Here is a 71,364-nt window from a genome sequence, read left to right on the forward strand (position 1 = left end):
TTCTCTTGACTGTTTTACAAAAATTAAACACTGATTTTTTTTAATGCGGCCTCGACTTAACAGTCGTGTGATTTCTAGAGTGTTGGAAGTGTGCCCCGCTATTCTATACTACACGGTACTACAAGGATCTGTTGATCCACACAGTTCGGCAGCGCCGGCAGCCCTCCCAATCAGGGAGATCCGAGTAGAGGCCGCCGCGTAATCGTCAGTGACGCCATCGCTGTGAGCCGGCGCCCTGCTCCGCCGCCGCCATGGAATCCAACAGGGACGAGGCGGAGCGCTGCATTGCCATCGCGGTGGCCGCCATCAAGGCCAACCAGACGGAAAAGGCGCGCCGCTTCCTGGAGAAGGCCCAGCGCCTCTACCCGTCCCAGCGGGTCCGCGGTGAGCGGGATTCAGGGAGGGCGAGGGTTGGCGGCCGGGGCCTGCGTCGGTCTGGCTGACCTCTCACCTGCAGTGCGCTTGCGCACAAGCTGTAGCGGCGCGGAGCACTCTGGGATTGGAAGTCCCTGGATGGTCTGTCACGAGGGGGAAATACGAGTTTACAAGGCGAGTTTTGGAGGAAGTCTTCTGGGCGGCACGGGGAATAATTGGAGCCAAGACTGCGAAAGCCGGTTTGGCGTTCGGGGGGAAAGGAATGAGGTAGTGTTCTTCTCACGGCTTTGTGTTAAAGACTACAACTCCCAGAAGCCATCACGCCATGTGTGAAGGGGGTAGTAGCACATCCAGCAGCGAAATAGCCCCCCAGCAGAGTCTCTCTTCGACCCAGAGAGAGATCAGCTGGCCCACCCGTTCCCTCTCTTTCTGCCCTTGTTGCCTTCTCTTCATACATGATCAAGACAGGCGTGTCTTTCCCTGCTAGCTATGACTAGCCTTGTCTTTCCCCCAAGACCACAGCCCAGGGCGCTTTCTGCGGCTTGTATCAAGCCCAGCGTTTCCATGTCATGCCTTTCACCCTTTCCTGAAAGTCTTTCCCTCAGTGTTGAGCCTGTGGAGATGTCTGTTTTCAACTTCAGGGCTTAAAGCTCCTACTTCCTTGGATCACTTCCTCTTGAAAATAACAAACAGTAAGCTGGTCTAAACAACCATTCGTTTGGATAGCTAAATGGAGCGTCTGTGTTCAGACGCAGTTTACCTTAACGTACCAGATAGTAGGGGTGAACAAGAGCCAGGGTGAAGGATGCTGTTGTCTCTGTGCCTTGTTTGTGGATTTCTTGGAGATCTCTCCAGGAGGGGCTGTGGCTCAGTGGTAGAGCATCTACTTAGTATGCAAAAGGTCCCAGGTTCACTCCCTTGCATTTCCACATAAAAGAATCATGTAGTAAGAAATTGTCTGACTCTGTCAGACAATAATAACCCTGCTAGACCTGGGGTCTGTCTGACTCCGTATAGGGCAACTTTATGTGCTCATCTGGCTAACTACTGGTAAAAACATTTTCTAAATAAATAGTACCTTTTTCAGTTGGTCCTTGAAAGCTGCCTTGTGGTTTGCCTCAACCTCACTTTGCCACTGATTTTTCAAAGCATGCAAACTTTCAGCCTCTCGTTTTACCAGTATCTGTCTTTTCTGTCACAGTGCAGAAGCTTTCTTCCTCAACCCAGAAATGTCAGCTCCTAGCTGTTCAGCCTTTTCTTTTGCCAGCCTTTCTAGGAATTTTTCTTGGACCAACCCATTCCCTTCTCTTGCAGTACACTTCCCCCAGGGGGGAAAAAGGCAAAACAGTGCTGTTTAGTGGCATGGCTTTGGAATTGTCATGTTTTTTGATAGCATCTATGAAAGTCATACAAGAGATGGAAACTGGACCTGTGTAACATTTCTTTTCTATTGAGAAGAGATGCAGCTGGAAAAAAGCACAGGTCCTTTAGATCTGTGCCTTTGCTCATTCTTGCTACTTTCGACAATTGCAGTTAAATGATGTAAGGAGATTCAGAGGTGTTACTGTGTGGTCTCAAATGTGTGTTTTGTTGCTGTCAGCTTTTGGTGGTGGAGAGAGAATTTCACGCAATGCTTTCCTCGCCAGTTTTTTCATTTTAGCTCTCAGATTAATAATGGAACTTTGCGTTACAAAGTGGCGGATATGGCAGGGTGGGGGAAGATTGTCACCACCACCAGGTCTCCTGGGCCAGGTTCCCAATGGTGGGTGTCAAAACAGCACATTCCAAGGGCTCCAGAAACTCTTACATCCTAGGATAGAACACTGCCACCAATTTCCTCTAACTAGCCCAAAGCTCAGAGACCAAGGGAATAAAGTCTCCAGCTGTACCCAGTGTTAATCTGGAAGTCGGCCCTGCAATGTATACCACTTGCCTGCTGAGTTGCAACAAGGTACTGAATTCACATTGAATCCCAGAACCCAATAATACCACACAAAATGAACGAGTAATTTATTAAGAATTTTGCATAAAGATTACATAGAAAGTCTGCCTGCCAGGATAAGTAAACAAAAGATTAAACTAAAAATCCTAACATGCCTGGTGGGATTCTTTGCCCAGTAAGCAAGATGTTACCGTGCTCAGCCTCAGAACACAACAGACAAGGGCCAGCAACCTGCCCAGCTGCTGGTCCAGGAACAAGGAACCATACTAGGAACTCCATTTTTATCCCATATTGGTCAGTAAAATGGGCAGACTATGGAAACCAATCAGGGCATTGGTGAGACACGTGATCATGGCTCACTGCAACTGAGTCATGCTCACACATCAGAGCAATTATCCCCAAATTGATAACTTAATGAGTCTGAATGCAGGGGACAACCCTCTCTCTGGCCGCTTGGCCTTGGTGCTTCTGTGATCTCACTTGCACCTGTATTCTGCAAAACATGTCCTGACTTAGATCTCCGGGAACTGCTTTTAACTTCTTCTCTTTAAGTTTCTCAGAATTCTTTTTTGGGCCTAGCCAGGCAGGCTTACCTTAGCATATGTTGGGCCAAGAAGCAGGCCTGGCTCTTGACAAAGATCCTCTGAATAGTCTCAAAAGAATGGGAAGAATGTTCAGAAAGGCATTTAAAAGCTTCAGCAAAGATGGGGATATATTAGTTACAAGAAGAGAGCTGTACCAACTGTAGGTGCATAAATATTAGTGTGAAAATTGCACTTTTCTGGAGGCCTGGCATGTTTCCAGCCTATTACTTGTACTTGTAGTTGATCGCAAGTTTTTCTCTGCTCAGTGTCTGTTGCTGTAAAATTATATCTAGAAATTCTAAAATGGCTGCTTTGGTACCTTTTTGTTTTCTTGAAACTAGGACTGCTCATTCTTGGAAAATGAGCCCAGCCCGGGATATAACATAGTACAGTGTAATGAAGCCATGCTGATGCTATGTAGCCAATCAGATTTAGTTACATGATAATGGTACAAAGCTAGTTCAGAGTTGGGATAATTTTCCTGCTTCATTCTGAACAGCCAAATACCATTCCCCTGTTCCCATATCACCTCCAAATAATTGCTGAAAGGGGCACGTGGTTTTCCACAGCTAACAAAAGCTTTGATGAAAAGTGCTCTCCTTTCCATCTCTGCCCTATACAAGAATGTTGTGGGAGCAGATTTCTGCTGCATTTTATAGTTGCTTATCTCTTTTAATCCCTTATCCTGATGTATGTGTTGGTTTTTTCAAACGGGAATCACATTCATATATAAATTACCATGTAATCCATGTATATCATGTCCAGTGATAATGTACACCCAGATTTTTGCAGCCTGTACTTAATGGTATACAGAAACTGGGAAGTCATGAATGGTTAGTGCTGTCCCAGAGTGATGTACCCATACTGAAACGATAAATGTGGCAATCCTCATGTGATCTGCATCCTAATTCCTAGAGGGCTTGCCATCTAATTATTCCTTAACCTTTGGAGAGACTCTGAGATAGGTGGTATACCACTGAAATCACTAGGATTGTATCTGTGTGCATATCTTGCAGTCCAAAGCCATTGGATATCAAAACATCATTCCACCAGAGAGTCTTTCTCTCTTGTTTGTTTCTGTCACGGTTTGGAGCAGCTGTTTTGTTTCATTTATTTTATTTCTCAGAAGGACAGGTGCACAGAGAAATGACGACTTTAACAAGGTATCTACTATCGTCTATATGTAAAAGTGTACTATATCTTGGGCTGCATCCCCACAGCATAGACGATTGCGCTCATTGTACTAGAGTATTTGTTTGCAACTGGATTATCCTGTGTGGACAAGATGGTCCAGTCGTTCAAGATCATTGTAGCGCAGTATTCAGTGATGTGTTGCTGCAGCTGTGTTCTGTGAATAAGCAAAACTAGTGTTGAAATCTTTGGCAAAGTGGAAAAGAATTTGCAGTACAGGGAGCCGGTGTGTCACTGCTTGTGTAACTCATGCTTGCAGTAAAAGCTCAACTTTATTTACTTTTTAAAATGGCGCATCACCTTTTCCATGTTACGTAATTTTTAAAAGTGAGGGTGTTTGAACTCCAGAACTAAGGCAGCTTCTCCAGCCAGGCAGTCTCCAGACTCTCCAATATCAGGCTGACACCAGTGGAGGAGGATAGGTTTGATTGTAGTTTATTATTGTTTTCCCCAATCCCAGGTTCAGATACCTGAAGACAACCTGGAGGTCTGCCTGCCTTTTACCTTCTCCACCTGTCTCCCACAAGATTCTCCTCGGACACCCAGGCTTGGGTTCCTGCCTAGGATTCCTTGACTGGGGCCTCTAATCACTGCACCCTCAGCACAGGGTTAGGCTTTAAGGTGGCCAGGCCTCCAGAGAGTAACTTGCTGCTGTTCCGGCCAGGAATACTGCCTTTCTCGTCTAACCCAACCTCTCAGACTTTTCCAGCCGTCTTTCCTCTTCTCCTTTCTTCCTGCTCTGGTCTTTTATTCTCCTTCTTCATGTCATGCCCACTCCCTGGCTCTCTTGGTTTATACGTGAGTAATCCTAAGGAGGCTAATCCCGGCCATCTTTGCTCTTGAGGTGCTCTCAGTGTCCTGTCCTACCTTTCCCTCCTTCTATTATCTAATGTGCAACCTCTCTTGAGGCTCCCCCACTTCACACCCTGCCCAGAGACCCCTTGGGGTGTGACATGATGATGTATTTGATTGCCTTCTCTCTTTTGCATGCAGCTAGGCAAAAGGCTTAAACCACGCCTGCAGCCAGCTCCGTTCTGCCTGTTGTTGAATGGGAGGAAGTGTATTGGCAGCCACTTGAGTGGCTCTGTATCTTTCTCCCTTACTAGTCCTTTATCACTGGAAGAGAAAGAGCAAGAGCAAGCATGCAGGCTGTAGCAAAGCCACTCAGATAGACACTAGTGAGCAACCACTGCTGGCTGCAGATGAGCGGACACCTGCAAGACTGGAGTTAGGTAGTTGTATAGGTTTGAAATATCCAGCACTTGGATTCATTCTTGTTGTGTGGAAAACCAAGAAATGGTATTCTGTTTGCACTTTGAACATCCCGTGGCACCACAACAATAGACCGCTTTCCCCAGGTGTCGTCATTTATGCCCTTCAGTCACTGTCCTCCACCCCTGAAGACTTTTTTGTTTCATCTGGCATTCCCACGGTGAGCTCTTCTTCCTGCCCTATGTTTTAATTATTGTTTTTTTCTGTGCTTTTAAATGTGTTTTAGTTGTGGTTTTCATTGCCTTTATGATGTGTTTTTTCATAATGCTTGTTTTAGTCGCCTTGGTGGCCTTGATAGGGCAGAAAAGTAGGGTACAATATTTTTAAATAAAAGAAGTAATTATCCTGAATGTGTTGACTGACTGAGCATCAAAAAACTGTTCTGATGGCCAATAAACTGACCGTATGTCTTCAGCTTGCAGTATTAAAAACAACAAGGTCTTGCCAAGTGAAAGTTCACATTGTTTTTGCTACCTGCCTAGTATGGGAGGAAACCTTCTTGTTTGTGTCAAATCTTCATTTGGGGGGCCGGAGGCCCAGTGTAAGATGCCAGTTATGGAAATTCTTGCTTAACAGTGTATACCAGCATCTCCTTGCAGTTGCCTTTAGGTTTTATTACATTAAGTTATCCCCTGTTCAATGTTTCTTTCAGCCCTCTGAAGTAATCTTTTAGATTTATTGTGCCAACAAATCGGTGCCAATCGCTTCAGAGGTGTGAGGACAGCATTGCAGGTAGCTGCACCATGGTGAGCTCTTAAGATCAAAGAGCTGATCTATATTGGGGATTCCCCACCCCACCCCTTTACTTGGCTGTTCCAACTTACACGACATTCTGGATGTTTGCTTTCATGAGCTCTTCCGGTTATGTTTGTTTCCATTGGGTGTTTAGCAAAGGTGCTAGGGAAATGTTTTGTGAATGAATCTGAGTGTTTAAGCTACTCACTAATATGAATTCTTACTTTGAACTGTTTTAGTTGTTTAAACCAAAAAAGGGTGATCCCCTGTCTCTTACTCTTTAGTTCAGTCTGTTTCTTTTCCTATTGCACAGCAGACTCACATCTTGCTACATAAAAGGCAAGCCATATTGGTGACGACTCACTTTTTATCCCGGTGTGCCTGTGCAGAAGCACCAGGATAAAAACTGAGTTGTCGCCAAGATGGCCTCCGGAGGCACTGCCACAGCAGGAAGGCCAGCATTCCTGCGCTCCATTTTCTAGGGCCTGTTTTTTAAAAAATGGGGTCTGTTGCTCATGGGTATATAAAGTACCATCAAGTCACAGCCAATTTATGCTCCCATAGGGTTTTCAGGGCAAGACACAAGCAGAGGTGTTTTGCCGTTGCCTACCTGTACATTGCAATACTGGACGTCCTTGGTGGTCTCCTGTCCAGAGACTAACCAGGGCCAACCCTGCTTAGCTTATGATATCGGATGAGATCAGGCTAGTCTGGCCCCTTATTTAATCCCAGATGTGACTGCTTTGGGACAAAATCTTGGTGCTGGAAAGCTTTGTGCTAGCTATGAGGGACAAAGCTGGGGGGATTGCCTTTATTGCCTCTCAGTCGCTCTGCTTTTCCTTTCCACGCTTTTCAATGAGAAAGTCAACCACATGCTGAACTCTTTCCTAGTGAAGTCAGCAGGGTTCTCAAGTGTTTAATTTGTGAGTGGAATGTCCTTTAAAAATGATATCTGAACATAATGCAGGCACTCTGAACTTCTTAGAACTGAATTCATGATCCTCTGTTGATCACAGGGAGCTCAAGCCCACTTTTCTCAGTAAAACTGGATAAATGATACCTTTCTTTTGGTATGAAGCATTGGAAAATATGGTATCTTAGACTGCATATTGTATTACTGTGGCAATGAAGTGTTCAGAATCTGTCAGTGAAACAGCATGGACATCTCTTTTCCGTGTCATGGAGAAACGTCCTCCTGTCTTCCTAGCTCTGATCCGTGGAAAGTTACGGGCACTTCATTTCTCAGCCCGTGGTCTTGCTTGAATTCACAGCCAGCTGCTCTAACCAGAGACATTCAGTGTATGTGTGATGTGTGACTAGAGGGTGGTGTTGCTCTTGGAAAGTCCAAAGTGTACAAGCTATGCTCTTGACAACTGGAGTAGTTTTTGGACTTTAGATAAAGGATTCTGTCCTGATCCTGTTGCTTTGAGATCTGACTATATCTGCTTGTCACATCCAGTGGTATCCGTGCAGTGAAGAAGTAGTTTTAAATACTATATAAAAGAAACTTCTTGCATATAGTGAGACAAATGGTGTTGGGGAGAGCCTTTTTCCTTCCAGGCCACCTGATTCACCTGCTTTATGACATCCAATATATTGCTGTGCTGTAAAATAAGACCAAAGCTTGTTGGGGAGAGTAGGTGTAAGGAACAGGCCTTGTACCACTTAATTGCAGAGTGCTACATTAAAACTTTGGTTCAGGCCTCATGTCCTGTAGATTTCTTACTAAGCCTGTTTGCTTGGAAAGTCCCAAGCTCTGCGCCTGGGCTGCTTTCTGCATGTGAGAGAGTGGCCTTGGAGAAGGCGAGAGCCTGGTGCGGATCTCAGCTCTAACCATACTCCCTAAACTTTCACAGTGCTATAATATTCAGTTAAGTAACTGAGCCCTGATTGGTTCCTGTGAGTGGGCAGTTGCCCCCCTAGATTTCAAGAAGCCCCTCTGTCTCTAGGCAGTTGATCAGTCTTGCTCCCCTGTAGCCATTGCCAGCCACCTGCAATGTGAGAGAGAGCTCCTCAGCTCCATGTTACCTCTAGGATGCCTGGAATAAGCTGGCGTGGATGGACTTTGGTAAGATCAACCGGCTTTGGAACCAAATCAGAGAATGCTTAGCCAGTAATATTTTAGCTAGTTAGAAGATATTTAGACCAGCAAGCTGTTGTTTTCTGCCTTGTCTAAATGCTTAAGAGCGGTTTCTGCCTTGCATAAGCTCCTATGTTCTTTCTTTAATAAAATCCAATAATATACTTTACCAGCCTGTGTCCAGTGTTGCTTGCCAAGAAGGTACTCAAAAGAACCCAGGAAGCTGGGGTGCTTCAAAACAAAGGGCCAGAGCTCTTAGAGGCTCCTAGGGGACCTGAGTGGCTAGGAAAGCCGTCAGAGGCGGGGGATGAGAGTCTCTGGGTCGATACATGGTGGCAGCGGTGGGCCAGTTTTTTTTCTTTACGTCATCCTCCCACTTTCAGCCATTACATGTTGCCTGTTGTATACAGCACTGTAGTAGAGTGATGTAGGTGGGACTTACTAAACCTTGGCATGAACCTGCCTGTGTGGCTTATTAAAGAGAGGGGCCTGCTTTTTTGAGGGGCCACTTTTTAAAGTCTACATTTCATTGAGAATGTTGTAAATGAAAAATTGGGATTTGGTGGTGCCTTCGATCTTCAGATTCCTGCTCTTTCCAGAGATGGTATTAATGATTGATTAGCGATTTGCGTTATCTTAACTGCCCTTCGGAGTTTTGATGGCAATTGCAATCTTGTGTGCTTTTGTGTGTTTTTGATTATTGTTTTGTTTAATTATTATTTTATTAGTGCAAAATAGAAAAAAAATTTAAAATAAACAGAAAAAAAGAACACAGTGCTGGCTACAAAAAAATTATTAACAAATCTATACATAGGTATCTGTAAAAGATTTCCAGATATCTAAAAATAAGTCCATACATGATTGCCCTCTGTATGCAGTACATTCGAATGTTGATAAATTTATAAGGTCTTCAGTCCAGTAATTTACTGGACATGGGCTTTTGTCTTTCCATGTTGAAGTATGTCTTTTGGCAGCTATAAGAACACGGAGGGTTCATTTCCGTTGACCATCAGTTAGATTCCAAGAGACAGGCAACTAGTTTAACAGTTCATTATCATCTACAAAAATAAATGAGTTTTCTAACACAAAATTAATACAACTAATAACTTCCTCCCAGAAGGGCTGAATGACTGAACATGTCCAAAGCATATGTGAATTACGCTACCAACAGACACTGTGCTTAAACCTTTAGTAAAAAGATGCTATGTCCAATATATATTTTTTGTTGGATAAGTCACAACTTAAGATCCATAGTAACAACAGATATATAGCTTAAAACCTTATACCATTGCTTTAGCAAAATTGGATGCTCCAGATCATTATTCCATTCATTTCTAAGGCTCTGTGTATCATATTTATTAACCAACTCCAAATATTTATATACAGATATTGTACGTTTTGCTTTCTGTATTGATTCAATAAGAATCTTCAAAAGTGGGGGAAATTTGGAAGCACTCAAAGCTGCCGGACCATATTTGGACACCAACAAATGTTGCAATTGTTAATATTGCCATTAAGCAGAAGTTGGCAAATTGTATTTAAACCTCAGCTGGAAAAATGACAAGAACCCATCATTATTACTTATGAATTGCTTTAAAGTAAAACATTCTCTTATCTGTCCAAGCCTTCCATAAGAAAGATTTCTTTCCAATTTTTAAATCTGTTATTTGCTCATAATGTTAGTTTAGCATGTGAGAACAGGTCAAATTGATATTGTCGTGATATTATGCGCCATACTTCTCTAGCTGCAGAAATTGTTGGAGGAACAAAATCTATTTTAACAAACGTAGACCCTAATGCATTCCACTTAAAAAGTGGTTCCAAAAAAAAGTCCTCCAAGAATTTAAGGGAATGATCCCAATAATTTGTACGCGCTCACAGATATGCCTGATGATAAGCACTAAGGTCCAGAAAACCAAATCCTCCTTCATTAATTGAAAGGTGATTTCAGTTTAAAGAAATCTTAGGTGGTGTTGAACCCCACATAAATTTCTGAAACAAAGTATTAATTTTATGAATATATCTGCAAGGTATATAAAAAGTATTGCATACATAACATATATAATTCAAGGTATAAAATTCGAGTGTATTTACTTTACCCTATGGTAACAAGTTTAGGGTTGCCCATCTATTCAGATCCAAGGATATGTCCAAGGTCAGTTTATTAAAATTCAACGAAATGATGTATTTAATATTCCTTGAGACCAATATTCCAAGATAAGTAATAGCATCTGGGCACCATCAAAAATGTCCCTCAGTAATTATGCTTTGTGATATATTGTTTCCCAACAGAATCAATTCTGAGTTTGTCCAGTTAATTGAATAACCAGACAGATCACCAAAATTATTAGTCAAACTCATTAATTCAAGAATGGAAGACTGAGGTTCTGAAATAAATAATAAAAGATCATCTGCATATAAAATAATTTTAAATTCTACAGAGTTATGTGTAAAGCCATGTATAATATTACTTTGTCTAACAGCACAAGCCAGAGAAGTACCAAACATAGATCAAAAATGAGAGGAGAAAGAGGACAACCTTGCCTAGTACCTCTTTCAAGAGGGACTGGTGCAGAAAAAATGCCATTGGTCTGTACCCAAGATCAAAGGGATGAATACAGTTGTGTACCTTGTGTTGAAACTAAACTAGTTGGGGTTTTTACTTTCTCTAAAAGTAGATGCAGGGATTGTTTTTCAAGTAGTTTTGGTTAGATATCACTCAATGCATAGCAAGTTGTATCTCTGCATTGGCAGACGTTAATATTTTTCTCTGTTGAATGTCTGTAAACATGAAGGGCTCTGCAGAACTGCCGTTCACCATAGTTATTGGGGGATTTAACTGCTTAACTTCAGGGTTCTCCTTGTATACCCAACAAAAAACTGATGTGAGTCAAGGAGATGTTTCATCTGGATAACTGATGATACCAACAAGCCCTTTTAATACCAAGTGAGTCAGTTTCTTGTTAGAATTAGTATAAGCAGAGGGTATCTGAGTTGTTGTTCTGCTTATAATTATTGGATGTTATCTGTTGTTCACAGATTATGAAGCTTTATATTTAATGTAAGGCTTTAATATCTTTACAGTTTTTGTGATTTTGGAAGAAGTGAATGAGTGAATGAATATGTAAGTGAATAAGTGAATGAATATTTTGCAACATTGTTAACCTTCTAGTCTTCAATATAAGCAGGAGGAAATTCCAGAACATATCTGTTGCTTGGAGTCTCTGTATTCTTGCAGGGGCCCTTGAACGGCCCATAGCATTGCTTGGATGTTCCCTTATCCCAAAGAGGAGCAGATGCAGTCTCTGATTATCACAGAACTCTATTTCCCCCTAATTTTCATCTTGCTGTTCAGTCCATGATTGAAAATGATCTCCATAGATCAAGACTTTCAAGGGAGGATTGATTCATTGGCCTAAAGTAATTTCTCTATTGGTGATTTATATGAAATGGTTTCTTTCTGGATGTAAAAGAGTAAGAATTTCAGCCCTGTAGTGTATCTTGAATGGAAGTACCTAAGCTGGCAGAGAGGTATGAAAACATTTGATGATGACAGGAATAGAGCCTTGGAAGAGAAAAACGACTGTTCATGCCGAAACCATGCTAAGTTGACTCACTGCTCTGTCTTCTTCCCTGCAGTGCTGCTTGAGTCTCTCATCAAGAGTGAAAAGTCCTTCAATGGCCATTCCCAGTCCCCACCCAAGGATTCCACAGACCCCAACTTTAGGAAAATGAGTGGCGAATTTCCTTCTCCCAATGGAGAGGCAGTGGGGGATACTAGTAAAGGTTACTCTCAGGATCAGGTAGACGCGGTTAAGAGGTAAGTGCTTGGATCAAACGTTGACTATCAGTAAGCCAGGCTCTCTGGTGGTCTCATGGTAATTTTTTCCCCTGTCATTGTTGGAGCTGGGAGAGGGCATATCTGATTGCTTATCTGAGAAATCTCCTTCTGCATTATCATGAGATTTAAGAGCAGCTTGGCTGCTCCTGCGATTCTGTCAGTAGGGTCTATGTTTTGTTATTTTACATTTGAACTTTATTTCCTGGCACATGGCTCCAAAAGAGCCTCAAGTACTGCTCGCATCATATAAAAAGATCAATAAAACATCCATTCAAGAAAAGGTAGTGCATGAAATCAAAAGAACAGCCAAGGCAATCAAAATGCAGAGCAATCAAGCAAACAAACCTAACAGCAGCGGTTCCCACCAAGGCTGCCCATACGCTCTGGGGGGAATTTTTTTAATAGCCGTTTTGAAAAGGCCAGACAACTCCAGAAACCCTCAGTATATCACAGATTTGCTCAACTTCTTAGACGAGGGAGTTTCCTAATGAGGGTCCAGCCCCAGGGCAGCCACCCTGCATTTGAACCTGGGTCCCATTCTCTCAGGGAGGCTCATACATGGAAAGACAAGGCGTTTTCTACACCTTCCGCATGTCTTGCATGCCTTGATTCATCAGGGACTCCTTATTCGCTAACCTCACTACTTTATGACTGTTAAGATTATGAGTTGTGTGGGCTTTATATTTTATTTTGGGATTAATTGTTATGTGTCTGAGTATTGGGCACATTGTGTTAATGTATGGCATGTGCATATGTAATCACACGTGGGCTGTTCTTCCTGCAAGCAACTTGGGGCCGCTTGCCTCTGATTCCCAGGCAGCCCGTCCTTCTGGCAGTGCTTGCAGCCAGCCTCCTTGGCTTCAAGTGGAGACCTGCATCACGTACGTTGTACCTTTAAACTTTGTCTGGGTTAAGTGTGAGTTTCTTCTGATGGAGCATTCATCTTTTTTTAAAGGTACTCTGTACTTTTTCAGTCTGGTTTGAGTGAGAATAAGACACCCCTTCATGTGAGATCAGTTGTTCATGTTTACCTTTTCGCTTAAATTGCAGGCAACATGCTAATTTGTAGGGCTGGATTTTTCAAAGCTAGTTGCGATTGTCTGAAAGTTGGGTTCAGAGTGTGGCGAAGCACAAAGCCATTTCCGGAACAAACTTTTCTTCAGTTCAGTGCAGGCTTGTGCCACTTGGGGGCAGCACTTTCCCTGGATTAATTCAGAAATTGACTGATCTTGAGGGACCAGTTTCTCACACTGTGGCTTGCGTTGTGTTGTTGCACAAATGAAAGGATACCGCTGCTTACACACACAAGGCTGGACGATTTTTACCTGTATCTCATTCTCATTGTAGCTCCTTTCCCCTCGTCCCTCACTGTTCCCGAGGGACACCTGACTTTCAGGAATAGCTTTTGGGTTGGCTGTAGTGTGAAGGAGGAATGAGGAGAACACCCCCCTATATCTGGAGCTCCCAGTTCTTTGGACCCACCTCTGTTTTGTGCCCATGGAATATATTAAGAAATATATTGCTGCTTTGCTATGTGTTGGTTCTTTCCCCATAAGTTGTATGCTTGAGATTTGCGGTTTCAGCTTTGTATTTTATATTTTTGTACAGAAAGTCTTTAAAGGGGGAGGGGAATATCCATATTTAGATCAGATGCCCATGATAACAAATCAGTGAGCAGAAGTGGTAGTTTTCCAAGGCACCCTAATGTAGAAATCGCTTGAGAGACTGCATCCTTTCCAGTAACCATTTGGGAGACACCTGCCTATCCCCTCACCTTCTGCTGCTCCTTGTTTCCTTGCTTCCCTCCCTCTCTCCCCAGTGGTGCTCTAGTGATGCAGCATAGCACCTCTTCCTGTTCGTAGGCTATGAGCAGCTCTCCCCACCCCGAAAGCGTATAAAGCTCCTGAGAGCAGGAGGGCATGAAGTTTCAGAGCATCCTGCAACCCCAAAAGCAAGCCATGCACACACACACATACACAGCCAACACACACCCAACCAGCAGAAGCTGCAATCCAACTATAAGCATGGAAGTGTTAGAAGTTCTGCGTGGCCACAGCGGCTCCTCCTCCTTCCTCAGCTTCACTGGTTTGAGGAGAGAGTCAGAGGTGCCCTCTTCTCCTCCTCTAATGCTGGTGTTGGCTTAGAGCTCTAATACGCAGACCCTTGTCCTCAAAGCAGAGACTTGTGCATGAGCAGGACTGTGTGTGGATTTATGTGCTTGCCTGCTACAGGACCAGTTGCCAGTGGGGGTGGGGGAGGTTCAAAAGGAAGAAAGGGTTTAGAAGGAGACATGAATAACAACAACAACATTTGATTTATGCACCGCCCTTCAGGATGACTTAACACCCACTCAGAGCAGTTTACAAAGCATGTTATTATCCCCACAACAAAACACCCTGTGAGGTGGGTGGGGCTGAGAGAGCTAGAAGCTGTGACTGACCCAAGGTCACCCAGCTGGCTACAAGTGGAGGAGTGAGGAATCAAACCCGGTTCTCCAGATTAGCGTCCTGCACTCTTAACCACTACACCACAGTTTGAGAAACACGACTTTAAAGGGCTTTCAGCTCTTAAGAACAAGTCAGTATTGAGCTACTTCTTCTCAACTGAAAGCAATAGCAGCACTTTTAAGGCTAGGAAAGAGAGAGTGCCGTTCTTAGGACAAAATGCAGCTGGCCTCTGGGTGCATGCAGGGGAGGAGATTCTGCTGGCTCTTAGTGAATGGCAAATGGTAGAGCTGGACGACTGACCGATTTGTCACCACAGCAGGTTGTTGAATGGGTGTCCCAGCCAATGACGCAACACAATAGTTTTGACCCCAGCAATACAGTATTAGCTCAAGTATTAGTAGAATGCAGTATTAGGCAGTATGAGCTTGGACGGGGTGGGGGTTGACAGTCGATATGCTTGCCTATCTCAGATTAACAACCGTTGTCTGATCAATTCTCTAATTTCTAGGGTAAAACAATGTAAAGACTATTATGAAATTTTGGGAGTAACCAGAGATGCTGCCGACGAGGACCTGAAAAAATCTTACCGAAAATTAGCATTGAAATTTCACCCTGATAAGAATCACGCACCAGGTGCTACAGAGGCCTTTAAAGGTAAGACAGAAAGTTCTTGTGCACAGAAATTGATCCGGCAGAGATGTGTTCCTAGCAGATAAGCTCTCCACTCCACACAACTATTTTGAGCTTTGCGGGCCAAGTATATGTATAGCTGATTGTGTCTTTTCATGTTAATCCTCCTCCTGGCAACCCGCACGGTCTCTCCTCCTCTTTCCGTGCTCCTTCTTTCTCTCTTTTCCTCCCACCCACCTTTTTATGCCCACCCCTGCTCTTGAGCTTTAGCTCTTGTGCTTCTTTCTCTTCTTCTTCCTCTCCTTCCCTCTGGTCTTTGCTTTTTTCCACTTCTGGTTGACTGACATGGAGACATGCAGGCGTTGGCAACACTGCTTGGGGTTGCCAAGTAACCCCTAAATGACTACTGAGCTCTTGATTCTACACTTGTGCAGACTTTAATTTTGAGCAGTTTAGTCATCCTCTGTGTTTGGGGGGTGTTTAAAGTTTCAGATTTTAATGTCAGGCTTTTCCCAGGTTTGTAAAAGCATCTTCCCTATCCTTGTGGGGCCCCATTATGTGGATTTTTTAAATTTACATCCTGGGTCAAGGTCAGAATGAGATATATGATAATCAGGATCAGATGGTGAAGGTTACTCAGAAAATGTTACTGTATTATTTGAAACCGGCTGCTTTTAGAACATGAAATGCTTCAGCAAACTCTGTAATTGGTGGTCTGGTTCTTTTTAAGCCCTGAATATAGGCCTGCTGTACTTGACAGAAAAAGGAGCTGATAATCCTTTAGATGCCTCATTGGAACTAGATTAGAACGGCATTTGTCTCGACATTTCAGCATCTTGCATAAAACCTTCCTCCAATAGTTGGTCCTTCTGCTTTTCAGAGTGGCAAAAGGCAAGTTTCTTCACCTGCAGACTTAAATTATTATATTTACTGAAGGCTCTAGCAAGAGCTTCAAGTCCAAACAGGAGCATGGGGCAAGCTACACTTTATCCTCTTCCAGGAGGTAATCTTTAACCCCATTCCATTTCATGGCTCCACTTACTCTCCTCATCTTAGCACCCGCAGGCCCACTAGAGTTGCTCCCACTGGCTTCAGAGATCAGAAAGAGACCTGACTGCTCTGTAGAAATGTCTTGGTTAGTATTATTCCGCTGTTGACGTCAGCTGGTGCTTTAGTGCTCCGTCTCTTCGTGAAAGCTGATAAAGTGTGACATTTTGCCTTGTTTTAAATAACGTCGTGCTCCTCAGCTTCCTTGGAGGAGGCTTGTAATAAAACAAGAATTGCTTTGCTGGCTCAGCGTACGGATCCATTCTGGTCTTGATCAGGGCCCGCCCAACACCCAGGGAAGCCTGCAGGCTCCCCTTCTCCGTGGTTGATCCCCAGTCTCTCACTGCCAGAGAGTTTACTGCTTCTCAGCATTCTGGTTACATTTAAACTTTTAATACTAATAAAGAATTGTAGAAATTGTACATTTTGGAAAAAGCTGTGAACCTGACAACTTTACGACATCACTATTGATTACGTTTTTATCCTTCCCTGTTCTGAATGGTTAAGCAGGTATAATACTTTACATTTTATTTACAGCATAGCTTTAATCACCGCAAGCGAGGCCAGTTTATTTTATACTAACTTTTATTATTGTTGTGAGATGCAAGCCGTTGTGAATTCACCTTTCTGGTCAGACTACATTAGAAGGCCTTGGGATTGTTGACATTGTTCTGGCTATTTCATCTTATGCTGCTGAATCATCGTGAACTGTGGTGCAAGGCATGGAGTCTGGTACAGTCGTTTCCTGGAAGAGGGAGCAAATGGAATTGAGAAATAATTATGTCCAAAGAAAACGATAGATAATTTGGTCATTGAGAGATGAATTAAGGACGGCGTCTTGGATCTGGTTTCAAAATCCCCCCGCCCCAATCCCAGCATTGCTTAAGGTTGCTTTGGTGCCCAACACTTGAATTTCACTACCTGTTCTGTCGAACTTTTGGAATAAATTGAGCTCGGTAACCCTCTTGCATTTGGTTGCAGTTTTCTGCATGTCATTTTATGAGAGGAAATTTTTCCTGGGGAATTTTCAGTTTTTATATATCTTTTCATGGTTTTGACTGTACATGTAGATCGGCATGTCTCTCTTTCTCCGTGCCTGTGTGTTGTTTAGGAAAGAAAGAAGAGGGAAATAAATTTCTCAGTAAAAGCCAAGAATGTGACAAGAATTAAAACATTACGGGCTTTAAAGGACCATTCTGTCCATTACATGATTTTCTTTAGCCACACACTGAAGTATTTTTAATAATAATGTTAATAATGTGTTCTTATCCTGGTCTTCCTCAGCTCAGGCCAGCATATATGATTCTCCCTGTCTCCATTTTTATTCTCACAGTAACCCTGTGAGGTAAATTAAAGGAAGAGGGGGAATGGCTCAAGCTGAGTAAACTTGCAGTGAACTGCATGGTAGAGCTGGGATCTGAACCTAGCTCTCTCTGATTTTAATCCAACATGCTAACCATCCAGAACTTCCTTTTGGTATGAGTTCTCTGAAGGCAATTTCATGATTTAAGAAAAAGCCAGGGAAGGTTTCTAGCCTCTCACCTTGGACCCTCATTCATCTTGCAGTAAGGAACAAAATACAGAACCAGTAGCTTACCTTGCTAGACGTGGCTGCTTTAGACAGTAGATATGGGGAATCAAATATTTGAATGCTTCCTTTAAAACAAAAAAAACCTCCATGCTCATTCAAAGTGAGTAAGAAAGCTCAACTAGACTCTTTTCCTTGTTATGCCAGCTTTCTGTAAGCAATTTTTTTTCATGTGAGAGAAGATTATATCTGCTCCTTCCTGCAATCTGAATCGGTGCTCTTCAGCCATTAGGGCTGCAGGTCATATTGTTGCCCCCCAGGCTGTCTGAATTGAGAGATAACAATGCTAAAATGACTCATCACATATAAATGATTTGAACAGGCACACATGCACTAGCTGTCACATAATAACTACAGTTGTCATGTGAAAGAGAGTGCACAAATTTGGCTAAAAGCCTCTATCATTGCTTCAGAAGGCCTGGTCTTCCTTCCATTTGCACTTTTCTTTGAAATACTTTGGTCTGGCATGAGAGCTTTCAAACAAGCTGCATCAGGACATAAGTCTTTAGTTCCTGGCAATTTACAGTTGGATTGGTCTGTAAATCCTCAGTGCAAGGCCCTAAGAGTGGCTGTTGTTATTACCTGCTCTTCTTATGGCATTTTCCTAAGTGTTGTCAAGACACGTCACACACGTTACGTTGGTAGTCTTTAGTCTTCACAACAGTCCTGTAAGATGGGTCTTGGTGAACATTCCTGTTCTGCAGATTGCTGGGGGCGTGGGAGACAGGAAGTGGGGCTGAAGCTGGAAATGTTGTTTGCCAAAGGGCCATAGAGTTAATAAGGTAATTTTTGAGCTCGGGACTTGACAGCTTCATCCCTTGGCTACTACATCACTGATTTAGCTGTTGCTTGCAGGGAAAGAAACTGACTCTCTTCTTGCTAACCTTTCAGCCATCGGTAATGCCTACGCAGTATTGAGCAACCCAGAGAAAAGGAAGCAGTATGACCAGTTTGGAGATGCAAAAGTCAGCCCCACGCGACACGGACACGGCCCTGCAGACTTCAACCGAGGGTTCGAGGCCGACATTTCCCCTGAGGATCTCTTCAATATGTTCTTTGGGGGTGGTTTTCCCTCTAGTAAGCCTTTCATTTTAAATCCTTTTTTGAAGTGTTGGGGGAGGGGGGAGGGGGTGCCACTCAGCCGGTTCTTCTCCTCATTCTCCTGCCTGAACCGGAGCGCCTTGTAGATAAGTGGAGATTGCCCTGTTTGTCCAGTACTGATTGAAAGTCCCTTGGCTTACACAGCTAATAGAGAGTCAGGACCCTACAAGCTAGGCAAACAGCCAACCAGACGTGTCAGCAAATAGCATCATCAGAGGTGAGGATATCTGGTGGTATTCCCTAGTCAGCTTTATAGCCAAGTCAGTCTGTGAGGGCCGCAGTTTTGAGGAGGCAGCGTTTCCCCTTTCTGTTTAGCCTTCCAGACATGGAAATGGTTCCTACCTTGTCAACCTATATATCTTAAAGGAGACCTGAAGTACCTGACTTGAAGTAGCTGCATCCTTAGCATGGGGCACTGTTGCACATATGCACGCTGCAGCTGGGAATAGAGTTTTTGAATGAAAAAGGATTCCCCAGAGGGCCAGCTGGGTGCTCCAAGCAGGGTTTCCTTCCCTGAGGGGACAGCTAATGGGAGAAGAAAGAGCCATTCCTGTCTGTCAGGCGAGACTCAGTCTGGCCATGGAGAGCTGCCTCTGGATTCTCTTCTTGCCCTTCAGAGCTTATAGCAAAGGAATGTGGAGTTCACCAATGTCTTCCCTTACGGTGATGATTGATAGTCATATTCAGGGCCAGAAAGGTCAAATTTGATGCAGTTGGAAGGTATGGGGGGTTAGGAAAAGATTGCCGTCCCCTACAGCATGTGGCTTGGCCCCTTTGCTTGAGTCCCTTGGAAGGTATGGGGGGTTGGAAAGAGGTTGCCGCCCCCTACAGCATGTGGCTTGGCTCCTTTGCTTGAGTCCTTTGGAAGCTATTTGCTCTGCAGCGCCCTTTTCATAGCATGCTGTAGTCTATATCGCAGAGTCCAGTGGATTTGTCACTGTTGCCCAAAGGAGTTTGTCTGGGGGAACAAAGCCAGTTCTTTCTCTGCACACCTCAATTCTTTGTCACCAGATTGTTCCAAAAAACCTGCCTGCAATAAACTAGAATATCTCTTGCTTTTAATTAAGTTTGAGCCTGGCATAGGTAGCAAACCTTAGGAACTGGCTCAGTGGTTTTCACAAGACCCAAATCAGCTCTAGAGTGCACGCAACCAGCAGGTGAGCTGGAATTTACCCGTTCAGGTGGGAGGGGGTGGGCAGGCAGGTTCCATGGTTGACCATTTCTGTATTTCAAAACTCCTTGGATGTAACAGATGAGTGTAACCTTTCACTTCCTGTGGCCTGCTGCCCTCAATTCTGTAATGGCTTATATTAATTATATTTGTTGTCAAGGCTAACCACCTTAATCTGGCAGGTTTGCTCCCCTGCCCCATCCTGGGCCCCGAAGCAAGCATCTCTGTTACTGAAGTAGTTTAAAGTATCTCAGGTTTGGACCAGCAAGCTCACAGCAACTACCATAAAGCAAAGAGACTTTTATCAAGATGAATGTTAATGTTTAAAAAAACTTCCAATGGCAATATAATTCCAATGGAAGGTTCAAATGCACCAAGACAACAAAAACTAACTCTCTAGATGCACTTACATGACAGAAATGATCTCTGGGTATTGCAGCAAACCGGCAGTGTGATGCGGGTTTTAAAAAGGCAGGGGGGAATCAAAAGAAGAGAAGAGGCAGTAGCCTTGACCTGGCAAATAAGCAGCGTTTATAGAAATGTTGGCCATAGACCTTCCACCAATCATCATTCTGTCTCCAAAAGCCCTCCCCCCCCAATCCTGCACCACCTGCAACCAATACCCAATTAAAAGACCTAAAAGAACAACCCTAATGGTAACAGTTTCTACTTTAACTGATTGTTTAATATATAGTTCAGAGAAAGCCAAAATCATCTTTGGAAATGATTCTTTTCTTGGCATCTGTGCTGTGAACTCAGCTTGTGCAATTCCAGTTTAGCAGCAGAAACGGTGATGTGGTGATTTGTGGCCATAGGACTCTATGGAGATCACAAGGGCCACTCTGTTGGCCCCTGTGGCTTAGAGGCTGTGGTTAGAGGTTGTGATGGGTTGATTTTGCTGCTGAATCAGGACTGCAGTGTTCCACTTTCAAATTCAGCATTTTGTATGCCAAAAATGCAAAAAATAGAGGCTTTGCTGCCTAGGGAGTGATCAAAATTGCCATCTCTGCTCTAATTCAAAAAATAACATCAAGTCGTGGTGCTTTCTGCTGCCTGGACAGAGACCACTTATTAACATCTCAGTGCTTTTCTTTCACCAGTGGAAGAGATCGCCTAGATTGTATTTTATTGTCTGTCCTAAAGGCAGATAATGCCAGACGTTTATTAGCTTTGAAGGTACTTGCCATAAAACTGGAGCTTGTTCCACTGAGTGAGCCCTGCGGTTGTGAGAGAGAAAAATCAGTAACAGACAAATCCGGTGTATGAATTCACAAATTCTCAAGCCATAAAAGACGCTGAGCGTGTTACTAATTCAATCTGACACTGAGTGGAAGCAGCAGCAAAAGAAAAAGATAGTTTTTTAAAAGGCATACTTTCAGCATCTAAATAACCGTATGCCCTGGAGTTAGTGTGCTAATGTGCATCTTCACATCTCCGACAAAATGCACACCATGTAGCTTGGCCAGGTAGGAATGGCTTTCCAGAAATGCAGACTAGATCCACAAGCAAGTTGTAGCGGGACCCAGAGGGCACGCATGCACGTTCACTTTCAAAATGTCAGCAAACATACACATGTACTCTTTTGTCTCCTCGTCTCCCATGCATTCTCAACATAGATACAACCAGAAGCACAGAGGAGCTGGAAGCCCAGGAGTATCAAGTTCCCATTGGGTCCCGGGCTGTCCACTGAATTGGGCTAACAGTGTGCATAGCTGGAGACCCACCTGATGCATGGTTTCCCTGATCCCTAGCCCCCAAAGCTTTTGGCTGTCTGAAGCATCAGTGAGCCACGATAGCCCCTCACTCGGCTTGCCCCTTGGTTAATGTCATGGCTTGCGATACTCAGCAGATTGGTATCCCGAAGCACTTAGTCTTTAGCCCAGCCTGTCTTAGAGCTTGCGCAGTGAGAGATGATGCCAGAGTCACGGGTGGCCAGCCAAGGGAGTCAAGGAGATTGTCAGGATCAAGGGTGCCCCTCCTCCAGAAGATCCCTTGCCCTCACACTCCCTTTTCTAAGGTCTGGCTGGCCCTCTACCAGCTTCTGACAGCATCCCAAAGAAGACATGGCAGACGGGGGCCAAAGCGGCAGGAAGGGAGAAAAGGCAGCAGAGGCAGAGTTGAGCCTTCCGGGCCCTGTTGGGAAGAGAAGGCGAGGCTCGGAGAGAGTGGAGGGGGGGGTCGTACTTACCTGAGTCTCCCTGGCAGGCCCTACCCTTAATAAAGAGCCCAAAGGAAGAAGAGCCTGGGAGTGCAGCATCCCTGCCCGCAACGGGAAGCCTCCGAGAGTGGTGGAGCCTGCCTGGAGGGAACGCCGGGGAGAGCCACGTGAGACGAACCCCCTGGGAACAGAGTCCTTTGGTGGCTGAGGGAGCGGGGCGGTGTCCCGGCAGCCCTCTGGGGCAGCTTGCATGAAGAGCTGTGTGGTGGGGCAGGTGGGAATAAGCAGGGAGGCGAGCTGGGGTTAGGGGGCTTCCGTGATCCCGTTCGCAGTGCCATTGCCACCAGCCCCCCCTTTCCCAAGCAAATGGCTTTCAGTAGAAACAGTGGGCAGCCCTCTTGGATTGCCGATGATCCTAGTTTTTGAAAAGCTGCTCACTGTACTTCTTCAGGAGTCCTGAAATGAGCATGAGGGTCTTGGAAATTAAAAAAGGACGAATTACACATTCCTGTCATTATTTGAATTGCTTCCATATCTATGGTCTGGTCACTTTAGCAACTGCATGTTTCAACGGTGTTACTTATGAAGTGTAACCAAGAGTTTTGGTCTCCTTTCCTGATAGTGACCCCAAGGTGTTAACTGGTTACTTGTCAAGAGATGAATTCTCTGGTCCTAAATACAGTGCATAGCATGATATTTTGCTTATTTCAATGGGTTTCAGTGGATTTGTTGAGCATTGTGATCAGGATCTGAGAGCTAGTCAGCGACTAGGATCCTGAGAGAAGAGCTTATTGCAGTGGGGAAAAGGGCCACTTCTAGCACCATGGAGCCACAGGATCCAATCTAATGTAAATTCAAGTAGTTTAATTAGCCCAGTTTTCCCATCACAGCCTGTTGAACGCTCCTCTTGTTACTTCTGCTGTTACGGATTCATTATGGGCCTCTCCCTGTTCTCCTCTCGGCTGTCACTGCAGGCAGTCACCTGATTGAATGGCATTCCAGGCATGGAATGTTTTCAGTTCTGTTGCAACCTCTGTGTCCTATCCTATAGCCTCCCTTAGTTAGCTGCTGGGATGTTTCCAGCAGTTTCTCATACATCTCTTTCACCCACAGGTAATGTTCATGTATATAGCAATGGCAGGATGCGATATACTTATCACCAGAGGCAAGACAGACGAGAACATCAAGGTGATGTAAGTTGCAACCAGGAGGAGGAGAGAGTTAATAATGTTTTAAAACACACAGAAGTGTCTCAGTAAAACAGTGCGATGCTATCCTAGCTGGTTTTGTTAATTTTTCACTTTTCTAGCTCAAGGGGGCGAAGTTTCCCTCCCCACCTTATGTTGTCTGAGACTTCTGGGAATGAAGAGATAACGAGCGAGCAACCACCTTGTTTATGCCAAAGTGCCAATATTACTGAATACACCAAATACATATTCTAAAGCCAGTCTCAGGTTTTATGCGAAAAGGTTGCTTGGAGTTCTGAGTCGGTCCATCCCGCCTCCCCCCCTGCATATGTGGCTCCTGAGAAGCTTCTTCCAGCTTCTGCTTCCATCTCTCTGTTATCCGTTCATCCAAAGAGTGATGCTTCCAGGCCCAGCACCATCCGCTGTAACTCATCGGGGCTCCTGGAGCCTCGGGAGTCTTTCAGCAGGACCCCTAAACTGGCCTGTGCCTTTTGAGCTTTTAGAAATCCTTTGGCCTTTTCAGTAGCTTTCTAGCAAACTGGATGTTTTGAAGTGCACTCTGGAAGCCAAGTTGGTTGAACACAGAATTTTAAATCTAAAAGAATATGGGCTAATCTTTTGGAGCATGAAGAGGGGCTCTGTCAGACATTTTGGGCTGCTTGATCCATTTCCCGAACTTCTTAACTCCAAAGGAGCAGACTGACTCAGAGTGCCAGGTTGCTGTGAGGTGTTTGAAGGGAGACGTTTTCTGTCCATACATGTTATTAATATTCCAGCTTTTCTTCCCAGTGGGAACAGCATTGCTCTCCTCCGTTTTATCCTAACAGCAGCCCTGAGAACGAGAGACTGGCCTGCGTTTATCGAGCAAGCTTCCATGGCAGAATGGGGATTTAAACCTGATTCTCTTGGATGCTAGTCTGACACTCTTAATTAGAGCTGTACCACTGGATATGCCTGACCCCGTGAAAGATTCCGCATATGGCACTGGACTGGCATATCTGATTTTGCGAAAGGCCCCTGCAAAGATTCCCAGTAATGTCAGAATTGGGAATGATATTGAGGAGGCAGCAGGAGCAGCTGAGGAGGAGGGAGTGTTCCCCAGCTAGTCCCTGGTGCATTGGCTCTTTAAATGGCTGCCATCTTCTTTGACTCACAGAAAATAAGAGCCCGTTAAAGTTTAGAGGGCCAGTATACCACAGGTTGGCTGGGGTCTTTCCTTTCTTTCCCTTCCTCCCTGCTTCTTTGGCTCCAGTGCTGGGTGAGGCATTTCCAGAATTATCAATTGAATTTCCTTTCATACGTTCAGAAAGGTTATGACTGCCATTTTTGCTAAATTGGGAGTATTGTTCCAATATTTATTAAAATTCCTGACATGGCTTTCTGGAAAGATAATAATAGTCCTGATATTTATTGAAAATGATACTCTTGCCTTTCCTGACTATCTTCCAGTATGGAATTAAAGTGGTAATTCTTGAACTGCACACTTCCGCATTTAACTGCTGTGTCGTGCTGGCTCTCAGACACTCTGAGGGAGGGTCTGTGCCTCAGCTGTAAAGCATTTCCTGGATTTCTCTAAAGATCTCTAGTAGAAGGTGTTGGGAAAACCCCTGGAAAACTGCTGCCAGTCATAGTAAAGGAGCCAGTAGTCTGAGGGTGTTAGGGCAGCTCAGATGTTCATATCATGACAGAATGTTCCCACCCTTCTAGCCAAAAAGGCAGGCCCGTACATCTGACTTAGATACCTGGCTTGGTGATGCAGACTTCTGACTTCATGGCCACGTTACTCAGTTTGGCAGCTCAGCCCCATTGCTGTCCTTTCCCACATATCCAGATCCTCTGACTGTGACTGCTATGCTCCTTTATGACGCTACACATGTGCACAAGGATGCTTTCTAAAAAGTGTACACAAGCATAGTATCATATGGATACAGTAAGTACAAAATGTGGTAGTAGCATTTATGTACAGTGGCTCCTTTTCCACATTGCTTGTACACACAGTATTAAAAAATAAACATAGTTGTCAGACTGGGCTACTATAGTTGTAACAACATGAGAAAGGTCGAAAGTGCCAAAAATGGGAGTGTGTGAGGGGAAGGTGCCCACACTCAGAGAAGACAGATTTGGCAAGTGTGGTATAGCGGTTAAAGCCTTAGACTAGGATCTGGGACACCCAGGTTCAAATCTCCACTCTGCCATTTTATTTTTTACATTTATATCCAACCTTTCTCCTCAATGGAGACACAAAGTAGCATACATCATTCTCCTCAACTCTGTTCCTTCCTCACAACAACCCTGTGAGGTGGGTTAGGCCGAGAGTGTGTGGCTGGGCCAAGGTCATTCGGCAGGTTTCCATGGCAGAGTGAGGATTCGAACCTGGGACTCCCATATCCAAGTCCAACACTCCAGTCACTAAACCATACTGGTACTACACCATGCTACCATGGAAGCTTGCTGAGTGACCTTGGGCCAGTCACACACGCTTAGCCTAGCCTACCTCATAGGGTTGTTGTGAGAGTAAAATGGAGAGAAGAACAATGCTGAGCTGCTTTCAGTCCCCAACGGGGAAGAAGGTGGAGGATAAATTAAGGAAGGAAATAACTGAACTAATGGTAGGACTAAGATGACTAATGTCTCACCGCTGGTTTCATTCCAAGAGGTGGGCTGCACTCTGCGCACTGTATGCTTGGGAGTGGGGGGGGGGGTGGAACCTGTTCGTAAAAACAGCCTTCTGCACAACTGCGCAAGCCACCCCAAAGCTTAGAAAGAAACACCTCCAGGACATCAACAGCCCGGAATCTACTCTTTGGGCCTTTTTGCTATGCTGTAAAATCAAGGATTCAAAAAGTAGCTAAGTAAGCTTACTCAACCCACATTATTGAACTTAAAATATAGTACAACAAAATACAGCATTGCAAATTATTGCGTCAGACTAGTGCTAGGTGAGATTTGGATTGACAAACCACCACTCTCATTTTCTTAAAAATCATCCAATATACACTTGTCAGTTGCAAGTTTATAGAGATGAAAATGCCAGCATTTTCTCCTACTGGGCTCAGTTTGAATTTGTAACTTAACAGATAAGCTTGTGCAAATTCATTGCCTTTGAAAAATTCTTTTTGTGTGACTCTGGAAAAAGCAGTTTATAAACTGCTTGCGCTATGGGAATAGTGACAGCACCAGTCTACTTTACAGGGCTGTCCTAAGGGTTGTTGAGATAATTGATGCAAAGTGTACTGAGCACTCTAAAAGCAGAGCCCTCGTGGATGAACACTTCCTCACATAAAGGGAGCTCCAGCTTCCAAAAACTCATCCAGGGCTAAATTTTGCCCGTCTTCAGGTGCCAGCGGACTGCTGGTTTGGAAGCGGGAATTATGGGAGTTGACAAGCCATTTTGTGAATGTGGGTGCACTGATGCCTTCCCCTCCTTTCTCCCCAGGGTGGCCTCGGCCTGTTTGTCCAGCTGATGCCTATTCTCATCCTCATCATCGTCTCCGCTCTCAGCCAGATGATGGTCTCCAGTCCACCATACAGCTTGAGCCACAGACCGTTAGTTCCTGTTCCTTTCTTCGGCACAGGCAACCTAGGCCAACTGGGTATCTGGGAGGGGGATTAAGAGGAGAAAGGCTCTTTGCCATTTTCTGCCTTGTTGCATGTGTTCCTCCCATGTGGTGTTTTTCTCCCTTGCCTTATGTTCCTCGTGCTTGCCTCCTGGCACCACCTGATGCCTGCTGAGATAAGCACCAAGGGAAAGGTTCAGGCATTCATGTAGTCGAGTGCTGCAGCCTTGGAACCCTGGGAGGGGAGGCTGGGTTGCTTGGGTGAAAATGTTGCCAGGTCAGACTCTTTCAGCACATGTCTCCTGTGAACTTAGGTATCTGGCCACATCAGTTGCTCTAGATAAGGATGCCGTTTCACAGAGAAAAACGTTGATCCCTTATCAGGTTGCTTGCTTTGCAGTGTAGTGCTAAGTAAAGTTTTTCTCTTCTAAACCCACTGACACTTTGTCGCTTTGTCGCTTTCCATTTCCCATCTGGAATTGTTCGTGCGTTTCTTTTTATTCCTCTGGAGGTGAGGATCACAGTTCAGCAAATCAAACACAGAGAGGCCTTTCCCACCTGAGCAAGGGTGTGCTCTGCTTCCTCTTTCCCCTTAGCAGTGCTAACCTGAGGCTCAGGACTCTGGCAAACTATCTTTGGATGCTGTAAAAAAAAAAAAAGGAATGCCAGATGATTGACTTCTTCCCTGTCATGTGAAAGGTTGCCGTTTGCTATCATATTGCTGAGGTAACAAATTCTCATTGCACAGTGGCCAGTTCTGATTAGTGAGCAAAGCTGACAATATCTGGAAAAGTACTAGACATACTTCAAGAGACTGTCATTTTGAATAGTGTGCGCTTATTTTGCATTAGGGGCTGGCAATTGGCAATTTGTGGGCTGGACCTGAACCCATGATAGGTGCCACCTGCCCCTTTCCCAGCTATCAACCCAGTCTCTTCTCCTCGCCACCTGCACTTCCTGAAAAAATAACACGGGAAGAGGATAATGGGACCAGAGCTCGTGACCAGTTGGAGTCCTCCTTCACTCACTCTTTCATTCTAGTTTTTTTTTACCCCTTCCCCCTTCTAGCTTCTATTTAGGACAGCAGAAAGAGGGAGAGGGGAACAGAGATGCAGATCGGCCTTTGTCTCCATAGTTGCTATTTAGAGTGGCTTGCTAGTGACAGTAGTTGCCATCCAGGAAGTCATCTCATGTGTGGTGATACGTATCTCTGTGAAGGCTGTGCCATATTTTAGGAGACAGAGCTTCTCTGTAGAATCTGAGAAATGCTAGTTAAGGCAGAGTCCCCTGGGATGCTTCCTACCTCACCCCTTTTATGGAATACAGAACCCAGAGATATGCAATACAAGTCAGGTCTCTTCGCTGGAGGTGGGCAATAAAAGCAGAAGTTTCAGCCATATGGCATGGAGAGGGTGTCTAGGTCAAACCTTAGCATGTATTTTTTTTAAAAAAAAATGCTTATATGAATGTGTGGGAACTGCCTTGTCCTGAGACAGACCTTTGGTCCATCAGGTCTGGTACTGCTGGGCTGCAGCTCTTTAGCATAAGGTGACTGAGATTCTTGACCTGGGAACTGCAGAAAGTGACCCCAGACCATATGCGTGCAAAGTGTGTGCTCTACCACTGAGCTATGGCACCTCCAAACGATCAGCTTCATGGACTGGAGTGTTCTATAGTCATCTGTGGTGGGGGAAGAAGATGAGATGGAAAGAGGGAAGTTTTGTTTGACATTCCATGGCTTGTATTTTAAATTGCGCCTTTTCTGCTGTACACTTTCCCTTGGATAGATGTTCCCTTTGGGGAAAGTACTGGGATATTCAGGTTTCAGAGTCAAACCTTCTGATCTGGTATCAGCACATTTCCAAGGTGCAGTATTTCTGAAATGTTGAATTTTGAAGCTCGTGGATCAACTTAGTAGTATCACTGTGTGTGTTTTCACTTTTGTCATTATTTGTGCCAGCTTGTCTTCTCAGGCCACCCACACAGCAGTATCTGCTTGATCTCCAGTAAGTTTTTTGTCAGCTAATGACACCTTTGCTCTTTGGAAAGGGCCTTTTGCAAGATGATGTAGGTGTAATGTAAGCTTTTTCTTATTCACTTGGGGCAAGTGGAGAGAAACAGCTGGAGTCTTCAGTTTGGACTTGAACAAGAAAGGGGGCGGGGCTGTTCACTCTTTGTTTTAAAGTATCTCTATCCCATCTCTCCACCATAGCTTTTGAAGGAAGTGAAAATGGAGAAAGACATCTAACCAAGAAAAAGAATCAGATATAACATCAATTAACAATATTTGTTAACTAGCAGCTCAGTGGGATGAAGTAAGACTTCGCAACCAATAATACAGCAAATGAGACATGTAGCTGAGACTAATGGCTTGATTAAAATGTGAGCCTAGCATCTGGCCCTCAGTAGGCTAGAGGCCAGGCAGATATTTGGAGGGGAGTTTCCAGGATCCTGGTGGTCACTGCAGAGAAAGCAAATGCTTTCGGACGGCTTCTTTCTACTCGCCATGCCCATCTGTTTCTTGGCCCGGTAACTGAAACAACCATTCCGCCCCCCGCCTCCCCAGTTTTTGTTTTCTTGGAGTGAGATGGGAAAGACATGTTGACAGTGCAGTCCAAAGTCTTTTGCATGCTGCTTCTCTTCAGACTCCTCAGTTCCATCCGGATCTAATTGCATGGTCCCTGGCCAAGTTGCTGCATGAAAGATGGACATGAATCCTCTGAAACAAAGATTTACTTGCATTAAACACACCGTAAGGTAGATTCTCAGGGCTTGGAGATGTGATTCTGACTTGTTTGTGAACAGCTTGGGGGTCAGTCAGGAGCAGAGGTTTGTCAGAACGGACCAGAGACTGACAGAAAACGATGCAGTTCTGTAATGGTTCAACAGGAATCTGCAGAAGAGTAGATTTTGTCCCCACCTGGGCAGAGGCTTCCTGTACATCTACTGGTCTAGATCTCGCAGTAGTCCTGCAAAGCCACTAGAGTCAATTGGTTACAGAAAGTTTGACAGCAGAACTGGAAGATTCCAGACTCATAACTAGATTCTAGAAGGAGAAGAGACCAGCGGACATTTGGATGCAAGACTACATCCATTGAAGTTTTTCCTGAGCAGCAGACCTGTGTTCATCATGACAACAGGCCAGAATTAGTCACCAGCAGGGCACCCAGCAGAAGGATGTCACCTTTCAGTGCAGACGTATCCTGGGGTGTAGGCTTAGGAGCCATTTAGAGCCTTCAGTGCTGTCTCAGCTGCTTCCACTCCAGTAATTGTAAAGCTTAGCATCACTGCTTTGTTATCCTGGTACTATTTATACTTTAGGATTAATACATTGTTCCCTGGGTCAGGGAGCAGATTGGAACCTACAATGCACCTGATTTGATCACCTTTCTCAGACTTTGAGCTTGCTCCCCCTTTTTATCAGACTTCATATTCTTCTTCCTTCATAGAAAACTAGCTGGAAACTTTAAACACAGTCAGAGGAAGCCAAATGCACCAGTTCGATTGTTGTCTCATCACAGGAAGATCAATCAAGTGACAACCTTCTTGGCATTAATCCCATCTACTTCTTGTGCAACAGAATATGACAAATGCATTCTGCTTGCGCTTGTCATCCAAACTAGCACCAGCACCAGCCAGCAGGGGGCAATGGTAACTCACTGCCTGGGCTTCGCACCCAACATGTAACTATTTCGGAAAATCTGGGAAGCTGAGCTTGCCAGCTGTCTTGGCAAAAGGAAGTACATTGTTGCTATAAAGATAGGCATTCAGAAGCTATCTCAGTCCTTCCAAGTGATCAATCCAATGTAAATCATCACTTGCACAAATGAGCCCACCAAGAAAGTAGAACCCTCTTCTATGTTAGATATTTTCAGGTGGGTGTCTGCATTGGTCTGCAGTCAAAGAGCAAGATTTGTGTCCAGCAGCACCTTAAAGACCAACTAGATTTCCAGGGTATGAACTTTTGAAAGTCGAAGCTCCCTTCTTCAGATAGCTCTTCTTAATAGTAATTTATGGGGTGGGGATATAGTCAAAAAGATTGGTTTGCTGCAGGTTAGAATCCAAAATACCTCCAATAGGAATGCCTGTGAGTATAAAAATAACAGGGAGCCATGTTGGTCTGTTTGAAAAATCCAAGAACAAATTTGTGTAAACATGATTTTTTTTTTAAACTAACGTGATTGGGAGAATCATTTAAGGCTGAGCCTCATGGTAGAAGGGCAGGATAAAAATCTGATGAATAGAAAGCAGTGAACAAGCTTTTGAGTGCCTTTGAGCTGGTTTTCAGACTGAGGGTTGAACAAAACAGTACATAAAAGTAGCATCTGGGCGTGTGTGGAGAAAAAGATGCTTCTGGGCATGACGAAAAAGTCTCCCAGACTGTGGTTCACCATGAGCAGGGCAGCGCATTACAAGTGTTATGCAATTTTTTAAAATCATTGACGGTCTTGATGTGGATGTTCATTCTGTACAGCACAGGAGGAAGGAGCAGCGGTCTGTTCTCTTGAGGCAATGCCACCCCTACTGAGTTTAGGGGCTGCTGTTTTGGGAAGCAGCAAGGGATCTCTCCAGTTTTGTTCAAGTGTGATCAGTGCGGGGGGAGAAGTCTGTAAGTCCCTCCGAGTGCAATAGAAATAAATAAAGGTGACTCAGGGAAGGGGGATCTGGGGTGGGGGCACTCTGTGACAAGGCCAATGGAAGCACTAAGAGTGAGGGAGCCCCATCTCTCTGGCCAGTGGAAAGTCTTCATCTTCACCTGCAGGACCCATCTTGTTCTTCTAAAAGCTTTTTCTCATGGCCACAAGGGCTTCAGGCTGGTTCTTTTTAAATGGTCAGCGCTGGGATGCTTGAGCCATTGTCCCCAGTGCTAGTTCCCCTGTATCCGAGCAGACAGGTGAACAGTTGCTTTGCATTCGTTCAGAGTTCAAGTCGCAGTCGTTAAGGATAGGGATGCCACTTCCAGGTTGGAAAATCCCTAGAGATTTGGGGGGTGGAGTCTGGGGAGGATAGTATGGAGTCTGGCATTTGTGGGGCATGATGCCGTATAGTCCACCCTTCAAAGCAGCCATTTTCCAGGGGAGCTGATTTTCAGTGGCTTGCGTAAAAGGTTCTCCAGTGCACCAAGCCAAAAGTGTGCACTGTGTTCACTAGGGAAGTGAAAAGTAGCTGCCGTTTCCAAGAACTGGCTATCCCTTACTTTTAGTGAAGAAGGAGTTGCTTCTCTCTTTAACAATAAGTTCTGAGAAGCCCAGCAAAGGATCACTTTTCAGCCTCTATTTGTTTTAAAACACTGACTATTAGGGAAGAGTTTCAGCCAAGAAAAGCACCCTCTCTGGCAGCATAGTTTAGCCTGATCAGCTGCTTAGCAGATTAATCCTTTCTCTTTTCAGAGTCATATCAGAACCTCCAGCGCATTTCTGGTTAACCCAAGCTGCTCCTTTTGGGATTGGCTGCCAGGTGGGGAGAGAGAGAACCCCTGAGCCTCCAGCTGAAAGCCCCTTTAAGTAAATCTGGTGCATCTGTTCCATTTTGCATTCATATTGGAGTTAATTCAGAGAGCAAAAGAATTGCATGACTCAGTTTATGGTCCCAAATGGATGGATGCTGCTGAATGTTTTCAGAATGAGCAACAATTCTGTAACAGTGCAGACCTAAGCAGAGTTGCACACCTCAAGCCCCCTTTCTTCAATGTACTTAAAAGGTAGAACTCTCCTTAGGAATGCACGTGTGTAGAAAGGAGTTGCGGCAAAAGACTGTTCTGAGAATGATGGGATCTATCGAGAGGGCATTGAACATTGTAACCATCACATATTCCAGATCACATATGCTTTTCTCTGTACAAAGTATTTTTCTTCTTTAAATGGAGAGAGATCAAGATGGGTAGCCATGTTAGTCTGTCTATAGTAGTAGAAAAGAGCAAGAGTCCAGTAGCACCTATAAGACTAACAAAATTTGTGGTAGGGTATGGGCTTTTGTGAGCCACATCTGAAGATGTATCTGAAGAAGTGAGCTGTGGCTCACGAAAGCTCATACCCTACCACAAATTTTGTTAGTCTTATAGGTGCTACTGGACTCTTGCTCTTTTCTAGGTGGCAAATGGACTTCTAGTGGCTGAATCGCTTTGATGTTCCCCTCTTGGGAATGTTCCAGGCTGTGAATTTGGCTCATACAGGTGTTCTCTTACCTATCTCTGCTGTGTTTTTATTACCACCGTGTGACGGACTCGGCTTCAGAGGCTGAGATTTCCAGTCAGTGAGCATATGATTGACATGTTTCCTCCCCCCCCCCCGCCCATGGGGCTAGCCTGAAATGGCAGTTGGGGATGGAATGTTGGGGAAACTGTCAGTTGGAGTTGGAGAGAAAACATGAGACTGAAGGGGAGTTGGAGCCTGGCTTTAGACCAGAGAGGGTCAGCCAGAGAATCCTCTGTGAGAGGAAATAATGTTTGTGAAGCACTGTTAGTCCTTGGACTAAAGTGGGGAAAACCAGCACTAACTCCTACTTAGACTCAAGAGATCTGGGGATTATAGAGGGCCAAGGAAGTGGGTAGAGAGGAGTCTCCCCTTCAGTGCCAGGAACAGGGTCATAGCTCATAACTGTAACGCCTGCCCAGTATCTAGGAATGGTTAGTCTCAGTGGAGCACCCTTAAGTCTGGAGAGGAGGGAAAGTCGTGCTGTGTTTGTGTTTGAGTATATAAAATGTAACATCTGTGAAGCAGAGTCAACCTCTGAAAGAAGCCAGCAACCTAGTGTTGTACCAAGTGTGTTGTGCCTCACACCAGTGAAGTTCCTGTACAAAAACCTTTCTGTTTCTTCAGTTCAAACACCTGCATACCTGCCTTTTGACTTTAACCTACTGTAAATAAACCTTCTGTTACCTTTTGAACCTCCCCAAGCCTTGTGTGCCAGTTTCTGCTAAAGGGAAGCGCAAACCCCTGATCTGTCCCCTACTAAGACTTGGCTGGGTAACCATTTTTAATAATCCTTAAGGGTGGGACAAGCAGGAAATTTGAAACTTATCAACCACGCTACTAGAGGCTTCCCAGCCCAGTATACAGCTTCACAGGCTTAAAGAGGAGAAGTTTTACCTCAGGGTAGGGGAAGGTCAGCCTAAGCCTGAGTTGGACGTGAGTTTGTGGCACACCACTTACAGATTGGTCTGCAGTTGGTCTGAGCAATTTGTGACCTGCCAAACTGAAAGCAGCCCAGGAAACACACACTGTGGCCTGCCAACACCCCCCTCATACAGCACATTTTTTGTAGGCAGAAAGGATAAGTGACCTTATTGAGCCCCAGATTTTGGCTTAGTAGTATGCAAGTTTAGCAAAGCTACTCTTTCTTTCAGCTGCCTTCTTTTTCTGGTGATCTTCGACTCTTTTTTTCTGTCACCCTCTCATCCAGGTCTGTCGGTCATATACACAAGAGAGCAACAGAGCACTTGAAAGTGGCCTACTATGTAGCTGACAGCTTTGCAGAAGAATATACTGGCACAAATCTGAAAAATGTGGAGAGGAGTGTAGAAGATGACTACATTGCAAATCTCAGAAATAACTGCTGGAAGGAGAAACAACAGAGTACGTGAGCCGGCCTTTCAAAAAATAAACTGTGCTCGTAGTTCATATTGCTCTCTGTGGTACAGCACAAGTTATATGTTCTAGGAGCGTGACAGCTGACTGTTTGTATGGGGGCCAGATGTGTCTTTTGCTGCAAACTGAAATCACTTGCAAGCGGTCAGGCTCTGTAACGGTTCTTGCTTTCTAGCAGTAGCCAGTTGGTCAGATGTAATATAGGACACAAATATAATTCATATGTTTTACATACCAAATCCAAAGGAGAGACATAACACTTCTAGGTGGAATTCTAGCTTGAAAACATTATTATTTTCCTTACAAGACTCCTGTTTTAATGATCCCTTGGTTTAGTTCCCTCTAGCATGAGATTCTTCTTCAGAGGTATAATGCTTTTTGTTAGTTCTTAAGTTACCACTGGCCTACTGCTTGTCTTCAAAGGCATTAGAACACTGTTTCCAAAACATGTCAGTTGAGAGTGAAAGTTATATTTGCGAGTCTGATTTAGTCAGCGACCTCCCTGCTGCTGAAGTTGCCTGGTGTATTTACATGCTATAACTAAATGGTTCTCTCCTGTGTTAGACGGAATTAGCATCAGGATCTGTAGGCCAGCGTATTAAAGTTACTAATGCTGTCCTTGAGGACACAGAGAGATGTTTAAAAGTGTGGCATGGGAGTTTCTGATGGGCCCTCAGTGGTGGCGGCCAGGCTGCCCACTGCTGATTTTTATCTTGCTGTAGAAGTTACGGCAGCTAATCTTAGCAAATACAACGTCTGGGACAGTGTTTTTTTATTGACTCCATTGCAGCTTCCTGCACAAGATGGGGGAGATAAGGGGAATGTGGCCCTCTGTCCACTGCGTTCTGTGGAAACGTCTGTCAGTGGGTATTACACAAGCTGAAGTGAATGTTGCACTTGCTGGAATTCTTGGTCACTGTTTCAGTGATTTTTTTTTTAATACATATATAGAGGAAGGCTTACTGTACCGGGCACGTTACTTTGGAGATTCAGATCTGTATCAAAGAGCGCAGAAGATGGGCACACCGAGCTGCAGCCGACTGTCAGAGGTGCAGGCATCCTTACATGGATAGCTGTTGTGGAAGAGCTCCATAGAGATGAAAGTAAGAGCTGGTGGAGTTTTCTTTCCTGTAATCGTGAAGCATGGCGCAGCTGTACTTATTTTTAGGCTTGGTCCCTAAGGAATGTAAATGTCCTTCCCATGCATGCACATCCCTTAATCAAGAAGCCCTACTTCTGCTGGGGCATTGGACTTAATTTGCCTTTTGAGTTCTTTCAACTTCTCCTACAAAACCCTGCCAGCATGGAGGATACTTCTTGGGGAGCACAGCAAAAAATGATGTAGAGGTTGATTGGGCTGTTCAGTATTTGGGTGGGGGGGCTTCATTTTTGCTGTTGCAAGTTCTTGTTCAGCAGTGAATTTATCTGATCAACTTAACACCAGATAAGCACCATCAATCAGCTGAGCAATGGCTTCCAGTAGCACTTTTTGTAACATGGAGGAGAATTTGCACAGGCTGTAGAAGTGGGAGGAGCCTATGCAAATTCCCTCTTCAGTACTTCAAGACTGTCATCCATAGGATGAATGTGCCTCCCTTTGGGGCTTCATCTGACATCCCAAGCCCATCCGAGCAACTGGACCAATTTGCCCACATGCGATTGGCTGAGTTGAGTGATCTCCATCACAGCGTAGAAAGATTTTTGTTCCACTCTTTTTGCAAGCCTTTGTTTGCAACAGGGATTTCCCATCAGTTAATGTCACTTGGGATATACTCTGTCTCTGAGTTGCGGCATCTACCCCATACCAGCTGGTGTGGTTGGAGGGTCAGACTGGGACCCGGGACCAGGTTTGAATTCCCACTCTGCCATGGATGCTTGAGGGGGTGAGCCACTCAGCCATACGTGCTTCACAAGGATGTTGTTGTGAAGATAAGGTGGAGGAGGGGGAAACAATGTATACAGCTGCTGTGTGTCCCAAACGGGGAGAAAAGTGGGATATAAGTGAATAAACTATGCCCTTGCCCCCAGCATCCATTTCCACTGTAGCCACACCGGGAGTGGTCAAGAACATCAAGGTGACAACTCTGTAAGATAGTTACATGTCAGTCTATTGAAGAGAAGCCCTCTGCAGTTCTTCCCATGTTGCCAAAAATGGGTGTATGACCAATGCTATCCAAGGGTCAGTTTGCATCCTTGTTTAATAGGAAACTCTGTCAAGTGAGAAATACTTATAATATTCCATGGTTACTCTTGTGTGCTGAAAGAGAGAGTGAACTAGATGAATACTTTCCACTGAGAATTTGACCGTGCCTTTTTTGCGGTGGTATTTATGTTTCCTCTGCAGGTTTCTGTGTGAAGCCTGAGTGGTGTTCTAGTCCCTTGAAGCACAGCTGCCTGGAGGCTGCTCCAAATGGCAAGCCACCTTTGGAGACAGTTTCCCATAGGGACCTTACCCAAGAGCAAATGAGATGGTGTACCTGTTCTTAGACTGTGCCACTTCAGATGGTAGTTATATGCTCACATGACTGAAAACCTGACCATATAGTTATAAAATAAATACATATATATTTGTGCAGGAGAACTGGTGTGTATGGGAGAAGGTTAGACTTCTCTCCAAAGTGCTACCTTTCTGTGTGCAAGGACCTTTTTTGTGTGGCGAAGCATTCAGTCACGTGAACCTTCAGTGGGACAGTTGCTCTGTAGTACAGAAAACAGACTTGCCACCTCATGTCTGTCTGTCACTCTGGAGTGACATGATTTACACCATGCCACTGCAGACTGTAAAAAAGGCAGGGTTTTGATATCATGGTAGAATTGCTGGCTTGTGCCAGGTTGTCATATGTGAGGTCCTCCTTGTGACTGCTGTTCAATTGGCCATCACACCAGCTCCATTTGCATGCATGTAATCATGGGCATCCTACAAGGATGCCCCTGGGGCAGGGTGGACTTTCCATGCACAAGTTCAGCTAATGAATCAAGAAAACCAAAGCATGGGTCCAAAGCTGTGTAGGGGAAATAATTTTTTTTAAATTAACAGAGTCATGAGTTGCCCTTCTCCTTCCGTTTCAAGCTGTTTTACTCACAGAGGTGATCCAGAATTTGCCCTTCAGATTGCAGGGCTAGGGGCTCTCACCGGAATGTACCAGGCTCCCAAAAACTTCCTCCACAGAGAAAGCTAGGCTTTAATGTTCCTTGCAGACATCAGATTTCTAGACAGAAGGAAATTTTTTATATGGAGGAGCTGCCACTGCAGTCTATGGCGATATCGACCAGACACTGGCTTGGATCCTGCAGAAAATGCCTACTGATGAAATACATTTTCCTCAATGGAGAGGGACTGCCTTGCTCCCCCCGCCCCCCACTCAACACTGCATCTGAGAATGCCCCCATGCTGTTCCTGGAGGGATGGGAGATCACAGGAACAATATGAGGGGGAGAGTTGGCGATCTGCCACAGGGAGGGGGGAGTCAATGGAAAATCTCCCCTTGTGTCAGCAAAAACTTTCCACTGGATCCAACTCAATGGTTTATGACCTCAATTTGATCCTTGGTCAGGTTTTACCATATAAATTGAAGACAAACTGGTTGCACGGAAAGCATTCTGGTGTTCCTAGGTTCCCTTTACAATACATTAATGAATGATCCTGCATGTTGGCTGCCTTCAGATCTGCCCATTCCCTCTAGCCCACCCCCAAACTCTTCTGTGTTTTGAGGCAGAGGTTTGATTGTGTGAAGCACACACACGTACATTTGAAGGGGGCTTGCTTAGACTGGCATTCTGTGACAGGGGTCACCAGTCATTTCTTTCATGAAGCTGCTGGGGACCCAGTCATAGGAGAGCCCTGTTCTGTTGGCTGCACTGGTGGCAACTGTGTTCACTAGCTACCTTTTGTTCCATAGAGGTTTCTCTCTCTTCCAATATGCCATGCTATTTCGATAACTGCTGTTATTTTGAGAGCCACTGTAGCACAGTAGTTAAGTGGTTCAGCTGTGAATCAGCACTCTACTGGTTCGAATCCCACTACTGCCATGAGCTCAGTAGGTGGCCATGGGTAAGCCACTCCTCTCAGCCCCAGCTCCCCAGCTGTATTGTGGGGATAATAATAACACTAACTTGTTCACCACTCTGGGTGAGGCACTAATCTGTCTAGAAGAGCGGAATATAACCGCAGTTGTTATTATTATTATAACTCCTTCTCCATCCTCCAGGGAAGTGGAGAGACCTGTGTGGTTTGTTTACTATATGCTGTTCCTGGGAATTTCTCTGTGTAGCTGTTGCCAGATAACAATAGGATAAACTTTAAATGGACAGATTTGCATTTCCAGTTACTCCACTCAACTGTATTGCTTCTTTAATAGAGTTTAGGTGTGGGTTATGTTCTCTGGGGTTTCTGTTATCCTTCTCACATGCTAGAGACTGATGCTGTTGCTGTTTTTATTCTCAGACTCTTCAAATGCCTGCAGACTTTGGAGGAAGTGAACTGAGCCAAGGAAACAGTCTAAGGAATCAGATTTTAAATTAAAAGTGGAATTGGAGAATTAGCAACGCACAACTGCCCTCTCCTCCCTCCCTTTCTCCATCTCTTTGTGTATGTCTCTGGCCAGTATTACAGCTGGACGTTTCTTAGAGCAGAAGGAAGCCTCCTCATCTTTCCCCCTTCCTCCTCCACTATCAACTGTTGCACCTCTATCAGGATCCTGGAATCCTAGGAGCCAAGTGTCTTTGTTTTCTTTTTTAAAGCTGAGGGCAGAGGGGAGGGGGCAGAAGGCAGAAGGGGGCACTCTTCTGCAGTTGCACTCGTCACTTCAAAGAGAGGGCAAATCAGAAGATCTGTAGGAGGAAGGAAAAATCAATTTTAAAAGCAGGAGAAATAATTTAGAATTAACTTATAGCTGTAAATATGTTGTATTTCTAAACTATGCAGGGATAGAATTAAATTATTTCATTTTTGCTGAACTTCATAACCCAGGATGTGTGCATTTTAACCTGTTTTTCCCCAGCGGTCTGACTCTACAAAACCTTTCCTATTTAAGGCAGCCTTATTTGATGACATGAAACTTTTATATTTAAGTGGCTTTTTCCAAAGGAGAACATGTTTAGAATTCAACCTGCATTTTTTGGTTCTTATTTTATTTCTTTTATATAAAAGAATCACTGAAACCTCTAGGAATGTTTTTTATACAGTCACTTGGGCCCTGGTTTGGATTTGTGGCCTAATTTGGAATTTCCAAGTCTCCTGCAGTGAGGAGAGAGAATTGCCCCCAGTAATATGTAGCTCATCTGGAGTTGCTGCTTGCGTATTCATGTGAACTTCTTATTTATTTTTACGTATTGCAGACTGTCTCTATTCTTCCTTGCAATCAGTGTTAGTTTTGGCACCTAGGGCTTTTCCTCCTTCTGGCTGCCTGTTCCCTCCTGCAATTTCCATCTGGAAGCACTACAAAGTTGTAAGCAAGGCTGTCTTTCCTTGGCATACAGCTACTGCTGATCCTGTTCTGAGAACTTGGCACTGGTGGCCATTGTCCACTGCTGCTGACATGTATCTCCCATTTGTTTCAATGGAGCTTGAACAGGTCTTCTTTTACAAAGAAGGGAGAGTGTGCAGTGAAGGTATTCAGCCCTCTGTCAGCATCCTCTTTTTTAACAGGAGGGGTTTTTGTTGCAGTCTCCCATGCTGGAGCGAGCTGAAAGACAGAAATAGTGATATCCCAGTTAAGTCAATTACGTAGTCCATCTTTCATTAGAAAAATACTTGAATTTGGACCCATGTTCTTAATAATGCCCATCCTGCTCTTTAAAAGTCACTAGAACACTACAAAAAGGAGCCTGAATATGAGTTACATCTGGCAGCTGGGCCATGAGCCAGCGCAAATAAGTTAATGCTTGCATTTTGATAAACCACATTGTCCTATGCAGGTGCCAGGGAACCAATATGTACACAAAGCTCCCCAACCTGTGAGGAGCTCCTGTGTTCATTTCAGTGCCAGGGGCACCTCAGGGCATGTGTTCCTTTTGGTATGCCTAGATTGGTTCCCTCCATTGAAGTAAATAGGGGTTCTGGAATAGAGCGTCTAGCATAGTTAGACTGAGGAAGACAAATTCTTGTTAATTTACATAGGCTGGATTCCTCTTCACTTCAGTGTTTCCTTTTTCTGGCCATGTTATCTATACTCCGTGTTTTCAGACTTCATGCTGGAGATCTGATGGTTCAAATTAGCACCAGCTTCCCCTTGAGAGTTTACGAGTGACAAATAAGATCATTTTACTCAAGTTGCTCCTTTGAAATTATCAAACTGGATATCAATGCAATGCAAGTTGCTAAGCGTGCCTCATTACTTGCCATAACCTACTCATATTTGAGGGCAAATTCACTCAGCGCATACTTACAGCTGCAAGGAGACTCTTTCCTCCATTCCCCTCCGGCTACCACCCCTTATCTTGTAGTAGCAAGTATGGGCCATGAGATTGTCTGAAACCTCAGCCTCGTTAACCTAATCTGCAAGGATCCCAGAGACTCCAGCTGTTTCAGTGGTTCGCCTTTCAGCATGAGATTTCCAACTTCTTGGAAGCAGCATTGGCAGTCCCGGGGCCTACCCGTCCAAACCATTTGACTTTGAATTAGATAGCCATGGATGAAGCAAGTGATGTGCAATAAAAGGCATAGATCCTGAAAGATCCTCACAAAAGGCTGTATTTCTTAATTTAGGATTAATTATACAATTGTACATCTATAAATAAAAGTTTATAACATGGAAAGTTTCTACCAGGATTCATGTGATGAGGTTCAGATTGTCCAACTAAGATGCAGTAATGTTATGGGAGGCATGTTACTAGTGGGCCAGAGCTCAGAGGCCCTGAGTCAAATGCCTTTATGGTGAACAGTGCCAAACTGATGCTTGTGTTTGCTGGTGAATGTGTTGCTGTTTCCAAGGCTGGCAAAATCCAGTTGTTAGCGAAAGTGGGGATTAAGTGTTCTGCTGGTACAAACAACGTAAGCCATAGAGTTTTCTAGTCCTGTATGTGAAAAGCTACTGTGTGCTGAAAATCTAGATTTGTCAGACTGCCTAATGAAGAACAGATTTTCTGCCCCAACAGTTTTCAACCAATGTTCTTGCTTTGTAAGCCAGTTCCCAATGTTCTGTCCATTCTGTTACACTTTGTTGTGACCCAAGGAGCCAGAGCAGTGATCACCATCATGTGGTCCTCAGTCGAAGCTTAACTGGGCCTAGAATGTTTGGGAGGGGGGAGTCACTACTATAGAGAAGCACCAAGCACTGCATTAAAGGACAATACTGCAGTGGGATGGAAATCTGCATATCATCCCTGAGTGGCCTGGCCTCCACATCCAAAGGACCCCATAGGAGAAGAGTAATATATGTCTGCCTACTCTGTATATTGAAGTTGGCAAGTAATCCAGGAATCGCTTCAAAGATGGAGCAGGTAGATTGGGGTCTAGTCGTGAGTAAATGTACATAGGATTGCATCTTCAAGGCAAAGTGGCCCTAAGACTTGAGTCATCAAAAATCAAAGAATTTTGGCTGTACAAACTAAACTGGTCCCATTTCTGTTCTCCATATTTGTATTTGACTTGTTTACATTTCTTACTTTTGTTAAGAATTCCATGCAGCATTTCTTCTTGGGCTAGTAAGGGACAGTTCACAGTGAGAGACACCCATATTACCCCTCACTGCTCCTCACTCCACTCCAAATGCTGCCAACCTTGTTCAAGATCATCTCTAAGAACCTGGATTTGGAGACGTCAACCAAACTTATCTAAAACACCAACGCAGTCATCTCAGATTTTCTTGAAGATTAAATTGGCCCGTGCCAGTTATGTTTACAATGTGGCGCCTATAAGAATGAGTGAGTGATGGGATTTGTCTCAAACAATGAAGACACTTTGAGAGGATATCTTTGATGAATATTCCAAGTTTGATGTACAATTTAGATAAAGATATAATCCAGTGTGGCATAATGAACTAGGACAAGGTGACCCAGTTTCAAATCCGTCTGTCATGAAGTTTGCTGAGAGACCTGGTCAGTTCATCTTGGTTTCTGAGGAAACCCACATTGGGACTGCATATGCTGGCCACAAAATAGATTTCCAGAACTTTCTAGAAGATTAGGAGCACCCCTCTTTCCCATGGCATTTTCCCACCAAAACCCTCACATGACCAGGAGGAGGGGTGCTATTCCCTCTGTTTCTTTGCCACTGTGAAGAGAGGCTCTCCATTGCTGTTCTCCTTCCCTCCCCCCCTCACTTATCTCACAGGGTTCCCATACATTCCTTGAAAGAAAGGAAGTCTAAAAAAATCAAATACATAAATGTAAAAATGTGCTTGAGAGTAGGATTTACTTGAGAGAGTTTCAAATTGTTCCACCTGTGATACACAGCTGACGGTGCGAAGTGAAATATTTTCATCCTACCTGGTGCCAACAGCATCACGTGCTGTTTACTCATCTCCGACGAGCCATTAACAAAGATGGTTAAATACAAGTGATGAGAGTCTATTCCCCAGCTGCCTAAAGCTGAGAGTGTAGACTGTTAGAGCAAGCTGTTACAGAAAAACAGGAGAAGCAGATGGGGATGTAAACAAAGTGGGTGTTCTTGGCAGCTATCCATTCAATTAACAAGGGGTGGAAAAGCGAGGACTGAAAACAGCCATTCTACTGCTGCTGTTTAGGAGCATTACTGATACTTAGATTCTCTCCCCCCTCCCTCCAAATAAAAAGTCCAAACAAACCTTGCTACATGAAGCATTTAAACAATTGTTCCTGTTGATGGGGCCTCTGGTTTATGATTACCAGAAATTCAGTCGAAGCCCTCCCCACCATGGATATGTAGCCATGTTCCTCTTATTTTTTTCTTCTAGTCATGCTGCTGTTAAGGCACAGGAGCCCTGCTGTGTGAGACAATGATGAACAATGTTATTTAAACAATTGCAAGAAGCTGCATTACTTGGATGTTAGTTCAGCAGTCCTTAAGGGAACTGTCATGTAGATGATGAGGCAAAAGAAAGGGAGGCAAATTGCAGAGAATAATTGCAGTCGACCTCTGGCCAATTTCTGATGGTCCACCTGATGTCTGCTGGTGGAGGCTTGCAAAGTGCTAGAAAAATGGATCCTGGTCTGATTCAGCAAGGCATATTGGGAATCGGGTACTTGTTAAGGGATCATGAATATTTAAAGCACATGGACAAGCCACAGCAGTTCTGGTGAAAGGCTGACTGCAGTATGTGAGTACAGCCCTATGGTAAGGCATAAGTGGTGAGGTAATGGAAGGTCATTCCTTCCACAGATGGTCTTGCATAGGAAAGATGAGGCAAGTGGATTTGGGGTGCCACAGAGCAACAGTGGCTCAGGGAGGTGTTCTGGCTCAGTGGAGGAGCACCTGCTTTTGGCACGCAGAAGATCCCAGGTTTAACACTCAGCATGTCCAGACAACAGGATCAGGTAGCTGGTGCTAAAGACCCTGGTGTAAATTAACTGTGCGTGTGTAGAATGGAAGACCTGACCTCTGGGCACAACTGCCCGGAAAGACCACCTGCACCAGTGACCCAGAAATGGATAGGAACTGCCATACTGATTTCCTTCTTCGGCATTACCTTGCGCCTCACCCCAACTCTGAGATGGCTAATGACAATTTTAATGGTTACATGTTTATAATTCACATTTACAAAAATGCTACTCATTCCAGAGCCTCTGGGCCACCTCTGCTATCCCTTCCCCGCTCCTGACACCATTACATATGTTACGGATCTCTGCAAGGCTTGCTGTGCAGAAGAACTTCCTGGGGAGATCTGTCACAAGTTAATTAGAGGGAGGGTCTTTGGCTCTACCACCCCAGGCACCTGTGTCAGCCTTGACTCTGTTCCCCATGAAATTGCTCTCAGTTTCTCACTGATCCACAATCAATGGGAAGAGAATACCTTTATTAATGCCAACCAAGTTGTCACCAACCAGTTAGCAATCTTTTGAGCCCCACAGAACTCTTCATCAGGCTGGATAAGGAAAAGAGTTTCAGTTCGGAGTGTGCTGGAAAAGCCTGAAGCCTGCAGGTTGTAGCCTTCTTGAGGCTGAATCCAAGAGGTGTTGCTGGCTGACTTAATGAGGTTAAATGAAGTGGGATGCAAAATGGGTTTCATGAAGCACCCAGAGATTCCTGGGCCAGAAATGCAAAAAATGGGCCGCTCTGTCATAAAATACGAAAGCCAATTCAGGATAATTGTAAAATACATTTCAGTGTTGCAGCCAAACACCATTTTGGAAGTACAACAGTTCTGAGATCTGTTCGTCAGTTTGTCTGACCTGGAAGGGTGGAGAAGCAGAATTCTGACCTGCCTTTGTTAAGAGAGGAAGTATAGCTACCTTGAAGTAAGATGTACTTCCTGTCGGCTGAAGCTGGACTAAGAGACAAGCAAGAGGAAGTGTGTGTGTGAAGGGGGGGGGGGCGCTGTCTCCTGAGAAATGTGACCAAGAAGCCCTGTCTGAGCCTGGAAGCAAAAGCCTCATCTTGCAATTCTTGTGTTCTGACATGCAATATAGTCTGAGGCTGGCAGTGCTCCAGGTAACACAGATGGCGGTTTATTTAATGGTATCCCCACTTTTCTCCCCAGTGGGGACCCACAGCAGCTTACATTGTTCTCCCTCTCATTTATCCTCATAACAACAACTCTGTGCGGTAGGCTAGGCTGAGAGATTGTGACAGGCCCAAGGTCACTCCATGGCAGAGGGGGGATTTGAACCTGGGTCTCCCAGATCCTAATATGGCACTCTACCATGCTGGCTTTCAGGCATGGTTGCTCAGAAGTAGGGATTTGCTTCTGGGAAAGGGTGCTTAGAATTGCATTTGTGCAACATGCCCCTAAGCATGTTTACTGTGATATAAACCCTCCTGTGTTGAACAGAATTTATTTCCAAATAAGTATGCATCAGCTTTCTACCTTGGCCAAGCTTTCTAAAGGAACATTTGGGCTGAATTTGATGTCAGTTGGATTTTTAAAATGTTGACTTGCTGCTGCTTCACGCCTTTTGTTTTTGAATAGTTTTAATTATTTTACAATTCCACCCAGTATTTTATTTTGCACAGAAAAATGACGTAAAGGTTTTACAAATAAATACGTATAAAAAGCACCGCCCTGTGAATGTGCCCCAGAAGACTTCTGCCCAGTTCCGAACTCACAGCATCACATGCAGCCCACAGCCTCTGGATGGGTTTCCCCACTGCCCTCCCTCCTCCCTCCTCCGAATTCCCGTTCCTGGGTAACAATCACAGTGGTTAACCATGTCATCTGAACTGGCATAACCTAGTTACTGCTATCTGGAGGGTCAATTGTTAATTTAAGAGCAAGCTGTGCTTTATGATAATTATGCTGATTCAAATGTCACAGTAAACCCTAGCTATTGTTAACCAGGAAAGGGAAGGGGAATTTGCATGGGAAGGAGGGAGGAAAAGGCAGGTAAAGAAAGGCTAATAATAGGCTGGGTGTAGGTGTGGGAACCACACAGGACTCTCTCGCCAGACAATCTGAATTCCACCCCATTTATTATTGCCCTTTAAAATGCTGTGCAGATCCTTTCACTGATCTCCCAGCATGACATCTGCAGTGGCAGCCATGTTGTGGAATTTCCTCCCCTGGCTCCCTCATTGCGTAATTTTGCTAACAGCTGGACACGTATCATGGAGAAAGGTGTTTGCTGAGGTTTGTTATAGGGTTGCCAGGTCCAGATTGGGAAATTCCTGGAGATTTGGGGGGGGGGGGTGGAGCTTGGAGAGGGTGGGGTTTGCGGAGGGGAGGGGCCTCACTGGCATATAATGCCATAGAGTTCACCCTTCAAAGCAACCATTTTCTCCAGGGGAACTGATCTCTGTTGCCTGGAGATCAGTTGTAATTCCGGGAGATCTCCAGCCACCACCTGGAGGTGGGCAACCATATTTACTGAGTAGATTTGGAAGGCTTGATTTGTTGCTGCGGAGTCTGCCCTTTGAAATGGAGGTTTTATTCAAGAGGCAGCACACCATCACTTTTAGATGCCTTTGGTACATTGAACATGCCTGGCATTGGGCACTTGCACTCCAAAAATGACCTCCGAATGTTCTAAACAGAGACTCAACTCGTCTTAGAGCACAATGGCTGGTCAAAAAGGGTTTCTGTGGAGGGCAAAGTGGTTGGAGCGTTGGACTAGGACCTGAGACAACCGGGTTCAAATCCCCATCAGCTCTGGAAGCTCTGTGGGTAGAGCTTGGGCCTGTCACCTTCTCAGCCTAACCTGCCTCACAGAGTTGTTGCGGTGAGGATAAGAGGGAGGAGGGGAGAATGACGTAACAAGCTGCTTCGGGTCCCCACGACAGAAAAGGGGGGTATAAATGAAAATGAGAAAGCAGCGTGCTGGCACCTGGAAGGCTGAGACAGAACGCAGCACAAGAGAGGGTATGCTGAGAGAGAGGCCCCTCACTAAGCTTGCCTCTGTCAATGTCCAGTGCATGTGAGGTTTGGAAGGCGACTCTCCCCGCCCTGAGTGGGAACCAAGCCAAGCGTTCTCTTGGAGAGCTGGAAGTGCTGTGAGCAGCTGCGAGGAGCCCCACTGCCTCCAGGGCCTTGAGTGAGCGGGAGCTCCTTTGGCGGCACTGGGCTTTTTTCACTGGAGTGGAGCTCAATCTGCTGACTCTGGGTTTTTCCCCCACCCTGGCCTGTTGCTGCAGCTGCAGTTCAGCGCGTGTCCCTGGGTTTTCCTAACCCTCCCACTTCCTACAGTTCCTCCCTCCCCCTCTCATCTTCCCCATGTGGGACATGAGCTACGTGCCCACTCTGAAATCCTGCCATGGCCTCTCCCCCTCCTCCATAACTCCCCCCCCCCCTAAACTAAGCCCCAGCAACCTAGGGAAGCACTCTGGGGCTCAGGCTGCTCCAGCCCTACCCATCCAGAGGGAGGCCTTTAGAGCAGCAGCGGCTTGCTGAGCAGCTCTGGATTTTATTTTAACGTGTGAGAAATCCACTGAGCTTGACCTTGGACATCTGAGCTTTTTGCCTTTTTCCTGATGCTTCTTTGGCAAGCAGTGGGTGTTTCTCTCTCTCTCTCTTCAATCAAGAAAGATTAGCTTGATGGAAAATGAGGCACTATTATTTGATCATATTGCACTTTTAGAAAAAAGGGTGTTACATACTAAAGGTGTAAATAGGATTTTAAGCACTTAATGTAAATTCTTTAGATTAGCTTATTGTCTTGACCGGAGGTCATAATAATATAAATGTACAAAACAGAAGAAAGCACATGCCCCCCAATACACTTAATAAACAAACAGATCAGGGAGGATTTTTAGAAAAGGAATAAGATGGTAGTAAAAATTATAATAAAAAGGAAATGTTCAGTAAAATGAAATTGTTTATTGGATGTATTCTACTGATTTTATTTCAGTGCTCTCTAATTTTGTAATCCAGATTTATTACGCTGCTTGTTGTAGAGATGCCAGGTAGCTGCCCAGCATCCTCCAAGGAGTTTCAGGGTCAGGGTGGGTCAGGGTGGGGGTAGAAATGACATTGCATGATGCCGTGTCCGCCTAGAGCCTGGATATGAAACAAAGGCATCGGGGAATGCTCTGGCCATCCCTGAAAACTTGGGCCGTGGAGTTTTCAAGGAAGGCAAGAGGCAAGATATGCTAACATCGTATCTATGGTTTGGGGCTGGCATGATGTCATATGTCACGTGACCTTACTTCTATCCCTGGACCTTTCTTTTGCCAGTCCAAGGAGCAGAGGAGGAAGGGGGGGCCCGCCAGCAGAAGCCCACTTGCCAGAAGCAGTGAGTCTAGCTTGTATGTATTATGCAGGTTTATATTACATTGTTTTCTAATTTCTCAGTGAGGTAAATAAAGTGATGTAAACCTATCACATGGGTCTCTCTCTTGCAGCTTCAAAAGCAAACTGGAGGCACCTTATCAGGTATACCTCTTGCTTCACATGAGAGGAAGGGCTTAATTTTTATACCAATAAACAAAATGGGAAGGCAGCTGAGGAGGAAGCTTAGTTCCATACGTTTCTGGAATAAATAAACCCATTTGATTTGTTAAGATAAAGGCTATCACCAACCAATGTTCCTTACAAATATGTACAAAAGGTCTTGGGGGTGGTGACCAAGCATACCTGGGACTAGTTAATTAAATAACCATTTGATTTGCAGACCGGCCTCTAAAAAATGTTTTATAGTACACTTAAATTCAGCAGTCTGGTTTACAGGTTTACAGTCTCAAGTGCTGTTTGTGTGAACCAAGATAACTTACGACATTCTCCCCATTTCCCATCCGTCCTTACCACTACCCTGTGAGGTAGGTTAGGCTGAGGCTGTGTGCCTGGCCCAAGGTCTCCCAGCAAGCTTCCAAGGCAGAAATAGCTTGTATCAAGGAGAACGTTTCTGTGGGCAGAATATAACAGCGGGGGCGGGGAGACATTTGGGGAAGCAGGGGAGGGAAAGAGAAAGTTGCACTCCACAAACAGATGGCAATCATTCTGCCCATGGAAAAGCTCTGTGGGATCCACACCATTGTCTCACACAAAGAAATTCTGTGGCTTTTTCTGAGACAGAGGAACCTGCGGGGCCAAAGACTCTTCAGTACACCTAAGCCCCAGAAAGTGCTGATTTTTCACTCCATGCCTTCCCCCAAGTCTGTCTAGTGCCACTTCATTATTTTTTTTCCTGTGAATTTCTCCCGTGTTTCAAATTTACTAGCAGAGCGCCCAAGTGAGTGCTTGGAGGAGAAAGTTGAGTGAGTTTATGTTCTTAAAGGTACAGTAAGACAAACATAGTTCACTAATCGTACAGTGTTGCTTGGTAATTTTCTCCTGGTTTTGTAATCTCAGGTGAATTTATCAAACCCTCAGAGGTCCAACATATATAGCTGATAGACTGTGTTCAATTGCTGGGCCACCCTGCCTTGCCACAAAGCAGTTTACACTCCTCTGCTTAGTCGTCTTGTTTTTCATAGCCCACCTGTTCCAAATACTGCCTGTCCCTCCTCCTTTAGATCTGACCTCTTGTCTCCTCACGCTTGCACAGTCAGTTCTTTAGCTGCATCCTGAAATGGATCTTGGCAAAGCTCCAGAAACATTTCCCAGTCAGATGATTTGCAGCACAGCAACCACATAGCATTGCTAGGTCAAGACCAAACTGCCTCAGGGTAGCAAGCAAGCTAAACGGAGGACTCATACTGGCCCCAGCGCAAATAGTACCAACCCCAAACTAACTAACCTGCCATTGGGGCCATAGGTCATAAGCCCAAAGGATGACGAGACTTGGATCGCCGTGATCTTTGTGGCCCTAAGACAACCCAAAATGTAGTTCCGCCATACTATAAGGCATCTGTTTGGCTCAGAAACTGCCTAATACAGCAAACATCCTGCAGACTGGTGTATTAATGGCCAATGAAAACAAAGCTGGAGGTGCAGCAACAGCTCTTTAGTAGAGCATCTGCTTGGCGTGTAGAAGGTCGAAGGTTCAGTCCTTGGTAACTCCAGGAAAAGGGTGGTGTGAAAGATCACCTGAGACCCTGGAGAGCCACTGCCAGTCAGCAATATTGACCTTAATAGACTAATAGTCTGATTCAGTATAAGGCAGCTTCATGTAATTCATATACTCTTCACACCTTCTTTCACTTGTGATGAAATCATGCATATATTTCAAATTTACTTTTTGTTTTATTTACTTCTGGTTACATATGGACGTACTTCCTTACTTGTGCAGTTGTCCACTAAGTGTTGGCTGTAGCATGTCCATCAAAACTGTATTAGGATTATGAGGCCTATTCAAGAGGGCGCAATTTAAATGCCCAGCTGAGATTGTAAGTAAGCTGTTTGGGGGCAGAGACCTGTCCCTGTTATTCTGTGAGATGCCATATATTTTGGTGGTGTCATAAATCAAAGCTGACACATTGGTCTTGCTTCTATCAAATCTAGTTCTCAAAACAATGTTATCTGTCCTGGCGCAATTCTACCAAATTTTAATCAAGGTGGGATTTTTTTTAAAAAAATCATAATTTTATGTATCTGGGAAAGAAAATTATTTGCCAAGGTAAAAATGAAAAGCATTCCACTTATAATCTATTTCAGCATTTCTTCAGCTCTGTATTGGATTTCCGCTGGTTTTAAATCTTTGCAAATTTGTGTTTATAAACCCCATGGCATTGTTTTTTTGAAATATCCTTAAAAGTGACTGTACTAACACGGTTTAATCCACCTTGAGTCTCAGTGAGAAAGGTATACTATAAATAAATAAATAAACAAATAAATAAATAAATGCTGTATCTCTCTCAGGGGGGCTGCAGGTAATGCCCCAGGTATACCAGACTGCATGGACTCCATAACTGTAAAACACACCATTAGCCAGTGTTGATTTTTTAATCTAGTCTGGCTAACCATCAGGATATTGACTTGTGTGGCAAAACCTACCTTCTGCTGTCAGATCATTGCCATTAAACAATCAATAAGAAAACTCAACTCCCTTTCTTAATGCACAGGCTCAAGCAGTTTTTTCCTCATCAGCTATTTTAAAAGGTATTATTAAAAATGTGACATTTCTTACATTGGGAGATGGTGGGGTTATAGCTACAGGTGCAAACGGAGGCAGGAAAACAACTCTCATTCATTTTGCATTACACATGATCATGTACAGCACACATTTTAAACATCCAGGAACTGAGAAGGCTGTAAAATACTGTTTTGTTTCACTTAAGTGAGCAACCTGACAAAACCGCATACTTCCCAGCAGCAGAACAGGTTTCCCAGAGTAGCTCTCTGAAGCCACGACATCTCTGGGAACAAGCCAGGGGCCGGCAAAGTCTACTTTAATGTAAGGCTCTGTGTGTGTGTGTCAACCCACAGCCTTAGGACTATCTGCTATTGTTTCACAGCCACTATAATTAGGAACCAGATTAGTGTCTGTTGCTTTGTCAGCTGCCATTTATTGGCCATGGCTCATTCTTTACAGCTTTGCATATCTCTAAGAGCCAGGAAGCTGAAATAAAAAGTGAGTTTAGTTTAAATTACATTTCCTTAAAGTTGTGGGCCAACTTAATGTTAGGGTGGCCATCTTACTCTGACAGGGCCCTTGAGATCTTAATAGCTGGGCAGAAGCTTAGAGGATGAACCTGTTGCAGCTCACAGATGTAGTGAGGGAGGAAACCAGTTGGATGTCTGCCAGGTGTTACAGGAATGACCCTCCCATCATGCCCATCCAATCACCCCTCCCAGCTAGGTTGGAATCCTGTTCAGATCAGGGCTGGATGACCAGTGACCTGAGGGCTGGACTTGTTGTTTGAAGCCAGGGACAAGAAGGTCACAACCCATCATAAAGGTAGAAATGGTGTTTCCTGCATTCCCACACTATTTCAGCTGTGTGTGACAGGATTGCTATTAATTTTGGCTTTTCAAAGCATTTTCCCTGTAATATTTCTCTCGAGCCTCCCTGGAGGATGCTCTTCTGTTGCAGATGGGTGTCAAGTGTGGACCAGAGAAGTTCAATAAACATATCATAACCACAGTTTTGTTAGCTTAGGGCTATTTAAAAACATAATAAAAGGTTGGATAAACAAATCTATTGATTTGATACTTTATAACAATGTATTTATTTACATAACCATATACACTCAAACAACAGCATCCTTTCAAAATCTGACCTCAAACATGCACAGAGTGTGGAAGTGATCAGTCTTAATGTGCCTTCACGTTGGTTGGCTCTTCTAGCACATTTATGTTCTTCTGTTGGCTCTCTTTAATTTATGAAATGCTTATATATGCTACTGGTCAGCTTTGTCCAAAATGGCTTTCTTCTAATTCAGTCTCCTTCTTCATTGCTTTGTGCATGCTGCTGGCTACTCAGCTCACAAGGTTGTCGTTCTTGGCTGTGTGATCCACTTGCCAGAGTATGGTGCTGGGCATGCAGTGGGGACTCAATAGCGGGTACCCCCCCCCCCGCCCCAGGAGCCAGAGCCACTCCTGCTCTTGCCCTTCTCATTCCTCAGGCATCTGGAAACACAGTACAGGTATGTACTACCAGAGCCAAGCTACAAGAGACGAGTCACACGAGGATATGCACGTGAAGGGAGTTGCGGTGTGGGAAGCTGAGTTTTAAAAGAGATCAGAAGGCTTTGTCAATTTCCCCTCTCTACAAAGCCAGGGAAGATTGCTCCTGAGAGGGTTTGTTAATTTCCTCTTTGCCGCCTGAAGGCTGGGGAGGTGAAACTGACAAGAGTCTTGGGGAGGCAAAGAAGAAATTAATAAACCCTCTCCCGAGCAATCTTCCCTGGCTCTGTAGAGAGGGGAAATTGACAAAGCCTTCTGATTGTGTTTAGAGGCACTTTGAGAATGAGGAGGGAAGGAGCACAAGCTGTTCTGGCCTTGAGGGGAAGGGTGTGGGGCAGGGGAGGTGACAGCAAGACAGGATGGAGGAAGAGGAAACTGCAGGCTCCCACTCCACAAAATTCTGTTGCCCTATAGGGCCAGTCTAGTGACAAAAATGCTTGCTGTCAGATTTTGTCTCATGGAAGCATTTTCTGTTACTCAGGACTTTTTCTGGCATTACACTGACACTGGGTCGTGGTAACTTTTCAGCCTCTTCATAGTTCTTTCAAGAGATGCTGCAGATGCCTGTAGCATCTCTTTTCTCTCTCTGTCAACTCCCAAACCAGCCCTTTCCCCAACTGTCACTCTCACCTATCACTCTTCCCCCCTACCCTGCACTCTCTCAGCAACCAGCCTCAGCTCTCCATAAAGCTCAATACTCAGGCCTAAAGGTAGAAATGGCACTTTCTGGATTCTCACACAATTTCATCTGCGTGGGACATGATTGTTACTAAAGGTGCTTTTTTAAAAAAACCTGTTTTAAAGTTCATATGCATGTGAAAATGCCAATTAAACAAGCAGTATGGATTCAACTATATTTCTTTCCTCTGAGCTTTGGATACTCTGAACAAAATCTTTTAAGTTAATTTTCTTAATATTGAAGCTATCCTTTATTTCCACAGGTATTCTGCTTTACTGGAATAACATGAGCACTCTGGGATAATGGCTTTCCCCAGTTCGTGCTAACCACAGGGAGCCAAAGCCCAGCAGAATGGGGGCTGCAAGTGGCCAGAGTGGGTGCACAGAACAGTCAATACAGAGGTCAAGTCAGTTGCAGGTTGGGGGAGGGTCAAAAAATCCTCCCCAAATGGAACTGAAACCCGAGTGCAGTGGGGCCAATGAATGGTTACTGAAGCGTGGAGGTGGAAGAAATAAGCTGACAGGCAGAATCTGGAATAAGACTAGGGAGCTGCACAACTAAGATCTAATTCCAGCTGTTCCCCACACCAAGACCGGGCTCAGGGAAGGTGAAGCAATGCTGGGACCTGGAAAGACAATACAGCCCCACTTGCCTTTATCTGACAGCCTCAAGAGGTTCATGATGATGAAAACTGGGAGGCCACCACTTCCAGCTTTCTACTTCCTGCTCCATAATATATGTGATAACTTTCTCACATTTCATGCCATTCAGGACTTCAGTATTTCAGCCATGCAGGACGTACCTTATCCTGTATTGCAAAGCTTGTATTGGTTAATTTTATTACAGGCATATCACACTTTCCTGGAACATTCTCTCTCTACATAAGACATCTTACACAGGGACGCTCAAGTGTAGGGAGATGCAATGTTAGTCGGGAAGCATAGTTTTAAAAGACAGAACCGGTGGAGATTGCTCCTCAGAGGGTTTGTTAATTTCATCTTCACCTCCCCCAAGGGTCTGTCAATTTCACTTCCCCTTCAGTGAGGCTTACTTCAGGTTCCCAAAAGGTCTCCCCTCTGTGCATTGACTAGAGCTGCTTCACTTCAGCAAAACGGATTAGTATTACAGGCATACCCTGGGAAAAATTTACAACTTTCCCGTGGTCATAAATGACATCCAAGAATTGACATGTATTTTTAGAGGAGCAGCCTGAGGTTTTGGATCCAATCCATTTGAATATTCCCTCAATATATTTCCATGATTTGTTTGCCTCCCATGGTGACCTGGCCTCCCGCCTCTGAAGGGTTCCTGTCAGGATGACTTTCATTGTTACCTTCAGCTCACATCTGTTTTCATCACAGCTACAAAAATATCTTCATGGCTTCCCTGCAAACATTTCTAAGGTTATACAACGTCAAACAAAGGCTGTTTCCTAGAACTAACCTATTCCAAATTACTGAGAAACCAAATCACACCAATCCCCACCCCACCCAGTCCTAGCAACAACTATTTTTATTAGGTTTTGTACCAGTACCAACCAGTAAGCTGCCTCTCTGGCCCACAAAGCATTCTGTACTTCATCATATAGATAGGGCACCCGTTGCTTTTACTGCAGTCTCATACAAAAAAACCTAACAGGATAAACTGGGAAGGGGGGCTCCCATGACTTTCTCATATGTGATCCAGGTTCAGGTTTACCAGGATGAAACCTGGAGATTGCCCTGCGCCTTTAAATCAATTGCTGAATTGGGAGAAGATGATGACAATATAGTTAAATATTCTAATAAAGACTAATTTAACAATTTTGTACCTGGGTTTCCTTTTGAACGATGGTAACTTTCAAATCAGCAACAGAGCGTTCTGGGAGAGGGAAAGGTTCTCCTGTTAATTTCTAAATGTTGCTGTATGGGAGTCGATTTATTTTTCTTTTGTGTCCCTCTATCACCTTCTTCCAAGGAACTTGAAGCAGCGTCCTTGCTTCTCCCACTTTCTCTTCACAATTCTGTGAGGCCAATTGGCTCTTCCAAGGCATAGGTCGGGCTTGCAAGACTGAGATGTTCTGGCAGGCATATGGTTGAGGCCAGTCCAATAGTCATTGAAAAGACTCCCAACCGGCCTCCTGTCAGGGGGCCGTGTGATCAGCTGGGTCCCCCCATAGGAGTTACAGCTGACTGAAACGCCTGTTTCCTCTCCTTTTTGCCCACCCCTTTGTGTATTATTGGCAGGGATGGGGTGTAAGGTTGCTGTCTGGGGGGTGTGTGTGTTAATTTTGTGGTTTTATTGAAGTTTCTAATGTAAATTATGTTTTATTGTTGTAACCCACCCTGAGCCCGCTTGTGGGGAGGGCGGGATAGAAGTTTAATAAATAAATACATAAATAGATTTTAAAAATTGACATGACTGCCGGGAGACTTAAAATCAGGCAAGCTCCCCATAGGAGTAGGACCACAGTGCACGGGGAGAAGAGGCTTTCGCCTCCTAGCCCAAAACAGCCCTGGGGAGTAATAGTTGTCCTACTGAGGGACGTACATGTATTGTTGGGTGACGTGTGCAGCTTTCAGCCAGCCCAAAAGCACCACTCAGGACCATTTCAGGTCAAGAAAATGGCTTATGGGGGAGGAAACAGCTCTTATATCTGTGTGTCACAGTCTTGATTCAAACTGGGGTCCAGAGCAGGGAATTGAGTCATGTTGGGAAAACGGTTAAAAATAGTTTAAATTCAGAGTTGCAATGGATCTTGAATTAATAGAGAGCCAGACGCTTGTTTGTTTAAAGAATTTTACTTCTAAAGGAAAAAGGTACACGAGATTGCTACAAAATAAAGAAATCTATCCCCTACATCTTGACACTATGGAGTACAAACTTACACAGTATGAGTAATGGAGGTTCTTCTCCTTTCTTCTTGACCCTTAGAGAGGAAATCACCTGACCTATTGACCAATAACAGTTTACAAACATCTCTGTTTCCCTGGGGTTTCAGATAGATAAGGCTATTGGCCTTATTAGTCAATACAAATAATAGAACATTAGGTAAACAAACACATTAACCCCATAATGACTCAATGTCAAACCTTGCAACATATCCCAAAAAGTTGGAGTATTCATAGATGATGTCTGACTGTAATTCCTGTGATGGAGGTCGTGTGAAATGTAGCATGTAGCTCAGCCATTAGTTTGATGCTGGAAACTTTACACCAGGGGTCCTCAGTGTGATGCCTGTGAGTGCCATGGGACACACCAACACTTTTCCTGGAGCCTACAAAGTGCTTTAGAAAGCCTGCAGGGCCAGGTGGGGCTTTGCCCAACAAGGCTTCTGATTGGCCATTGGAGATCTGATTAGCTATGCAGATTTTTTAAAATGTTGCTTTGGCAGCAGCTTCCACCACAGTTCAAGGATCTTCACTGTGTGACCAAAGGTAAACTGTGGCCACCAATTTTGTGGTTGGCTCCATCTAGGGTTGCCAGACTCCCTGAGGTCCAAACCAGGGGACAGGGGGAGGGGCGTGGGGTGGCACAGGGAGAAGGTTGGGGGATGATTTGTTCGATCCCTAGCTCCACCTCCTGTGGAAGTCATTTTGTGGCAGCCATTTTGTTGCCCAGGCTGTGCTTGCAGGCTCAAAAAGGTTAGGGGCCTCTGCTCTATGCTATGCTGGCTTTTAAGTGAATTCCTTGTAGAAATTCACTCTTAAGTCTGAAATGGCTCCCTGCCTCCACTCCATCCTGCAGAGAACTTTGGGAACACTGAATGCATAACTCAAAGCCAGCTCCCCTCTCTCTCAGGAAGGCAACGCAAAGCAGAAGTTCCACCAGCATGACCCAGCCAAAGGTCTTTCTTTTGGCACTGTAGTCGTATTACATGACCCAGTTATTATTATTGTTTGGATTCTAAGAACCATCAATGGGGTCATAAAATTATTCAGGGAACTGTTGGCATGTTTTCACTCATTGGGGAGGGGAGGGCTGTTCGCTTGATAGTTGAGAACAACCATTAGGCGTGGGTGTTTGTGAAAATATTGGAAAGGCTGCTGCATCTTCTTTCTAGGAATTTGTCAGCGCACTGGTTTGCAAAACAGAAATGATTTATGCCTGTCTTGGCTCCCCAAGATACTCAACTCCTCTTTTTGCAAACAGAGCTATAAGGCTGGAGATGTTGCAGTCAAAAAGGAAAGCAGATGCCAGGCTATATGCATGGAGAAAGCTGAAAAGGGGCATCTCTGTGATGGCTTCTCCTCACCTAGCAGCTGGTCACACACGGTTCTTCTGCCCAGTGCAGAGAATTTCCAGGGCCAGAATCAGATAGATGCTTGCCATGACAGATGGAACCACATGTTATGACAGCAGCATGTGGGAAAATGGATCATAGAGAGGATGTGGCGAGAATCTTTTATATAATAATAATAACAACTGCACTTATATACCGCTCTTCTAGACAGATTAGTACTCCACCCAGAGTGGTGAACAAGTTAGTGTTATTATTATCCCCGCAATACAGCTGGGGCTGAGAGAGTGGCTTACCTAAGGCCAACTACTGAGCTCATGGCACTAGTGGGATTTGAACCAGTAGAGTGCTGATTTGCACCAGTAGAGTGCCAAACCACTTAGCCACTGTGCTACAGCAGCTCTCTTTTAGATGAAGAGATGATACGTAGATGAGCTCTTTGTTTATAAATAAAAGGAGACAGTAACAGACCTGGGAAGAGGAGACAGATGTGGGATTTGAGCTTTGGCAAAAGGCCATCTACATATCTCGCTCTCTTATATTCCCAAGACTTCTTTTTCTCCAAAGATAAGGATCTATGAAGGCAAAGTAGGAAACAAGGTATTATTATTCTTCCCTTTAGCCATCTTAAACATTTAGTCTATGTAATATTTTTAAGACTGAGGCAGCAGCCTGACTTACACTGTAGCACCAGCTACCCATTACCAAGTGTTTATGTGTCCCAGGCATATAATGGGGCAGGGCACCTACAATCTGGGTATCTGATGTGTAGACCTACCTTCACTCTGCACATACGACAGATGTGTGTACAGGGTCAACACAGACAGAGCTGGGGAAGGACTGAGTGCACTGCCTTTCCCCTCCACCTGCCTTTGCCTCATTTAGCCACAGCTCCTACAGTTGGTATATACTTAGGCTCTGTCCCATCGCTCAGTACACTGCTTTTCAAACACGCCTGATGGCAGGGATGGAGTCCATGCACATACAGTCTGTAAATGAGCAGGTGCTATGACAAAGCTGGGGACGGGCCTGTGTGGTCTGGCACAGGTAGTGAGCAGGGTCAGTGTGCTTGGTCCCAATTCTCCTAATTATTTATTGCCATAGATCCACAGCATATAGGGCCCCACAGAAGGACCAACTGGGAAGGGCTGGAGGGCCATTTGACTTGGACCTCAAATTTAGACACGTATTCATTTTTTGGCATTTGCTTAGTTCTACAACTTGCTTTTAAATACCTTGTGTTTTGTCATCTTTTATTTTAAGTTTAGAGCTAAGCTACAAGAGACGAATTACACGAGGAGCACGTGAAGGGAGTCTCAATGTTAGCTGGGAAGCTGAGTTTTAAAAGAGATTAGATGGCTTTGTCAATTTCTCCTTTCTACAGATTGCTGCTCAGAAGGTTTATTTCCTCTTAGCCTCTTAGAAGGGGAGGTGAAAGGACAGAGCCTTAGGGAGGCAAAGAGGAAATTAACAAATCCTCTGAGCAGCCATCTCCCTGGCTCTGTAGAGAGGGGAAATTAACAAAGCCTTCCAATCTCTTTTAAAACTCAGTTTCCCAGCTAACATTGCAACTCCCTTCATGTGCTCCTCCTTGTGTAATTCGTCTCTTGTAGCTTGGCTCATAGGGGCCTCAGAATCTGGAACTGACCCAGGCCTTTCTGGACCTCTGAGAATGCCCCCCACAGAGTCAGATCTTCTAATTAACAGCAACTTTCCAGAGTTTCAAGGAAAGACTTTCCCCTTCCTACAGCTGCAGGTTCTGAGACCTGATCCTAGGAAATGAGGCTTACAAAGCATGCACTCTGGGCCCTCCCAGAACATGTCTAAAATCCAGATCACTGGCTTCCATCAGTCTAACTTCAGCCTTCAAATCCAAACCCTACAGATACAAACTGAATAAGACTGCATACCCTACACCATGCGGCAGTGTCTCCTTTACCTCTCTATACTACCAAGCATCACTGCAGATTGGGTCAAAATTCCTGAGCTTGTAACTTTATCTGTCATCTGGCACCCATCTCCCCCATGACTAATTGTAAATCCACAACATCTTCCCCTTGCCCTGATTTTGTCCAGTCTGGATTGCAAGCTGCCAGCTACTTCTGCATTGTCTGGGCCTCCAATGGATTCACTACTACAGACAAGTTAATCAGCAGCAACATATTGTACATGGCCTGTGCAGATGTACATGGTGCACAATGTTTACTATGTAATTTACTTATGTAATTTAGTAGTTATACTCAGGGAGACATGCTTTGTTATCCCTGCCTCCATTTTGCACTCGCAACACCCCTGTGAGGTAGGTTAAGTGGAGAGAGTATCTGTTCCAACATCACTGGCAAGCTTCCATGGCAGAGTGAGGCTTTGAACTCAGGTTTCCCAGAGCCATTCAGATCTCAAAATACTATACTATGTTGGTTCCCTAACAAACAATTCTTTTAAAAAATAGTTTCTGTGTGCTCGTGTGTGCTTGTGTGTGCGCGTGTGTGTGCATGTGTGTACACTCATGCACATAAACACTGCCCTGACCTGGATGGCCCAGGCTAGCCCAATCTCATCCGATCTTGGAAGTAGTGTTGGCACTGGTTGGTACTTGGATGGGAGACCACCAAAGAAGTCCAGGGTCACTACGCACAGGCAGGCAATAGCAAACCACTTTTGCTTGTCTGTTGCTTTAAAAACCCCAGCAGGGGTCACCATAGATCGGCTGCAACTTAACAGCTCTTTCCACCCCCATATATATACACTGATTCAGTGCAGTCTACCAGTTAGCAGTGAAAAGCCCCACACTAGCACAAATCCAGACCAAATGCTTGGTAGAACTTTAAGGACTGAGCCTGGTGGGCAACTGTTGTCCATGAGTATAGTACAGAAAAAGCTCTGGTCTGCATCACAGATCAACTGTACTTGAAAGCAGGTTTCCTAAATGCAGCAATCTGAAAGCTGGGAGGGAAGGAGTTAACTCTTGCTTGGAATGGAGAGCTTGAATGACAAGCTGCTTCCTCCTCTAGAAATGGTCAGTTGAACCCAGCTGATGGATTGACAGTTGGTTTCTGACAGGATTGTTCAGAGAGAGTTTGTGAGTGTGTCTGACAGGAAAGGTCAGACAGGTTTCCCTCTGGAGTAAGGAAAGAGGAAACTTTTGCCTTAACTCTAACATCACTGTCCTGAAGAAGAATTCTATTTAACCCGGCTTGACACAGGCACCATAGAACTGAAGTATGTTTTGGCAAGAGTGATTGGGTAGTAGGTTAGACTCCCTTTCAAGCCTAAAGAAGAAGGGTTATATCTTCTTAGGAGAAAAAGATTAATTCCTGCCCAGTTTCTAAAAGAGGGTTGGCTCTGAGGAGAACCCTGGGTCCGTTGTGAAGGGAAAACAGTTTTAAACTAACTTCAGGACCCCTGAACTGCCATTGTAAACTCTGTGAAGAAACACTGTTGATGTAACTAAAGTATTAAGAAAAACACCTCTCACCAACTACACTTATTCAATCCCTGTCTGTTAAATAAGGTTATTTCTTTTTGAACTTTATACAGTCTCCAGTGCCATTTCCAAAAAAACAATGAGGGCTCCTGCTTCTTCCCATCAAGATCCTGGGCTGGGCTAAAAAGCCAAAATCATATCTGACTGTCAGGGTGGGACAGATAGACTTTCAAACCACAAAGATTAACACACTACTTGGGGGTGCTCAGCAAAAGCAGGCACACTGAATTTTGGTGGGAAAATCTGCTTCACAATGGAAGAGTGAAGGGTAGGGATGTGCGTTTCGGCATTCAGAATGCCGAAAGAATGCCGAAACAAAAGTGTTTCGGCATTCTTCAAGAATCCCGAAACGTTTCGGGGAATGCCGAAACGTTTCGGGATTGCCGAAAGAAAAACCCGAAACGTTTCGGGATTCTTTCGGCATTCTTTCGGCATTCGAGAATCGCCATTTTGATTTTGCTAGCCGTTTGCCTTAGCAAGCGGCTAGCAAAATCCTGCTGGAAGCAAAGGCTTCCTGCAGGCTCTTAGCAGAGGGGAGGGGGGGAGAAGGAGTGAATCACTCACTCCTTCTGTCACCCCCCACCCCTCTTGCAAAGGAGGATAGGGAATCCTGCTTTGCCTTGCAAATGCAAGGTGCAAGCATTGCATTGCACTTTGCATTTGCAAAGCAGCAGAGATTCCCGCCAAAACTAACAGGTAGGGGAGGGGGAGCAGGAGGAGGGTGGCTCTTGGAGTGTGGGTGGGGAAAGGCAGGGGACTGGGGACTTTAGGAGTCACCAATCCCACTGCTGCATTCTCATGCCAGCCAATAGATTTAAATCTTTGGCTGAGGCTGCAGCAGGGGATTTAAATTTGGAGCAAGACTGTCTGGAACACTTCTGTTGCTGCTGCTGCTGAGCTGTGACCGAGAGAGGAGAAGAAGAGAGACTGCACCTGGAGCCTGGAGGACATCTGCCTGGAGGATCAACTGTGCTGGACATCCTGAGAGGACACCTGGTAGGCCTTTTTAAAATTTTTGTAAATTTTTTTGATGCTGGGCAATGTGCTGCTGTGGCCTGCCTCTGCAAAAAGGTGTTGCAGTTTATTCTTGGCATGGCCTGGGGGACAGGTTGGGCAGACAATGTTTGATGGTGGGGTGGGGGTTTCAGCATTGGTTGTTGTGCTTGCCTTCTTAAAGCTTGATCCACTGTTTTAAGATTAAAACAAGAGTGTGCCAGCTTTGGGCCTACACAGGCCAGAAGCCTTTCTTCTGGCTGGCTCTCACAGTTGTGCTCCACAATCTGGAATGGTGTGGCTTGTTTTTCTGTGTCTGGTCCCCTGCTTGCAAGGATTCCCAACAGGCTCCGTCCTGATCAACTGTGCCAGCCTGTGGGCCACACACAGGTATGCTGCTTTGGCCAAGGTAACCCTTTTTGGTTGCTGGCCTGGCACTCACAGTTGTGCTCCACAATCTGGAATGGTGTGGCTTGCCTTTCTGTGTCTGGTCCCCTGCTTGCAAGGATTCCCAACAGGCTCCGTCCTGATCAACTGTGCCAGCCTGTGGGCCACACACAGGTATGCTGCTTTGGCCAAGGTAACCCTTTTTGGTTGCTGGCCTGGCACTCACAGTTGTGCTTCACGATCTGGAATGGTGTGGCTTGCCTTTCTGTGTCTGGTCCCCTGCTTGCAAGGATTCCCAACAGGCTCCGTCCTGATCAACTGTGCCAGCCTGTGGGCCACACACAGGTATGGCCTGGGGGACAGGTTGGGCAGACAATGTTTGATGGTGGGGGGGGGGGGTTCAGCATTGGTTGTTGTGCTTGCCTTCTTTAAGCTTGATCCACTGTTTTAAGATTAAAACAAGAGTGTGCCAGCTTTGGGCCTACACAGGCCAGAAGCCTTTCTTCTGGCTGGCTCTCACAGTTGTGCTTCACGATCTGGAATGGTGTGGCTTGCCTTTCTGTGTCTGGTCCCCTGCTTGCAAGGATTCCCAACAGGCTCCGTCCTGATCAACTGTGCCAGCCTGTGGGCCACACACAGGTATGCTGCTTTGGCCAAGGTAACCCTTTTTGGTTGCTGGCCTGGCACTCACAGTTGTGCTCCACAATCTGGAATGGTGTGGCTTGCCTTTCTGTGTCTGGTCCCCTGCTTGCAAGGATTCCCAACAGGCTCCGTCCTGATCAACTGTGCCAGCCTGTGGGCCACACACAGGTATGGCCTGGGGGACAGGTTGGGCAGACAATGTTTGATGGTGGGGGGGGGGGGTTCAGCATTGGTTGTTGTGCTTGCCGTCTTTAAGCTTGATCCACTGTTTTAAGATTAAAACCAGAGTGTGCCAGCTTTGGGCCTACACAGGCCAGAAGCCTTTCTTCTGGCTGGCTCTCACAGTTGTGCTTCACAATCTGGAATGGTGTGGCTTGCTTTTCTGTGTCTGGTCCCCTGCTTGCAAGGATTCCCAACAGGCTCCGTCCTGATCAACTGTGCCAGCCTGTGGGCCACACACAGGTATGGCCTGGGGGACAGGTTGGGCAGACAATGTTTGATGGTGGGGGGGGGGGTTCAGCATTGGTTGTTGTGCTTGCCGTCTTTAAGCTTGATCCACTGTTTTAAGATTAAAACCAGAGTGTGCCAGCTTTGGGCCTACACAGGCCAGAAGCCTTTCTTCTGGCTGGCTCTCACAGTTGTGCTTCACAATCTGGAATGGTGTGGCTTGCTTTTCTGTGTCTGGTCCCCTGCTTGCAAGGATTCCCAACAGGCTCCGTCCTGATCAACTGTGCCAGCCTGTGGGCCACACACAGGTATGGCCTGGGGGACAGGTTGGGCAGACAATGTTTGATGGTGGGGGGGGGGGGTTCAGCATTGGTTGTTGTGCTTGCCTTCTTTAAGCTTGATCCACTGTTTTAAGATTAAAACAAGAGTGTGCCAGCTTTGGGCCTACACAGGCCAGAAGCCTTTCTTCTGGCTGGCTCTCACAGTTGTGCTTCACACTCTGGAATGGTGTGGCTTGTTTTTCTGTGTCTGGTCCCCTGCTTGCAAGGATTCCCAACAGGCTCCGTCCTGATCAACTGTGCCAGCCTGTGGGCCACACACAGGTATGGCCTGGGGGACAGGTTGGGCAGACAATGTTTGATGGTGGGGGGGGGGGGGGTTCAGCATTGGTTGTTGTGCTTGCCTTCTTTAAGCTTGATCCACTGTTTTAAGATTAAAACAAGAGTGTGCCAGCTTCGGGCCTACACAGGCCAGAAGCCTTTCTTCTGGCTGGCTCTCACAGTTGTGCTTCACGATCTGGAATGGTGTGGCTTGCTTTTCTGTGTCTGGTCCCCTGCTTGCAAGGATTCCCAACAGGCTCCGTCCTGATCAACTGTGCCAGCCTGTGGGCCACACACAGGTATGCTGCTTTGGCCAAGGTAACCCTTTTTGGTTGCTGGCCTGGCACTCACAGTTGTGCTCCACAATCTGGAATGGTGTGGCTTGCCTTTCTGTGTCTGGTCCCCTGCTTGCAAGGATTCCCAACAGGCTCCGTCCTGATCAACTGTGCCAGCCTTCGGCCCACACACAGGCCTGCTGCTCCGGCTTTGGTAACCCTTCCCGTTTGCTGGCCTGGCACTCACTGTTTTGCTTCACATTCAGGTTGTTTATCGTTGGTGGACCTCTTCTGGACTGGACTGCACTTGGTGGACATCGGCCTGCAGATCTCTGCGTGGAGGGTCAACATTGCTGGACATCTGCACTGGTGGACTGGTAGGGTTGTTGTTAAATTTGGTTTTTGAGCTTATGTCTGCTGCTGTGCCTACCTGCGAGCATATGCTTTGGCTCTGTCTTTATGGCTTGGGCCGGGGGGGGGGGCATTTTCTGGTTGGGCAAGAGGATATTGTTTGGGGGTTAGGGGGGCCAGCATTGATCGCAGTGCCTGCTTTCTTTCATGTTTCATTTTTCAAGTTTGAGTGTGGGGTGGGCATGAACTGCTGTTTCACAGGACTAAAAAATGAGTGTGCCAGCTTCTGGCCTGCACAGGCCAGAAGCTCTGCTGGGTGGATGTGTTTTGTTTTGCTGCTGGTTGGCCCTAGCCTTTAAGGGGGGGGGGCTGACTTGGCTTGTGCAACGGGGCCTTGAATTTTGGGGTTGCGTGTGCGGCGTGTGGTGTTGACTCTGCTAACATTTCCAATTTTCTTGACAGCATCGTGGAGGAGAGGAGGACCAGCTGCAAGACCGCCTGAACATCGCTGGACTGCAGGACTGGTGTTACTGTGAGCGAGTCCGGGTTCACATTTGGGTGGCCTTGGGGGTGGGTTCTTGCTAGCTTGGGAGGGGGGAGGCTCATCTTCAAAACACCACATCCACACCCCACACCGACATACCACAGATACATCGGTCCCGCTAAATAGTGTCTCTTAGGTAGGTAGGCCAGTTGGTAGGTGATCAGTGGATAATTGCCCTCAACATAATTATTAGGGAAACCGAGCCTAGTTTTTTTTAAAAAACTAAATAGGGACTCAGCAGGGAAAGCATTAGTGAGTGAGTGTTAGGTTTGAATTCTATATATATATATATATATATATAAAAATTTGTAATAGCTGTCAATAGGCTTCCCATTAGTGCCCCCATAACTAGGGTTCCACTGCCCATCTCTGGCACCCGTGGTGGTGCCAGGCCGGCCCGGGCATACTAGTGTGTGAGTGTTTAAGGCTTTGTCACCTGTTATTGGGGTTTAGGGCCAGCTCAATTCCAGAGGAATTCAGCTGATTGGCAGGCTCAGGTTCCCTGACATAAATAGGGTTGCTTAAAAAGGCACTTGATTGTTCATCTCCAAGTCACAGAGCCACTAGAAACACAGATTTATAGCAGGTTAGTTAGGTCTTGAAAACAAAGTTGACCTTTGTTTTCTAAATCTTTTCTGATTAGTTAGGGTTGAATTTGGGAGGGGAAAGTATGTCAGAGAGGAAAGCAGAGAGGGGCCCCGGGGGAAAGGCTAGGGAGAAATCTAGAGGGGAGGAGGGGAGGGGGAGGGGGACTGCTGCGGCAGCCCCTCCATCTGAGCGGAGGAGGCCCTCCCCTGCGCTGCTGCCGTTCACCAGCCTGGCTTCTGGTGACAGGAAGAGGGTTCGCAAGACTCTCTTTCCTGAGGCAGCTGCTGGAGGGCCACCCCCAACCCGGGTGCGTGAGGCAGGGGCTGGCACTGGGCAGGGGCCTGCTGCTGAGGCTCCTCCTCCTCCAGTGGTTGCGAGCCAGCTGCTGGAGGAGGGGCAGCATGTGGTGTCTCCTGGGATGGGCGCGGAGCACATGACTTTCCCTGCGCTCCCGCTCACCCCAGGAACCCGGAGGATGTTGGAGGAACTGCCCGTGAGACCCCCCCTGGGGCGGTCCACCCCAGTTTCCTCTGAGGCCAGCAGCAGGCCTCTCGCGGCTGTGCAGGAGGAGAGGACGCGGGAGGAAGAGGCAGAGACTGTGGTGGAAGAGCCCACATCTCTGCCCCTTCAGCCTCGTCCATCCCCACCTGCCCGGCCGAGAGTGGGACACGGTGTGTCCGGCCAGAGCACCTCACAGGAGGTGCCGCAGGGTGGTCCCGAACGCGCTTCTCCTGGGAAGCGTGGGATGCCCTTTTCCTCCGAAATCTGGAAGCACTTCCAGACAACGGAGGATCCCCGAGCAGCCCTGTGCCTGCATTGTAGGCAGCGCGTCAGCCGTGGCAAAGATGTGTGGCATCTCTCCACGTCTGGGATGAGGTACCATATGAAGAGGCACCACCAGGCGGTGCTTCTTCGGGAGGAGGGTTCGAGTGGCGCCGCACGGCCGCCAGCTAGCCAGAAGGAGGCAGGCTCCTCTGGTGCTCTCCCCCCAAGGGTACCTGCAGGAAAGGGACGCCAAGCCTCTCTCCCGGAGATGCTTGGTATGCAGGGCGCTAGTGTGCCCAGAGAGGGGATCCGGAGGGCGAGCAGGCGCATCACGCGCCACATCGTCAACATGATAGCAGTGGATGGGCAACCGTATTCCGTAGTTGAAGACTTCGGCTTCTCAGGGCTGCTCCAAGATTGCTTTCCCTGGTACGCCGTCCCTGCTCGCACGTCGTTGAGCAGATCGGTGGTGCCCTCGTTTTACAGGGCTGCCAGGGATCATGTGAAGGCACAGCTGTCCCGGGTTGCCGGGAGAACTGTGCACTTCACATCGGACATCTGGACCTGCCCAAGTGTGCAGCAAGCGTACCTCTCGCTTACTGCTCACTGGTGGGAACCCGAGTCGGTTCTGGGTGGGGGCCGGGGGGAGGTGCCTAGCACAGCTAGACAGGGAAGGATGCGAGACCGCCAGGCCGGCTACTGCAAGGCCTTGCTTCACGCCGAGGTGCTCGACGTGTCCCACACGGCGGAGAACATCGCTGCCACCTTAAGGAGACAGTTGGACGAGTGGATAGGCCAGGGACCCGCCACCGTGGGATGCATGGTGACGGACGGTGGCAAGAACATGAGGGCAGCGGCGCATCTAGTGAGCCGAGAGAGCGTCTACTGTGCCGCTCACAAGCTTCACCTAGTGGTGAGAGATGCGCTGGGGTTGGGCTCCTCGAAGGAACCCGTGGATACCCGGACCCGTGAACTCCAGTTACTTGTCCAGAAATGTCGGAGGCTCACGGGTCACTTCTCGCGCAGCGTGAAGGCCACGCACGAACTGCGCCAGACACAGGTCAGGACAGGTGTGCCAGAGCACGCTCTGATCACTGACGTCAGCACTCGCTGGAACTCCACCTGCGCCATGCTTGAGCGCTTGGTGGAGCAGCAGGCCGCACTCCACGCGTGGCTCTCCGAGCACCGCGGTGCGAGTCAGGTGGGTGAGTTCAACCGGGAGGATTGGCTCACCATCACCCAGACAGTGGAGGTCCTGAAGCCCTTCAAGGACTTCACTGTGGCGGTCTCGTCAGACACGGCGACCCTCGGTCTGGTCATTCCCCTGGTGCACACGCTCCAGAGGAATCTGGCCACCCTTGCAGACCGGGTCGCGCCCCGTGCTGACCTTGTTCCAGCGGTGCGCGCATTAGTGAGAAGGCTGCAGCAGGGCATAGCTGCCAGGCTAACTCCTCTCACTAAGGAAGAGTCATACATGTTGGCGACCATGTGTGACCCGCGCATAAAGGGCACTTTCGCCGAGCGGGACGGGAACCTCACCCAAGCCAGAGACGGGCTCTGCTCTTGGGTGAGGCGCAGGCAGGCCAAGAGGGGACGCCTGTCGACAGGGGGGACGCAAGAGGGGCCCTGCCGTGCGGGTCCCTCTGACGCCCCCTCTGCGCAGGCCCCCCCCGAGGCCACCACCAGAGTGCCGATGGAGATGGAGATGCTCCGGTGGGCCCTCGTCCCCTCTGGGGTCGTGAGGACCGTGAGAGAGGATCCGGCGGAGGCGATGGTCAGGGACTACCTCGCGGAGCCCTGCGAGTCGCTCTCCACCGATCCGCTCAGCTACTGGGCCAGGAAGGAGTCGGTCTGGCCGGACCTCTCCCTCGAGGCGCAGCGGCTGCTCTCATGCCCTCCGACGAGCGTGGAGAGCGAGCGCGTCTTTTCACATGCGGGCGACATTGTCGGCCCACATCGCACTCGCCTTCTCCCATGGAGAGTCGAGCAGTTGACCTTCCTGAAGGTCAACTCTCGCCTCTTCGATTTCTCAGGACTGGACTTCCAGAGTGACTGAGGTGAGCCCAACTTGTGGCCTGCATCCTCTATGAGTCCAATCCTTTGGAATCGCGCTCTCCCCTGTATAAAACCCTGTATATACAGTTAAAACCGGCCAGTAGAGGGAGGGTGGTTAGGAACCAGTGGCAAAGGGAAAACACCCAGCAATTTGAAAGCCCCCCCCCCCAGGGTATTCAAAACATCTCCCATCACTGAGACATACCCTGTGGGACCAAATTTATTATGAGAAATAATGCCCCAGAAACATGGATTGCTACTGGAGGGAGAAACAGGTTAGATAGGGATTGCTTAGGTGTTTTTATCAGATGAACTCCTTGTAAAAAAAAATTGTAGAAGAATTGTTGTACTGTTTTTTGAAAGTTGATGTTCCGTTCATGTAAAAAAAAGGAAAAAAAACCAAAAAAAAATGTTGTGATTATGTTTTTTAAAAGTTGATGTTCTGTTCATGTAAAAAAAAGGAAAAAAAACCAAAAAAAAATGTTGTGATTATGTTTTTTAAAAGTTGATTGAATGTTCATGAAAAAAAAAAAACCCAAAAAAATGTTGTGATTATGTTTTTTAAAAGTTGATGTTCTGTTCATGTAAAAAAAAGGAAAAAAAACCAAAAAAAAATGTTGTGATTATGTTTTTTAAAAGTTGATTGAATGTTCATGTTTAAAAAAAAAAAAATTTGATGTTAATGTTGGGTTTGCATGGTTGGGGGATGCGGGTAGAGTGGTGGATGGGCACCGGCCAATGATGATCTCTCACAGATGTTCCCAGGTAAATTCTGAGGCTGGTGTGGGGGTGGGGGGAGACCTCTGCAGAACTGCTCCAGAAATACCATTGTCCAGTGCCTTGGAAGTGCCCAGTTCAGCTTTGTGTGTCTGAACTGAAAGCACAGCCACAGGAAATGACATAGGTTCTGCTGGACCCTGTTGCAGTGGTTCCCCCACCCATTTAGTCATGTTATGGAGGGAGAGTTGTATTAGGCTGGTAGTTATGATCATCTTCTGTTTCCATGCCCTGTTGTGCCCGCTCACTATGTAACCTGCTGTAATGTTCAAAACTTTACTGTTTGTCCATTTCAAAAGAAAAATTGTGTTTAAGATTCTCTGATGTGTAGTTAATTGTGTTGTGTTGTGCTATGAGGGACAATAAGTGTAATATGTTGTGATTTGTTGACCACTTGTAATTTGAAAATGAGAAAATAAAGGTTTTTTAAACTTAATGATTGTGTGTCTGTGTTCCCTTCTTTGATGGGAGGTTGGTTCCCAGCATAGGGAACAATGGGGCAGGCTGGCCAGCCTGTTCCTGGGGTACTGGGTGTGGGGCAGCTGAGGGTGGTTTTGGTTCTGAGAGGGGCTGAGTGGAGGATTTGGGTCTGTGTGTGGCAGCTGGGGTGGGGGAACTGGGTTTGTGTGGGGCTGTAAGGAGTGGACTATGGGGGATGAGAGCACTGGTTGTCCCTTGTGCCCAAGTAGGCCCCTGCTACTGTCCTGGTGTGGGCTTCCATGCCTCTATCAGTTGCTGGCCCTCCTTTGCCATCTTTTTCTGAAATTTTCCTAGGGCTGCCAAACTCCTGGTTGGGCTTGAGTTCAGGTTAGAGAGAGTAGTTCCCTACAGAGAAACTGGCTGCTTCCAAGGGCAATCTCTTTAGAGGGCAAATGCGGACCATGGATTCTGGGGGAGATCCCTACTCAGATTTTCCTTTCCACAAGTCCCACCCCCAAATTGCCAGTAACTTCCAAGGCCAGAGTTTGCCACCCCAGAGAGATCCCGTTCCCACCCTCTTAGCCTTGGCATGAAAGTTGTAGCCCCCATGGAACGCTTCCAGGTTCCTGATTCCAAGCCCAATGACACCAATGTAAGACAATCCAGACCTCCATCAAAAATGGATTTTAAGTAGCAGTGGGATTGGGCTGCATTTCAGTCATTCACATATCTGGTTGTGTTCCCAAACATTTAGCTTATGTTTTTTTAAATCAGCGTATGGCACTTAAGGACACTTTTAAATGGTTCTAAAAACATTTTTTTATTATGAAGTATTTAATGTGGCATTGATCAAGGGCAGGCCTTTTGGCCAAATGAGCAGTATCAGTACAGTAAAATTTAGACAAAGCTCATAGGAGGAAAAAGCATTCACACTGTGAAGTGGGAAGAAAGTTTCAATTTACATGTACCATGGACTCCGAAAAAGACATGTAAGTGGCATCCAGACCAAATCAGGCCTGCTTTCTCCCTTGAAGATATCAATTGATGATAGTGCTTATGTCACATCATGAGAAGACAAGGTTCACTAGAAAAGACAATAATGCTAAGAAAAATTGAAGGCAGTAGGGAAAAGAAGAATACCCTAGATGTGGTAGATTGACTTCGGTTTGCAATACATGGACAAGGTTTTTGGGATACTGTGGAGCTCAATATAATTCTAAAGTACACCACAAGTGATTTGAATGCATAAAACATACAGACACATACACATAAAATGTATATACCCCCTCCCCACCAAATTAAAGGTTTATCTTATGCCCCGGTTTTCTCCCCCATGGGAACCTAGAGTGGTTTACACATTGCTGTTCTCCCTTGATTTGTTTCACCCTCATCACAACCAGGCTAACAATAGACAGCTGCTCCATGCCTCACATTGGAGTGACTCCACCGATGGCCTTCTTAGTTGTTGGAGGGGGTGGAGGGGGGGGAGGAAGGAAACAACGCACTCCTGCCCACTCTATCTGGGGCCTAGGTGACCAAATTGCTTGGCCTTGGCAAGGAGCCAGTGGTGGGGCGG

General features: G+C 45.8%; 1 protein-coding gene across 2 annotated transcripts; it reads left to right on the plus strand.

Annotated features, from left to right (window-relative positions):
* The first annotated feature begins 230 nt into the window (after positions 1-230).
* Positions 231-39,656, plus strand: DNAJB12 (DnaJ heat shock protein family (Hsp40) member B12). 2 transcript variants are annotated; one of them, XM_054983152.1, is made up of 9 exons: positions 231-384; positions 11,819-11,999; positions 14,976-15,121; positions 18,624-18,809; positions 23,276-23,355; positions 26,786-26,895; positions 34,308-34,480; positions 35,444-35,595; positions 38,937-39,656. In XM_054983152.1, the coding sequence occupies exons 1-8, from the start codon at positions 252-254 to the stop codon at positions 35,563-35,565; spliced, it is 1,131 nt and encodes a 376-aa protein (XP_054839127.1). In that variant the 5' UTR covers positions 231-251; the 3' UTR covers positions 35,566-35,595; positions 38,937-39,656. The 2 variants fall into 2 exon arrangements, with proteins under 2 accessions (XP_054839127.1, XP_054839128.1); XM_054983153.1 differs by having other exon boundaries at positions 297-377.
* Positions 39,657-71,364: the final 31,708 nt, after the last annotated feature.

The sequence above is a fragment of the Eublepharis macularius genome, chromosome 6 (genome assembly GCF_028583425.1).
Source record: "Eublepharis macularius isolate TG4126 chromosome 6, MPM_Emac_v1.0, whole genome shotgun sequence".
Classification (NCBI taxonomy): Eukaryota; Metazoa; Chordata; class Lepidosauria; order Squamata; family Eublepharidae; genus Eublepharis; species Eublepharis macularius.

Coding starts and splice junctions, on each gene's coding strand:
- DNAJB12 (XM_054983152.1), top strand. CDS start 252: ATGGAATCCAACAGGGACGAGGCGGAGCGCTGCATTGCCATCGCGGTG. Junction 23,356..26,785: donor GACGAGAACATCAAGGTGAT/GTAAGTTGCAAC, acceptor CTTTCTCCCCAG/GGTGGCCTCGGCCTGTTTGT. Junction 26,896..34,307: donor TACAGCTTGAGCCACAGACC/GTTAGTTCCTGT, acceptor CCTCTCATCCAG/GTCTGTCGGTCATATACACA.